This window comes from Acanthochromis polyacanthus, chromosome 12 (genome assembly GCF_021347895.1).
Source record: "Acanthochromis polyacanthus isolate Apoly-LR-REF ecotype Palm Island chromosome 12, KAUST_Apoly_ChrSc, whole genome shotgun sequence".
NCBI lineage: Eukaryota > Metazoa > Chordata > Actinopteri > Pomacentridae > Acanthochromis > Acanthochromis polyacanthus.
This window is the reverse complement of record NC_067124.1, coordinates 6,738,211-6,810,299: the sequence shown is the minus strand read 5'-3', so window position 1 is coordinate 6,810,299 and position 72,089 is coordinate 6,738,211. Positions and strand designations below refer to the sequence as shown.

General features: G+C 42.1%; 2 protein-coding genes across 3 annotated transcripts; both read left to right on the top strand.

Annotated features, from left to right (window-relative positions):
* Window positions 1–47,546: 47,546 nt before the first annotated feature.
* LOC110970629 (uncharacterized) lies at window positions 47,547–49,293 on the top strand. The gene is made up of 7 exons (XM_051956372.1): window positions 47,547–47,723; window positions 47,826–48,029; window positions 48,121–48,215; window positions 48,305–48,384; window positions 48,498–48,516; window positions 48,829–49,097; window positions 49,150–49,293. Exons 2-7 carry the CDS (start codon window positions 47,872–47,874, stop codon window positions 49,291–49,293), a joined length of 765 nt encoding a protein of 254 aa, XP_051812332.1. The 5' UTR covers window positions 47,547–47,723; window positions 47,826–47,871.
* An 837-nt stretch (window positions 49,294–50,130) lies between these two features.
* Window positions 50,131–54,284, top strand: LOC127536442 (formin-A-like). 2 transcript variants are annotated; one of them, XM_051956817.1, is made up of 5 exons: window positions 51,525–51,637; window positions 51,716–52,030; window positions 52,181–52,440; window positions 52,528–52,776; window positions 52,862–54,284. In XM_051956817.1, the coding sequence occupies exons 2-5, from the start codon at window positions 51,770–51,772 to the stop codon at window positions 53,385–53,387; spliced, it is 1,296 nt and encodes a 431-aa protein (XP_051812777.1). In that variant the 5' UTR covers window positions 51,525–51,637; window positions 51,716–51,769; the 3' UTR covers window positions 53,388–54,284. The 2 variants fall into 2 exon arrangements, with proteins under 2 accessions (XP_051812778.1, XP_051812777.1); XM_051956818.1 differs by lacking the exons at window positions 52,181–52,440; window positions 52,528–52,776; window positions 52,862–54,284 and adding exons at window positions 50,131–50,409; window positions 50,740–51,307 and having other exon boundaries at window positions 51,413–51,637; window positions 51,716–51,887.
* The last annotated feature ends 17,805 nt before the right edge of the window (window positions 54,285–72,089 follow it).

Sequence of the window (72,089 nt, the reverse complement as noted above, 5' to 3'; positions counted from 1 at the left end):
GAGTCCCCTTGAGCAGTGCACTGAACCTGCAGTGAGTGCAGCTCATGCCTCATCCTAGATGATAAGCCCGTAACTGCTCCTGTGGTAGAGAAGTAATTCATTAGATTTTGCAATGTAGCACTAGCCTAGCCACGCTAGCGCCATGTTTCTGAAGGCACAAGGGTCTAGGCACGCTCGACAGGGAGGGAGGTGGGCTTAAAGGTTGTCTATCAAATCCCTACAACCAATCAACGCAACGAATAGGCTGACGTAGTTCCTAGAGCACCAGCGGATTGTGGCTAAGTCCCATTAGCTTCCCAACCAGCGGAGCCGCGGAGCCAACTGGTATATTAAGGATTTGCCATATCCCGTCGGCATAAGTCCAAATACGTCTTTCTTCTCAATGAAACACTTCAGTGCCGTCCTTTGTTTATCTTTCAAGTTGAATTTTAGCTTCAAATCTTTAAGGGCTGTGGCCAAAGTCGAGTCAAAAGATAATTGTTTGTTGTGCGCTGGTTGTTTCTGTCCGAATCGTCGCGCCTCTGTCGTCACTTCGTTACGCCCGCCTTCTGACTCTATACTTCATGGTGATTCGTCCGGCCAGTTTTAGGAGCATCCAGCCTCGAGCCTTATGGAGGGTAACTAGACCCACCCTGGCAGAGAATTAAATTCGTTGCTGTGGGCTGTCTAGCGCGGCTAGGCTAATGTAGCACAGCATTTAGGTCAGTTTTCCAACATATCAGTATTTGCAGGGTTCTCTACTGAATTAAAACTATTTAAATCAGCATGTCTAATCTAAAATAATTCGCATTAGTCACTGAAATTTAAATTTTATATTTTGAATGCTGGTAAATGCACACAGGAGTTTGGCCTGGTGATGCCTTTAGCACCTCAGAGGTTGGGGTTAATGCGTTGTCTATGATTAAAAATAAATCTTCAGCTCCTCGTGCAGTAGATAGCTTCTAGTGAATGGAAGCTGAATAGTACAAACTCTTAGTTCCCCACAGTGCTTTCTCTGATATGTAAATACCATCTGTTTCTTCTAATGTCTTCATCTGATCTCTCCCTCTTGGGAAACAGATTTGTACCACATCTCAAGTCCTCAGATGTTTACTCTGTATTTCTATGTCTTCCACAACTCCATCTTCAAGAAAGGGACCCAGTGAAACAGTCAAACCTGTCAGTGTGTCTTCTTCTTGCCCATTCCTCCTCCTGATCTATTTGGAGCGTAACCACTGAAGTGATTATATTTGCACTTGTTAAAACAAAGGGGCGCCACCCCAGTTATCCGGGGAAATTATTTAGGCAGAATCTCAAGGAGATTCCTGTTGACTGAAATTGCTTTATAAATAAAGTTATTATTATTATTATTATTATTATTAATAAATACAGTTGATCAGTCTGATATCTGAAAGTGTTAAGTTCTCGGTTGAAACTGACCTCAATTCTCACACAGAAAACGTACAAGACTGTGAGTTGGTCTAAATACAAACATTTATTAACTATTCTACCAAAACAATACAAGTGAGCTATGCACACTGAAAAATATGGCGTGTGTGTGTGTGTATGTGAGATTGGATGTGTGGGTGTGTGTGTGTGGATCAGATTCAAATCAGCATATAAGAAGATGAGGATTATGGTGACAGAAAGCCAGATAGCGGACGACCTGACTCAATGAAACGATAATTTAGACTATGATCGATACATAAAAGAGGAACGAAGTGGCTGTATTTAACTATTCAAGTGGTTAGTGACATCAACCCAGATCAGGAACAAAGAAAGCTCAGCTGACCTTACTTGTGAGAAGAACCGTCAGTATGCTGGGATGAAGAAGTCGCTGGTTGATGACGCCTTCACAACGCGACAGGATGTTTTTGCTCCCCAAGCACTGTGTCATCACTATAGTAACAGTTCACGTCCTGCACTGGGAGATCGGTTCGGCACAAGTGGATCTGGACCAGCAGACCTCTGAGGCGTTGGATACAGCGAGCGCTGAGAAAATCCGATGTCCAGAGTTGATGAAAAAGTCACTTGATTAAAATGGTGGCTCTCGTTCTAGTTTAGCAGGCGTGAGCCGACTAATAGCCAAATGGATGTTGACTGGAGAGTCGCCGCAAAATTTAGGAAAACTGGTTCTAATTAGTTCTTGTCAAAAATTAAGGATCAAAAAAAAAAAAAAAAAGTTCAGGCTTGCGTTGAAAGTGAGCAAAAATGTCTATCTTCAATTACAAAACTGTCCAGAATGAATAGGTGAAAGAGACCAAACTCTGGAACAAAGGAAAGATGTGTCTAGAGAGGAAAAACTGAAATGCTCAGCAGCATTTTTGGAGCAAGTCAGAGGAAGAAAGAGAGGAAAAGAGGACGGACAAAGGGTATTGTTCGTTTTTAACAGGTTGTGAATAGGGATGGCTCGATATCACTTTTTCACATCTGATACTGATGCCATTACTGCAGCCTTGAGGATCGGCCGATACCGATATGATTCTTTTTGTCATTCTAAAATTTGTTTAATAATACATGGATGTAATTTGCTTGATAATGACATCTACAAACACCACATTCACTGTACAACAACTGTTCTGGTCCCCTAAAAAAAGAAGGAAAACATGTGACAAGTTATGTGTAACTGCTGTGGCTTTATTAAAACTTAAAGCTCACATCGCTTTTAAAAGCGTTTGTAAACACAACAGACCCAGCTGCACCATTCAAATGTTTGAAATAAAACTGCAACTTGGAGCACATATTTAAATTAAACTAAATAATCCCAGTGTATAAACAGAAAAGTCACATTATACCTCAATGGCATTGCAAGGCTGCAATAAATAATTTTCTGAATTAACATAAAATAATAGCATCTCCACTAGAACAATGTAGGTAGTACTCAGTAAGTTACACATGGCTTCTCAAGACACACAATCAAAACAATAAAAATCTAGGCTATACACCTGATTTGCTGCACCAAAACAAAAACAGAAAAACAAGGGTAAGCAGTGACAGTACAATCTAGTGTCTTTCTTCTTTTGCATACAGCCGCTGATGCTGTACTGTATGTGAAACACTCATGAAACTAAATATTAGAATGAACACTATTCCAATACTCACATTATGTTCACTGAAAACAATAAAACATGCTAGCTGCCTGACAATACTTAAGCTGCCTTGTCTTGTAACATGAGGGACAGATTTTTCTTCAGAAAGATTAACATTTCAGCCTTCTCAGCAGTCAGTCTGCTCCTTTTTCTTCAATAATGTTGGAGGCTGTGCTGAAGAGCCTCTCACTCTCCACACTTGTTGCAGGTGTGCAAAGTAATTTAGCAGCTGTGACTGCCAAAGAGGGCTGTCTCCCAGGTGTGGGATAATTAATTTCTATTCTTTTCTATTGTTAACTGGTCCAATAAAATAACAATAATTAATGACTTTATATATAAGTACTATAATTAAGTATAGTACTTATGTATAAAGCACTAGACACATATATTAGTACCACGTCTTGCATTCTTGGGGGAGTCCAATTTTAAATAGGAAGATATAAAGTTTTCTCAGTGAACAATTATTTTATTGACATGTGTGCAACACTGATGGAATATAAACAATATCTGGCGATTAAACCTTGTCCTATCGTTCTCATGCGAGTGAAGCTGAGAGCAGCGTAGGATCTCCCCGATGCCATTTAGACACTGGTGGGGTGGAGAGACCTGTCACCTAATCATATTTACCACGAAAACATGTCCACAGTTCACTACTTAATCACATTTAATCCGAAAAACAGTAGAAAACAACAACAAAAAACCAGTAAACGTACAACAGAAAAGCCGTCAAGTGGCCACAGAGTGAAACGTAAGGCGCACGCGTTCATGCGAATGGGGAGTCTGATTTTTCCGGGGGACCGAAAAATACTACAGCAACCCACATTTTCCACCACACAAGGTGGTTGGTCATCCAGCAAAATGAACTCGACAATTTTCTGTTATATTTTGGTGTTGGAGCGAGTTTTGTACTCTTCTGTAGTGCTTCCTGCAACGATGGTTGCCGCGGTTCACTTTTTTTTGTACTCGCCTGTAAAAAGTCTTCATACTGCTTTCCATGATGCTTCTGCAGATGGTTTATTAAGTTTGTTGTGTTAAAATATCCGGTTTTGCTGCCACCCCTTGAGAAACGTTGCACTCAGCTATTTTACTTTTCTTCTCCGTTCGCATATAGTAATTCCACACGGCAGACATGACCAGCTCTGCAGCCAGCTTCTGTTCACTGTCTGCTCACGTGACGAAAACACGGGCACATGGCAACCATGGCAACAGCTCATCTGTGTTACAGCATGTCGTGAAAAGTGAAAATGAGGATGTATGACATAGATTGGGTTTATGGATCGGATCAAACGAGCTCTAATAAAAAAACTCTGATGCTCGATCCAGTCATTTTGGCCTGGATCGAACTTGATATTGATCCAGTGGATCAGATCGAACCATCCCTAGTTATGAAGCCTGGAGGTGTGGATAAAATACTTTGGCGTGATTCTTAGTAATTCGATCACTCTCCTTTGTCTTCAGGAGAGAGGGGAGTTGATGTGGTCAAGAATGAACTAAAATACGTGATATTAACCCTTGCCAGCCGAAAGACGCTCTGGAGCGTTTTCTTGTTGCGCCGCGGTAATCAAAACAAAGCAGGAAAATGACGCGCCGGCGAGTCTCCCTTTAACCCTCCTGTCGTGTTCACCTCCTGCCCCTTACTTTAGTGTTCCCGGTCAAAATTGACCGGTCTGTTTTAACAGCTTTTAAACTAGCACAAAAATCATTTTTCACCAGCAAACTTTTATTCAACATTCTTTAACTGTGAATAAGTGACATTTAACATGAATTTATGGAAATAGACATAAAACAACTGCATTAAAAATTACAATTATGAACGTGTACTGTAAAAAAATAAATGGAAAACCAAAGATGAAACTCAACATGAAGTTGTGTGTGTGTGTATGTGGGTGTGGGTGTGTGTGTGTACATGAATTCATGCACATGAGTGGCATGTGACACTCGGGTTAGAGTGGGCCTTGTAAATGTAGGCATCACATTTGCAGCATCTCAGGCTTGTTTATAATTCCCTCAGTGGACTCTGGTAAAAAGAGTTAGAAACTGGACTTGATGTCATCCACACGAGATGTTGCATAGCGAGTTGGCCCTGGCGTCATCTTTATGATATTTTCCACTCTTGCTCTACTTCCTCTGTCCTGGTGGACTGAAGACCAGAGCAAGTGTCCACTCTTGGACTGGAAAGTCTCCTCAGGTGTCTGATCTTCAGATGCCTCTCCCTCTCCATCGGCTGACTGGTCTGTCTCCTCAAAGTCTGGATCAAAATCCATGTTGTCTTCCTCTTCTGAGACATCCTCCTCTATCTCTGGCTCAATTTCAGTGCCATCTTCATTCTGTCCAAAAATCTGGACCAGAACCTCTTCGACAGAGAACCTCTTGGTCAGCCGCCTATTCATTGTGCTCAGAGTAAAAGGAGTGCAAGGCAGACATCAAGCTATATATATGGGGTCTGTGTGAAGATGATACATTGATGCCAATGTTTTGATACAGTGATTGATACATTGATTCGTCTGGAAGGTGTGGTTCACGTGGGGGTTAGGCACAAAGGCGCGGGAAAGAGATGGGTTCACATAACAGACACCTGTCTAGTCTGTGCGAAGATTCGATACATTGCTTTGGTTCACATGGGAGGAACGGCACATAAGCACGGGAAAGAGATGTGTACCCACAAAAGACATTGTTTGGTCTGAAGAGTGAGTGAGTGAGTGAATGAGTGAGTTGTTTATGGAAATATTTTCTGTCTGATGGATGAATGTATTCTGGTTACCCATTCATTTCTTATGGCGGTCACTTTTGACCGGGAACACAACAGGTGTAACAAGGTTGATTAAAACACTCAAAATTCAATGAAAGTGGTGAAAATCTTTTTTATATGTTTAATTGCATAGTATGGAGGATATCATGAGGCCTTGAGGCAATCAGATGTAAAACACAATTTTTATGAAGGTTTTAAGTTGTAAATCGGTCTGATTTGACCCGAACACGACAGGAGGGTTAAACGTGTGCTGAAAGTACAGATTTTGAACTTTCTACCAGTTTTTGAATCATGTTGATCGGCCAAGTAAAACCAGAGATATGATCAATAATAAACGCCACATTTTTTACCGAACTTCACCTGAGCGTATTTCCAGCGTCTTTTATGCGCTGCGAAATTTTGAACTTTGGACTCAGCGGAGAGTCCTCTCTGCTGAAAGCATCTGGCCAGAAACACAGACCTTTGGATGCTTGGTGTAGGAAGGAAAATGTGGACCAGACTTTCACAAACCTGGCGTTCTCTGGAGTAAAAACGCGAACTGGATTTCCCCAAAGGTGACTGAGAAACTTGGAGCTGACAGAGACACTCTGACAGGGAGCGGCCGCACAGACACGCCCCCAGTCTCTGTGTTCATAGTAAGAGAGTGGAATGTTCTAGAAATACACAGAGGAGAGATGGGCAAAGTGCAGATTTGGAACTTTCTATCATTTTTTTTATTTATTTATTTTTTTAGTCAGGGGATAGTTATCACTCTTTGGGAGAGCTGCACGTCCTTCACTGGCTTTGGCCACAGATCACTCTCTGCTATACACCAAAGATGCACAGAAAATGAAGATTTTGTTTCAGATGTAATATATTACTGCTAGTACTACTACTAATAATAATAATAAAATAATAATAATAACAATAATTATGATAAAAATTAAATAATAATAATAAAACAACAATAATAATAACATTCATAATAAACATATTCTAGCAATGGAGAACACCAGGACTCTGGATTCTCCCTGTGGTCCTAAAGCCTGTTTCTATTGTTTTTGTCATTGTATAGATTGTGGTGGACAGAAAAAGCTTTTTGGAATGGTACAAATTCATTTATGTAAAATTTTATTGTGACTCCTCATGATTTTGTAAATAGTTGTGCAAAAACGCCTAAAAAAATTCCTCCATTTTAGTGCAAATAGTGGGATATAACTGTGTTAACTGCTAAATTTGTACATTGTTTTTTGACAAACAATTTATATTTACATTATAAGTTCTGAAAAAGATTCATTACACATGTTTATGGTGTCCACAGCAAAAAAATCTAACTTTTTTCTACTCGGATTTTGTATTTTTTCTGCTTAAAAAGATACCAAGCATAGCAAGATCAACAGCTTTTAAGGTGAAATATAAAGGTAAAATCAGAATTTGTCAAAAACGGACCTAAACCCCCCTAGGGCCCTCAGGGTTAAACACACAAACGTGATCTGTATATTCCTCACCACAGTCCCATCATATCTATACAAGCTAGCAAATCCGTGGATTATTTAATTCATTCAAACTATATGTGAATGTCCTCTAGGCACTAAAATATATGTCACAGTGAAGCTATGGTTACATGTCATACATATGGTAATACATAGTACAATATCACCTTTAACAATCTGAATTCACCACATGAATTCACAAATAATAATTGGGATTCACCTCGACATCACTGTGTCCTCTGACGTCAGTAGGGGGCACTGTGGGACTGTGGAAGAAACTGGATTTAACCCCAAAATAATAAGTTTGTTTCTAATCTATCGTTAGCCTAATAGCATAGTTGCCTAAGTCATATTTTAACATTTTCGGAAAACAAGAAAAAACACATTTTTTATGAAGCACACTGGAATTTTTTATTGATATTGTAATAAAAGGTTCAAGCAGATGTGGGAACAAGTTTCCAAAAAAAGTTAAACACAACATTGATTGCATGACAAAAAAATATAAGTGACTTAGGCAGAATATGCATTGACTTAGGCAATTTTTCTCTTACAAACACAACGGTAACATAACCAACGTTGTTTTACCCTCCTAAACATAACCAAGTTGTGTTACTTTTCTAACTTAAAGTAAGTTGTTTTAAATGTCTAACCTTAACCAGGTTGTTAAACTTGACTAACCTTAACCAAAGTCCAGCTCAGGTGCTGTGTGAAGTTGTTTTCACACTGTCTACTGATGAGGGAGGTTGTCATAGTACTGGTGGGCCAGTTTTGGTAGTACTGGTTTCATTGCCTGCAAGTCATTGAATTTCCTCAGAGTTGGGCAGTTGGGCAGGAAAGAGTGGGACCCAGTGGAACGGTTCTTTGGGGAGGCTAAGTCGCTGAGGCAGGTCCTCCCAGTCAGACTCGAAATCCAACTTGTACCGGATTCTACCATCTGCCGGGTACTGGAGAGCCCGAAGGTCATGGACTGTGGGGTTGCCAACTTTTCTTCTTGGTTGAATGTTGGTGACATAGGCCCCAGATAACTTCATGAAGTCATCGTGGTATAGCTGGGTGACCTTGTATGGGGATGGATGCAGACGTGCAGTCTCGAAAATGACAATGTAGTCATGTGGAGTGTGAACATCTTTGATGGTGCGCCGTTCAATGAGGCTATGCATGGAGTCACACTCCATTTGTGTGTGCCCTGAAACCAGAAACTTTTGTTCTATTGTGACACTATGCTTCATGGCCAGATCTATGTACGCATTTGTGATGGTGCAACAGCGATTTTGATAGCCGCAGCCATCACTCCAGACTATGACTTTTTCAATGTTTGGGTTGGCCCCTAGGACTGACTCAAAGTGTTTGCACTGCAGATGGGCAAAAACCTCACTGCTAAGGGAGCCCTCATGCTCCTCCCAGGTGTAACAATACCCATCTTTGTTACCCAGGTTGAAGCAAGTAAAATTGTGCATCTGTAGTTTAGTTTTATAATACATTGTGCTTGCTTTTGTCTTGGGGCACAGAAGAACGCACTGAAAGTCCATTGTCCACACTGAGAGTTTTTCACTGGATTCCTGTTTATCCATCCATCCATCCTCTATACACCGCTTTATCCTGGATTCCTGTTTATCCTTAGCTTTTTCAGCTTGAGCTTGAGCCTTTAATTTCATGTGAGTAGTAAGGGTGTCCTGATCTATATTTCCTATCTTGGCACTTATATATACATCACACTGGTCTTTTTTGGTACAAACACAGAGTATTTCTGCTCACTGAATGTTTTTCGGAAATATGTCTCACTCACAACACGTGCACCACTTTCACCAGCAGCTTTCTGGTATTCCTTGTAAAGGTAACTTAGAACTGTTCCTGGCTCCAGAAACCTCTGATCCTGATAGGAGGGAACCTGACGGCAGTAATGTGATGGAACGGTAGGCAGCCCAGAGAGCCAGTCTTTTAGGAAGGTCTGGTCAGCATCTGATATGGGCACATGTGGACCTAACAAGTACAAAGAAAACATGGAAATTAGAAAGGAGATATACTTGCCTTTGTCACACACACACGCACGCACGCACGCACGCACGCACGCACGCACGCACGCACGCACGCACGCACGCACGCACGCACACACACACACACACACACACACACACACACGTGCACATAGAACTAAGGTTAGCTTAGATATTGTATGTTTTCATGTTTGTTTGTAAATTAACGATTTTGAACACAAAGTCATTTGCTGGTTTGTTAATGTTGCATTAGAATGAATCTTGCCAACCTCTTCTCTGCAGAACTCCAAATCCTTCAACTTTGACTGACAGTTGATTGGGTGACTGGTTATTTTATTAAGTTAATTATAAATCATCGTTCCAAATTGTTAGTCATTAACCTTTATGAGACTGGCTTAATAATTTGACTATCATTTCACTTTATGGGTAGTGCCCCAAAGTAGATTTCATGTAAATTTAATCCCATTTATGAATTAAATTATTTCTGATAGCCAATATTATTAAGTGACACAGTGAATAGTTGTCCACAGATCAAAAATGCACAACATAACATCTTAACCCTTCAGTCATACCATTTCTTAATAAAATAACCTACTTATCAGTCTTATTGATCTTGGGTTTGGGTGGATCAGTTTTGGTTTTGATGTCCTCAACTATCCATGATCCGATGGTTCTGGGAGCGATGCCAAGGGTTGAACAGAAAAGATTCTTACACACAGGTAGTTTACATCTATCTGCCAGTTGCAGGTGGTATGATAGGGATGTTTTTCTCCTTGATGAAACACCACCTTTCTTCTGCTTTATAGGCACCTGTAGTTAAAGGAGAGTAAAATAGCCAATCAAGACACATTACATTTAAACCTGGAGTGAAATGAAGTACAAGCTGATGAGTTAAGGAGGCAGTAGAGATAACAGATTTTCTATGACTTACGTGTTCCACTAAAGTCTGGATATAAAGCTTGCGTGTCTCCCAGGAGGGCATGGCCCAGAAATTGTTGAAGATAGCCGTTCTCTCTTCTTCACTCAGCAGTTCACAACTTCGTTTCTTTGACCTTAAGCAGTGTTGTGATGTGCAGGGTGGGCCCATGGTCTTTGCCTGTCTCTCCTGTCCCTTTGCGTTCTTGTAACTCTCCCCCTTACGACGCTTCTCTTTTATCACCTGTTGCTTCCACATATGTGACCTAGGACGTTTGTGACGTTTAACAGCAAAAGCTTCAAGTGCAGCTCCTGTTTCTTCTCCCCTCTCACCTCCTCCCTCCTCTCCTGTTTCTTCCTCACTATGTTGAGCCGTGTCTGCATCACTATCATTATCTGGGTGGTCATCTTTCTCAGGTCTATAGTCCTCATCCAAGACAGAGTTATCATGTTCACTTTCTGACCATGAATCAGGATCAGAATCAGCTGTGGAGGCTTTATTGGCTGTTTCTTCTTCAATCTGTTGCCTGGTGTCTATGTCATTTCTTTCCATCTCAGGTCCACTGTCATCTGAATCCTCCTCTAAGTCCTTCTCTAAATTGGTATCAAGTTCATTTCCTGACCCTGAAGCAGAAGAAAATAAAGTGCTGCTGAATGTTAACAGTAAACCATGGTAAATCAACAGGTTCACTGCAAAACCTCAAAATCTTACCAAGAATACTTCTCTTATTTCTAGTCAAAATGTCTTATTTCCAGTCAAAACAAATCTCTTTACTCTTAAAATAAAAAAGCAAATATTCACATGAAAACAGACTAGAAATAAGTTGCTTTTTGGGTGATGTGTCTTATTTTAAGTGTAAAGAGATTGTTTGGACTAGAAATGAGACGCATATTCTTGGTAAGATTTTGCTACCGTTAGCTAACTCTTACACTACTTCATCATACCCTGTCACAGAAATGTGATTAAAAGTTTAAAAACACAGTTCCTAACCCCTTTGAATGACTGAAAGTACATTTACTGTCTACAAAGTTGAAGAAATATAAACTAGCTTACCAAATGACTCAAAGAGAAGAGCTAATGCTTCATTTGTGGTCAGCAGAGCCCTCTTTCTCATGTGGTCCTCCATCTTTGTATGTAGCGGCAAAAATGCCTAAGTCAAAGAGATGACTAAGGCAGACAGTGATTTTAGACTCTAACAAGCGTTCTGATAGGCCGAGGACATAGGCAATAAGGCAGGGTGATGCAGCAGTGGTAGGAGAGTAAAGTTAGGTAGATATCACAATTTGGCCAAAAAATGACTTAGACAATTATGTTATTAGGCTGACGCTATATAAAAATGCAAATTTTGAATATGTTATAGATGAAATCCTTACTGTAACTTTAGTAAATATGGAAACACAAAATACATCTCAGAAATATGAATTTTGAGTATGTTTTGTAGCTTTTCTGTGCCATTTTTGAAAATCATGAGGAATTATCCTCAGACTGGCTTAAATGTACAGGCACACCTCTGTCTCTGTGAGTGTCCTACTCTTTGTCTGTCACTCGCAGCACTTCCCTCCTTTCAGCCCTGCAGAGCCTCAGCACAAGGAGGTCACTCATGGTCAGTCATCCATTCATTACTCCCCTAACATTGCACTTCCTCTGTACTTGAATGGAGCAATAAAAATCTTCACAAAGTAGATGCTGACCAGACAACACAGTATTTCAAGGGAATTTATTTGTACTATCACCGCCTATCTCATGACTGAGTGTAAACCATGACCATTATGTGGAACAGTTTGGACTCCACTAGAGCAAGGTTGTATGAGGGTACAGCATTGCGAATAAGACAACTTCATCCATTTTTGACTCTTTGGTGTTCTGTATTCCTTTAAACACCACCACAGTCAAGCTGGCTTCATACATTTCCATGTGAAATCAATTTTAACTTAAATTTGTCTGTAAGTGCAACTACTGATTGCAGACAGTCACTCATATTTATTTTTGTGAGTGGAGATTTTGAGACTTTGTTACTAATATTCAAGAGGTTTACACAACATTCTTTGAAAAAAAACACTTTTTCTTAATATAGTATGCCAACACTTGTTATTAAATGATAATACACCACTGGGTTGCATACCATTTTCTGCCTATATACTTTTTACACCTGTTATGTGTTTAAAGGTACTATCATCCTTGATATTTGTCCCTACATAAACATCTGGCTTCCCTTGTTCTAACACACAGCAAACCACAGCCTATCTACAGTATAAGCACTAGTCTTAGAGCATTTTCTTTGCAAATGGTAAATTCCCACAAGAAATTAATTTTAGTTTTGCTGCCAACATGTCTAAAAAAGAAACACTCAGTTTCAGGGCCATGGTCTCATTTGTGCAAAGATGGTTAATGTGAAGCCAAAATATGCTGGAAATCGACACTGATATCTTGTGTTGCTAACATCTTTTCCAACCAATGTCTGGGCAGTCGTGACAGGAGGTTTGAAATGTGATATCAACGTCTTGTCACCAGTCTTGCCAAAATGTGAGCATATACCTCTTGAACTTCATGTAGTCCAACGGTGGAACGGTTGTGAACACTTGTTATATGCAAATGTACCAGTACTGGTCCTGGTGCACGATATGTATAGGCCGGTGACCACTTTGCTCTCTGCCTCCTTGATAAACCAACACTGACAATGGTATGATCTACTGTCTGGCATGGCTAATCTCAGATGTCAGTGTTTGGCTAATGTTGCATGCCTGTGTACTCCTGTTAAGGATTGCTAGCTGAGCTTGGGGTGGACAAAGTGTAATGGTCCCGTTTTGAACCTCTGCTAGAAGTAGTACTGAGTCAGGGAGCATTTGGGCTGTGAGCTGTTCAGCTCTCGTTTTCCCATCTCTGTCAACCTGGCTGTATTTCACAGCTCATTAACTTGACTCTTTTGTGCTGGCTCCTTAAAGCTGCTGTCCGGAGTTTCCGTTTGTTTTCAATTTATGTATCATTTTTTAACAAAGCTTAAATGTGTTAGTCTAGTTCGATACTATAATATAAAGTTAGTATAACGCGATATGAAAATTTATTCCTGAGCTCTGCCTTCCTCTCATAGACCCCCATGTTATTCCAAAAAGCGCCGGTCGCTGCCGACCAATCAAGTTCGAGCTTCAGCTTTGTCATGCTGTCAATCAACGGTTACGCGCACAGCAAGCAAGCCCATGCAGAGGTGGGCGAGCTACGCACTACGCAACCGCGCACACATTTGTTTTGCTTGTGGAGGAGAGAGCATCAGGGCTCAGCAACTTCCAGAAAAGTTACCAATCCCACGGCTTGTCAGGCCAAGAGACTGCAGGACGTTTTTTGGCTCGGGGTGCTCGCGTTGCTCCCCGACCACGGCCTCCATAGCCCGCCTGACGGCTTAGTTTAGATGCCCGACCTCTGGAGGAAGATGTTGGGGCGTCTGGGACATACTCTTCGTCAGAGGAGTCATGCAATTCTGAACTCTAGATAGAAATAAATAAACAATGTAACACATATACACGCGTAAATGCACTAAGTTTGATAAACAACGTCATCGAGAGGGATACACGAGTGTAATCACATATTGAAACTTTACTCGTTAGTCCTAGCAGATTCATGTTATTTTGGTATTAGGACAAGTTAGATACAGCATTCTAACGTAATTCCTTTATTATTTACTAAATGTACTAAATGTAGAAGAGTGGAAAACAGCAAAACAGGCGAGATGCTGCAGCACTCCGGGCACTCCTCTCAGGTACTGTGCGCGTGCACAAATAAAGGGGCAAAATCAGAGGGAGGGAGGGTGGGACCAACAGTGTTTTGGGAGACGCTGCGATTCAAACTCCGGACAGCAGCTTTAACCTGGTTCTCCTTGCCCTGGCTCTTTGTCTTGGTTATGCGTCATGGCTGTCTTTATTTTTTATTATTTTTTAACCAATGTTTCAGGCTGCCTAGTTTTAGCCCTTTCATCTGGATAGCTTAAGACTAGTGAACATATTTTGTATTAGTTATTCATTTCTTTGTTTCCTTCATGTGATTATTTTGTTTAGTGCGTTCTGCAGTTTGGTTGCTTTAACAAATTTTTAATGTATTATAAGATGTTGTGTTGTGTTAGCAATTCTTTTAAGTTTGTATGTTTGATTTACTTCCTTTAATGGCAAACGGCAGTGTTAGTCAGAGTTGATCATTACTAGTTTTATCACCACCGGAACTTATGATTAAAGTCCACTCTTATTGTATGTGTTACAAACAAGCTGTCTCGGGTCAGCTGGGAAGATAGCAAAATCATTTGTTCTTGGTTTAGTAAAGCAATATATTTATTAGTGATGTAATTAACATAAACATTAAAAAGGTGATAATACTACTAAAAAAACAGAGCTGTCGGGTGTTGCTCAATCAAAAGAATCAAATAAAACCAAATGAAAGCTAACAGAGGTACTAAACTTACTAGGAGAAAATAACAAAAGACAACTAAACTCCTTAGCCAAACTTATAGACGAGGTAGCAACACCCAAGTGTTCAATAAAAGTAATTAAACTGGTGCAACTGTACAGAACTACCTCAACAAACAAGTGCCTCACAACAGATACCAACTACTGACCATTTCTTGTGGCTACAGAAATGACAGATGAGCTCCAGGCCAATAATCCATTTCTGGAGGCAGGTGGAGTCTGGAGCTCCTCTTCAGCCAGGCATTTTCACACGTCTGCACAAATCATCTCCCAATACCCAGGTTCCTTCACCTGAAGTCAGCTGGAATAGACTCCAGCCCCCCAACGACCCCACAGAGGATCAAGTGTGGATGGATGGATGGATGGATGGATGGATGGACGGATGGATGGATGGATGGATGGATGGATGGATGGATGGATGGATGGATGGATGGATGGATGGATTTTGGATACTGGGTCATTGTCCTGGCCTCTTTGTTGTGTTTCTGAGCAGTTTTTGGCAAAACGTTTGTTTGACAACATCTAAGAAAATGTGATTTGAGTGGGTTAAGGACAAATTCTCTGTCAGCGGTCCCCCTAAACAAAAACTGTAAATCTCAGCAAATGGTGGCAGGTGCTGACGAGAAGGAGGTAGGATCTCCTGCTGTGGGACTGGAAATATTATCTGCCAGATTCGAGATGAAGAGGGATACAGTGGTGGAGGGGGGGAATTGTGTGCAGACAGTTGAGGATAGGACTAGTGGAGTGGGGTGAAGTTGGGTGGGTGTGTACAGATCATGGTTTAGGGCCAAGCAGAGATGAGGTGGTGACACCATTTATGACACACACCATTAAACTGTCAATGAGGCAGCAGATCCCAAGCTTTGGGGACTCTCTTCCTAGACTTGTATCTTTTTGTTCCACTTTTTTGTCTGTTTTTTCAGTGAAGGCTTGTTGAGGTTTTTATTTCTTCTACAATGATCCCATCAGGGGAGGCTTTGAGTGGAGTACCTGACACATTCCCCTGTAACTGTCATTATTTATTGTGGGCTAATGAATCAAACACAGGAGACACACAATCCTGGCATTCACAGTAGTGACTGGATGCTTCTGATCAGATGCAGGGGACCAGTTGTAGCTCACATACAGTTGCTGATTCACTTCTTGAAATATCTGTTTGTCTCGGCGTCTCAGACTATGATCTCCGTGATTTGTTTTAGATAAGGTACAGCCTTTATTTAGCAAAACGATCTTTGTGTAACATAATTTAATATTTGCTTTATAGAGAAGCTGAAGGATGATTTCGACTTAGTGCAGTATATCTCATTATAACATACATTATTTTTAATTATAAAGGGATGAATTGCCTGAATTAATACAACAAGCCAATTATCCCATTATCTACAGAAACCAAGTCTGCTATCTCAAATCACTTGATCATTTTCTCAAGGTAGTAGGGTGAAAAACAACTATTACTCCCAAGGCCACTCTTAGTTTCTCAAAAATAAGCATAATTCACATTCTTTTATTTTTAAGAGCATTTTTGATGAAATAATCATTCCAGCAGCTCCTTCAAACTATGATTCACTGAAAAAAAAAGTGATGATCAGTGTGACTGTCTGTGTCACCACCTTTGTTAGGTATGTCAGTTGATAGTAATAAATCTGTATACTCTTTGGATGAATGCAATAATGTTACACAAATGACTCTGAACAGAAAATGCAGAACAGGGTGCTCAAGGGCAAAGAAGAGAAAATTGGAGAACCCACACATTGTAAAAGTATATGATCATATGTTAACTCTGGCAAATGTTTTCTTGCAAAAGTCTTGATATTATCCCAGTTAAGTTAATTTGCTTGAAACCAGGAACATAGGCATTCTTTCTCATTTTAATGGCTTAATTGTCATAATAAGCTATCAATGTTTTCTTACAACACCAATTTGCTTTTTTAAATCAGCACATAAATATAAAAGATATTAAATGTCCAAATTGACTTCAGTGTTCTATTTCCTGAACTACATCATTTGCGTTTTTCTTGACACTGCTCCAAGCAAGCAGTACATATCAAACTAGTGCATGCTTATTATGTATGAAATGGCCAAAGCTCTATTTCAGTCAATCAATCAAAGTTTATTTTTATAGCCCTTTTCAACAGCCCAAAGAGGGACCAAAGTGTTTCACAGTGAAAAACAAAAGAATAACTTAAAAGAAATGCAGTAAATTAAAACAGAGACGGTAATAAAATATACAATAAGACAATAAAAGAACAGCAATAAGACAGCACTAAAATATACATCTAAAAGAAACAAAAGTAACTAGAAAAGCACTCGGAGAGCGCATACCTCCGCCATGCCGTTTGTCTCTCTGTCTGTCTGTCCGTCTGTGTGTGTGTGTGTGTGTGTCTGTCTGTTTGTCTGTTAACAGCATAACTCTAAAAGTCATGGACGGATTTTCACCAAATTTTTACAGGATGTCCGGAAGAGCACGAGTAAGAATTGATTAGATTTTGGAGGTGATCCGAATCACCGTCTGGATCCAGGAATTTTTTGAAGGTCGAAGGACAATTGGACAGAGAGCTTGTAATGTTACTAGCCACGGAGTACTGGAATCTTGCACAGTAACTGCACCCAGGAAAAATCTTTCCGGTTCTGTTTGCTCCATGGACACATCACTAACTTGTAGAGTACGACACATAACAGCATAGTGGCCTCTCTTACCGCACTTGCAGCACTCCGCACGTCTGGCTGCGCAAACGTCACGTTTTGCATGCTGCTTGCCGCACCGGAAGCACTTCTCAGCCATATTTCCTTTATCCCGGCGCTGTTTGGGAGACCTGTAGCTGCCGCGGTTTTCTCCTTTGTCGGGTTTAAATGCGTTCTTGGGCCGCACAGCGAAGGTACGTTTGTGTGTGTGTGTCACTTCACACAGTGCTGCAGCTCCGCTCTGCTCGGAAATCTGCCCTTTGATCAGCTCCGACTGCCTGGCGTGTCTGCATGCTTTATCCAGGGTAAATCCGACATCATTTGTAATTTCTGTGACAAGTCTTTGTCGAGTACACCAATCACTAGTCTGTCTCTCACATTTTTGTCCCTTGCAGCACCAAAGTCGCATTTGTCGGCCAACTCGTGTAGGCAGCGAATGTATTCCTCCACACTCTCACCGGGTTTCTGTGCCCGCTGGTGAAATCTTGCTCTCTCATGTATAACATTGACTTTCGGCACGAAGTATTTGTCTAGTTTGTCCGGTACGACTTCATACACGTTGTCATCGCCCTCATTGGCATAGACAAAAGTCTTGACGATGTTTTCAACTTCACTCCCGAGGGAATACAACAGAGTGCACACCTGCACTTCTTCAGCCTCTTTGTCTAGCTTAGTAGCTATCCTGTACCTGTGAAACCGGCATTTCCATTCAGGCCAGAGCTCCGGGTGACTGAAGTCAAAGTTGTCCGGAGGTGGAAACTTCGCCATAGTTGACTTCTGACACCATGTAACGTCAATGATCAATCCCAGCGAGTATCTTTAGAGACGAACTTTAATGAAGGATGTCAGGAACATACATGCCTCGCGTGTGTATTATTTTATTTATGCCCCTGCAGATTCCTGCGCACATGACCACACCCCACCTTAGTCACTGATAACTGCGCATCACAGCATGCGTTAACTAGTCCCTCTTATTATAACTTAAACTCATTACATTACAGCTGGAGATGATGTTGGAAAAATGTTGACATTTTGCCTCTTTCAAAACCCTTTGAGAGTCAGCCAGACTGTCTTTTAGTATTTCCCAAGATACATGAAGTTTGTCCATTTTCGTTCAAACTGACGGCAGTGTTGCGTAAGTGCACGGGTAAAGTCAGATACAGCGGTGGGGAGACAAGGCTAGAGGCTTGCAGGATGCTGGAGGGGCTGCAAATTCAAAAATTATGGAAAGATGATCTGAAATGACAGTTTCAAATATTTCCCTGATAGATAAAAGACAGTCTGCAGGAGATAATGTGGTCCAGAGTATGACCAAGGTGTTGTGTAGGTCTGTCAACTGATTGGATTAAATCAAAGCAATCAAAAAGTCTTTTAATGTCAGTAGCAAATTGATTAGATGGACAACAAACGTGAATATTAAAATCTCCACAAATCAAAAGCTGATCGTACATAGGAGTAAATTCAGATAAAAACTCTGAAAACTCTTGGATAAACTTCTTATTGTATGCAGGTGGGTGGTACACAACAGCACACAAAATCTGACATGTAAGATCAATCACAAATAACTGTAGTTCAAAGAAGTTTCAGTTGTTAGTGGAAAGAAGTCGGCATCTAAACTTGTCCATGAACACAGAGGCAAGACCTCCTCTACCAGATGCTCGAGGAAAGCTCAAGAAAGAGCAGTCAGAGGGGAAGAGCTCCGAAAACGCGCCGTTGTCACCTGGTTTACTCAGTGTTTCCGTCAACAACAGAAAATTCAGGAAGTGGGAGGTGAATAAATTGTTCAGGATAAAAGTTGTATTTGTGAGCACAGAAGCACAGATCTTTGAAAGAGTCAGGCGATCATACACTAGGAGCGGTGACACATTTGGAGCATTTAAAAAAAAAATCAGGATGATATAAAACAGTAGCAGCAGCAAACAACAGCAAGCAGTATGGTACCATCTTGCTTCCCCAAGATTCTTTATTAAATTGTTATTATGAGCTGCTTTGGGTGGAGGCTTTCAGATTCAACTATCCATCCATCCATTCTCTACACACCACTTTATCCTCACAAGGGTGCTGGAGTCTATCCCAGCTGGCTCGGGCGAAGGCAGGGGACACCCTGGACAGGTCACCAGTCTGTCACAGGGCTACATATACAGACAAACAATCACACACACATTCACACCTACGGCCAATATTTTCCTTCCTGTGGGAGGAAGCCGGAGTGCCCAGAGAAAACTCACGCATGCACAGGGAGAACATGCAAACTCCATGCAGAAAGATCCCAGGCCCACACCGGGATTTGAAACGGGGATCTTCTTGCTGCAAGGTGAAAGTGCTAACCACTACACCACTGTGCAGCCCCAGATTCAACTAGCTACATATAACTATTTGATTGGCACACAGGGTACACCCTGCCTTTTGAATTAACAGTGAAACTGAAAAATACCAAAAAAAACAAACAAACTTGAAACTGGTAAGTCAGGAGATATGTAAAAAGCTTGACATTTCCTTACAGTACTTCTATCAGATGGCAAGATTTGTTTTTAAATGTTACAATACAGTGCCAAAATGCAATTCCTCCAGATTTCATCTTCATTGCTAGTGTCTGTGACATCATGTTTTGCATTCAAATTTTGCTCTTTAAATATTCTGTAGCCCTCTCATCAGTGTAACTTTTCAAAGTTGGAGCACAGTGAGAAAACTGACTGTATCCTGCCAAATATCATTGAAAACAGACCAGCAGTGTGTGAGCTATCACCTGCTGTATCACACTTGACAGACAGATGACAGCGAGATAGATAAACCCTGTCATTTTGATGAAAGCCTTCCATCCACAAGAAAGACATGGAATGTGAGCAGCCAGGGAATAAGAAATAGAGGTAAACATTGAAATGACAGTTAAGTAATTTTACACAACGGACATCTGAAGTTGTACTGGCAACTTATCAGAAACTTAAAAGCAGAGTTAAAACTGTTAGATTTCTTGAGAACAATTGTGGTTTTATATGTAGTATCTTGCATCTTGTCCAAAACTGTGTCTACATCAGTTTTTTTTAACTTTCTCCATATGTAATATGTTACGGCCCTCACATAGACTAAAAAAAACACACAGGCTCAATAGGGGAGAGAGACCGCAGCATATACAGAAGGACGCCACACAGGATATCTCCAATTAAACCCACAGGCTTTATTTGGCCACCCCAAGATAATCAATAGAAATAACATAAACGAAAGCAAAAACAAAGGAGGGCTGGAGACCCCAGACAAAAAAACAAAAGTGGGAAGACGCTGGGCCAACCACGCAGTGGGCCGTCGCTCCCAGCGTCTCCCCCTAAACTACCCAAAAATAAGAACTAAGGCTGAAATAAACAAAAGACGAATAACGAGACTGTCGGTGATCTCCAGCCCAAATTAATACAACGAAGGAAACCAACAAAAACCCCGGCACCTACATGCACGGGGAAAAACCTGCCTGGAGGGGAGAAAAACCACGGAGGAAGGTAAACTCCCTCCTACCTGTCCAGGTGTCTGTGCCAAGTCGTGCCCCCAATCTCTGCACTCCCTGTCCCTTTTATTCCCTCCTCCTCCTCTCATCACCTGAGTGCCGATTGCACTCAGGTGAGCAGCAGGCAGAAGGAGGAGAGAGAGCCAAACCAGAGAGAAAGAGAGTGAGAGAGAGAGACTGTGGCACATAACAAGTGTTTTAACATACTGTGTATGTACATAGGGGTAAAGGAATTGTTTGACATTTTGGCAAACAAAAAATCAGGAAAACCAATAAATCTGTCCAATAAAATTCCCAAATTATATCCAGCAGATACGGAAAAAAACTGACATTCACTTGCCCTTCAACTTAGCCTCAGCCTCAGCCTGTAAAAAAGTGTTGAGAAGACAAAATATCATTATGGCATTTCTGTTGCCTTCATGTATTCATGTGAGGAAGGCTAGCCTATCCTCATCACTGCACACATATCTGATGCTATGTCTATGTTACATTTTTCCAATAGGTAGCTTTAGAGGATGTTGATGTCATATTGTGCATCATAATTCACTTAGAAAATCTGTTCACGTTGCAATCTCATTTACACATCAACCAAACATAAAAATATTATGCTATTTAGAGATTTTTTTTCTCATTCTCATTAGGACTGTGCAAAAATGCTGAAATTTCAAGAGAAAAAAAGACAGATAAAAACACAGTTGGTAAAACCTTTTATATAACAGGTGGTCAACTGACAGATTGTGATGTCATTTAGGATAGTGATCAATCACATGGGCCTGAGGCTTTATTCAGGGTAATTTCGCTACCTTAATGTTTGGGTACCTATAATGGTCATTATAGGGGTGTCTTTTTACACTATGACAGCTACTTGGTCATGGTGCTCCATGTATGCTGTGCCCACCTGCTTCTTGCTGCCTGCTGGTCTGTCTCAGGTGCATCTTTGCACAGTCTATGCCTGAGGCTCTGTCTGGTGTGGTAGACTATGACCGCTATAGATTTTGTACTCAGCGCCTGTTCTTGTGCTCAATGGTCAGTGCCTACATGCTGTCTTTCAAATCAGCTGTTACCAGTCAATCATAAGTTTTCTCAGTATCAGCCACTTCTTCTATCTGTTGGTGGTACATGCCTTCCAGGGGTTGTCCTTCCATGATGATCAGGGTTCTGATGTATTCACATAGCAGGTCATCAAAGGGGACCACCTTTCTGATGCATTGTTGTTGCTTCATTCTGGATAGTGGCACTTCCTAGTCCTTGCCTTGATATTGGTGGTTTCTATCTCTTCCTTTGACCAGGTTATTATACCAGCAAGGTATCTGAACGCTGGCAGGGTGTATGTGATGATGGCTGTTATCTTGTCCTGTCCATTCAACCTGGTTTTCAGGATACAAGAATGTTACTAGATCTCACCTAGTAAGATCACAAACATGGCTTTGATGGAACCATGACCAGGGTGTGCATTCAGACATGAAGCCAACATATTTAATTCCCTTCAGATTAACATAATGAAGTGCATGTCTGAATGCTGCTTAAGTCTGCCAACTAACAAATTTTCACTCAGACACACAACAGATACATCCTAATGAGTCAGATGAGTATGGCATGATGAGTCAGACTGTGGTCTCTAATTTTATTTCTGGATTCCATCGTTTCCAATCCTCTCACTGTTCATAAACACGTGTTTATTATTTCGGCCAGCACATTTCTTTTTACTGTCTGTAGGTGATATTTACATGGATATAGACTTTATTAAGTAGTGATGTCGATGTTTTCCAGTGAGGTCTTCTTTATCTAGTATCTTTATTTCACACACAGTCAGGTCTGGTCTGGACGAATCTGCGACGAAACATCTGGAGACGGAAACTATCACCAGTTTAACCTGATCACCAGTTAAACTGGAACAGCGGCACCAATAGATGACCAGTATCCCGTCATAAACTTTCATCCATATGTCGGACCTAACTGTAAAACACACAAAAGTGAAATGTAACATTATACAGTTAATAGAATATGGTACTGAAAATAACATTTGTGGTTAACAGAACAAATTGCAGCTCTCTCCAAATCAGCATTGGAGACATGATTGCGTCCTCTTAAATAGTTTTCTATGCAGAACCTCCTGACACTCATTATAGAGTAATGTGAGGGTTTTCCACTCTCAAAGAGAATGAAAATGGAAAAACGCTTGAGTACAGCCATTCTTGATGTGTTCACTGTCCAGACCAGCTCTAAAATGTTCTTCCTTGTTGACTTCCGATGTCGAAACAAATTAAAACAACAGCCGTATTTTGTATTTCGGGTTCGAAAATAAGAGCAAAAATGCAACACTGTGGCTTTTTCATTAGTTAAATAATACATTTCTGCATTTAGGTTTTAAACACTGAAAAACAAAAAAATAACAAAACAGTTTATTGGTTTATCAGATTTTATTTTGAAATGGAAAAACGAATGAGCAAACCATACATGGATTGATATAGAAAAGCCATATCAATACCAGATCCAGATGTAAATACCTGGAAACAAAGGCTGAAATGTTGATCTCTTGTCTCACATTTATTATTTGATGTCAAACCCAAATGTTTTCGGTACAGAGCAAAAATAAAGGAATTGGGCTCACTATTCCAATGCTTTTTGGAGGGGTGTGCATATACTAGGGCTGCACAGTGGCATAGTGCAGAGATATTCCACATATAGTTATAGGAAAGATTCATGCATAAAATAATGATTTAGCAATCACCACTGTAAATACTGAAAAAAGATAAACTTGACTTTATTAGAAATATTTTAAAACAGATCAAAGCTGTAAAAAATGTCTCAATAGCTGTGAAGGAAAAATAAATAATTTTTAAATAAAATATTTTTTTTGGTAGATGTGAATGTGAGTGTGATTGTTTGTCTGTATATGTAGCCCTGCGACAGACTGGCGACCTGTCCATGGTGTCCCCTGCCTTCGCCCGAGTCAGCTGGGATAGGCTCCAGCACCCTTGGGGTAAAAGACTTGGGGTAAACAAAAAGTAGTGTTGGAACACACTATGGCACCAAACCCACCAGAGCATCGTTTAAACAGTATTGTATTGCAGAAAGTAGTGTGTGGCTATAAAAATCGAGAGGAAAATGCAATTAACAATCTCTCTTCTATTGTTATTTGCCTTTCCTACCTACTTGTCCTGTGGGTCTGTCCTACAGAGAAATTGCAAAGAAAGTCAAAATGTCAGTGAGTAGTTTTCTTCACCATCAAAAGGCACTCAGAAACTGGCTGGAACTGAAAGGAAGACCTTTCGAAGACCCAAAGCCACAACAGAATCAGAAGACAAGTTTCTGAAAGTCAACAGCTTGGTGATTGGCAACTCACAGGGCAACAGTTTCAAGCACAGCTTCATAGTGGTCATAGTAAAAAGTCTCAGTTTCGGCTGTGAAGAGAAGACTTGGAGTTGCAGCAAGAAAGCCATTGCTAAGATGTCAGAAGAAAAAGAGGCTTGCCTGGGTCATGAAACACCGCCAGTGGATTACTGTAGACTGGAAGAAGGTATTATGGACTGATGAATCAAAGTTTGAAATCTTTGGTTCATCACACAGGATTTTTGTACACTGTCGAGTAGGAGAAAGGATGGTTCCTCAGTGTGAGACATCAGCTGTCAAACATGGAGTAAGAAGCATGATGGTCTGGACTGGGACTTTAATGCGTTAAGTTCGATCATTTAATTACAGAAGAAATAACGTGTTAAATAAATTAACAAATTCAATTGCACCTTTCTCAGTTCCCAAATTTGTGGCACACTGGTAACACTGATAACACTCCAGCCCAGCAGGTGGTGGTAATGAACCTAAAGTATGTCTGCAGCATACGGTCTATGGTCTGTTGTGAAGAAGATACACAGGAGAGACCTCTGCGCACAAGGAGGTTTGGTAAACACAGTGTTGCCAACTTGGCGACTTTCTCGCTAAATCTGGCGACTTTCCAGGTCCTCTTCTCATCTTTTTTCTGCAGTTACTGTCCTCAACGAGCAGCAGGTGCTGCTGTGAGCTCCTGCCCATCCCAAAGCACACGAAGTCAGTCTAGTAACCCCGCAGCAGTCCCACTGTCTGATTAGAGGAGACCCACTCTACTCCGCGGCCAGACGGCAGATGAATCGCGCATGCACAAAGTCGCTGCAGTTCCTATCCTGGCTTACAGAGCAGGATGTTAATTAAAATGTTTCTTCACTGTCATACTAAAATAAATCCCTGCATTTAGCCTCTAGTTCATATAATATATTTTGGGTGTTTTATACACACTTGTCTCTCCCACAATGTTATCCCTCTCTCCTACAATGTTGATTACAATTACATGCAAATAGAAAATTATGCAGATTAAGTGATGATGCCATTTAGTGATTTCTAACAACTTTTAGGACAGCCAATAGCTACTTTCCTTACTGAGGAGTTGGCAACACTGGACAAACAGTGAAGGAAGATGAAACTCATTGAGCTTCCCGATGTCAGCTTGGATAAAAGCAGATTGTGTGCAAATTGTGCAACAAAGAATTTTCTGATTACCACAACACTTCAAGTCGACGGCATCACTTCAATGTAAAACTGCTGTAAGTACCAGAGCTAACTTTAGCTACGGCAGTCCTGCTAATGGCTAACGGTGTAGCCATCCCATAATAGACCACTTTAGAAGACACTGAAAGTGCTTTAGTTTACAAAAAGTCATACAATGTTGAATACAATTGCCATAATTGCATTTTGAATTTGCAGTAAACTGTGAATGTAGTAGACAGATGAAAAATGCAGATAAATAGAAATAAACAAACAATTTTGTGGCTTAAGCTATTACACTGCCAAAGAGGCAGGGCCTTGGCAGAGCAATAAGTTAAACCACAAATATGTCTGTTTTATTAACTTAATTATAAACTTTTAGTTTATGAAGAAATATTTTAGTTTATAAATAAAAATTTAGATTCCTAAAAAAAGAACCATCCAAATGACACCATTTATCAGACCCAGAAACTATTAAAACAGAATGAATCTGTGGATTTTCAACTTTCTGAACGTCCTTGAACGACTTATGCTTTTGGTATAGGCATAATATAGGTGTATATAGTACACATGGGGAAAAAAAACTAAACCCAGGCTTTAAATCATCCAAATCACTTTTTTTTTCTATATGTCCCATTTTAAAATTACACATTTTGAATTATACACACATATATGTTTATTCATTAATTCAACTGTCAACCAAAATTTATTTGATTTGAAAATAATTATTTATTGTGTCAAATATTGCTGTTTGACAAAAATGTGATTATTGAGATTAATTAATTAATTACAAAGCCTGTAATTAATTAGAATTTTTTTTAATCGTGTCACAGCCCAAGTGTACACACACACACACACACACACACACACACACACACACACACACACACACACACACACACACACACACACACATTGCTTTTCTTTGCTAATGCAGTTTGTCAATATTTTCAGTATTCAGTATTTTGCATACAGACTAACAATCATGCACTCAAAACTATTTTCTCTCCTAAGCAGGACCTGATTCACATGTATTTGGTCTTTTTTGGGTTTGTTATGGACGTATGTACAATACGTGTGTGTGTGTAGTCCTGCAGGTTTTCAAGGTTTATTTCCAGAATGACAGCTGTTTCTTCACCTCTGCTTATCTTTACGTTCATCTCTATGGATGAACCAGTCAAACACTCTGCACTGTACATTCCTCAGTCAGCCTTACCAATATTATTTTTCTCCCCATTTTTCTTTTGTCCCTGTCTTCCATCTCTGTCCTTTGCTGAGCTGGCCATTTTGTAAGCGTAAAATCCCCGATAAAGAATGCTGTAAAAAGCTTCACTTGCTTCTGGTGAGAGCAGTAGAAAATGTGCTTGCACTGCTGGGTTTGGACTAAATCTATTTAGCTCCTCTGAGCTTCCTATATTGGCCATTATATTACAATGCACTTGATGATCTAGCTCTATTTAGAGTAGATATTTATGCCAGTAAGCTATTTTTGACTTTGTCATTTCCTTGTTTACATTCTAGGATACTCATTTGACTGCTTATATATTAAACTACTATTAGAGCCTTATATAGCCTATTTTATCTCTTAATAGATTTTTCATGCTTTCTGTTTATTCTGACCAAACTGGTGCTTTTAATAACAAGAAGCAGTCCAGTTTCCTCCTTCTTTATCCTTAAATGACATCATTGTATCTATTCTTTCCACAGCTTCCACTTAATTAGGCCTTCCTGCCTCTTGAACTTCGTCATTCTCATACCATTGTCAATCTGTCACTATGCTCTGTGTTTGCTTCCCCTCTTAATTCATGTATGATCGACTACTTCCAACAGGCCATCCCCCTCTTTTAACACTAACCTCAGTTACACTGAATCTATTCATTCTTGGATCCCTTTCACCCAAGGTTCCCCAGCTTTCCCATCAGATTACACACATGCCCTTTTCTAGAGCTGCATTCAAAAACAGCATGTATTTATTTATTTTTTGACCAGGAAAGCTGATGCACAAATGCAAAGAATTACTTAGCATTTTGTTTATGCCTGTAAGCTTGTTTGTATGTCTACATACTGGTGTGATTGTCTGAGCAAAAGACATCTCTTCCTGTTTTTTTATCCCTCTGCCACAACAGCCTATTTAAAGCTCCCAAATCTGTAGAGAAGAAGCAGAAGAATTGCATTTGTGGGAAGGCAAAGCTTTCCCTGGAAAGACACTGTCAGTGAATAGAGCAGATGGCTCTCCCACACTCTTACAGCCCTTTAATAGTTTTGAGCTCGCACAACATTTATTTACCCCTATTCTATCATTGAGACCTTCCAGTCTTGGCTTTGATCTGGATCAAACTTTCTGTAGGTGCTGCTCAGAATTTTTTTGTTGTATTGGGGTACACCTGGTGGCATTAAAAGGGTGCATTAAGGGTCGTTTTCAGGAGAAAAGAATGAAATAAACTTGATTTAATTTAGAATTTGCACTTGATTTGTTTAATCTTTACAGCTGTCTGACTGATTATATGTAGGCTGTGGGTATAAACGTATCGTTAGCAATTGGCAGCTAATTTCAAAGAAATCAATCTCTTTACAAACAAACAATGAACAGTCTTTATTTTGCTAACTGTTGGACATTTAGTCTTTCATAGCCTTTGTTGTGGCTTGGATGAGGGCTCTGACTTTAAACTTAAAATGTAGTAAAATATTTAACACAAACCATATGACTCATTTTTGTCAACAAAAACACATTTATTGCAAAAATAAATCTGAGTATATTAAATAAAAATGTAAAACTGTGCAAGTACATGTCAAAATATACATAAATATTGGTAAAATAAAGTGTAATAATAGAAAATTTCATTTAAGACTTCGTAATCCTAAACAGTCCACTTTAAATTAGCTACTTTATGAATTAATGAATTCGCTGTTTTATTTTATTTTAAAAGTTGATTCATCAATAATATTATCAGCTCTATTCCTTATCTTCCTAAGTCTACAGGAAAATTAACTTTTTACATGATATATTGCACTTAGTGAAGAACATTTGACTTCATCTTGGGGTGGGAGTTCGATTTCCCTTCATTGTCACATTGCTTTAGTACCATCTTGACATTTTTACCCCAAGTCTTATATTGGTTTTCAGGAAAATTGACAGGTTAACATCTTTAGCTTTAAGCCAATTTTGCCTGTGTGTAATTGTCTCTCCAGCCTTTGAAAACAGCCTCTCTGCTGGGACAGAGGCTGCAAAAGTTCCAAGGTGTCTTTCTGCTACTTTGTTGAGCATTGGAAATGTGTTCTAACTTTATCCACCAAAGCAAAGGTGGAATCACGTTTTCTTCCATGTCTGTGCATTTTGATGTATGCGTTGGTGTTTGGTATAAATTTTTCAGATGAGCTGATGCATATGCTGAACTCCTGCCATAATCGTTGCTTGAATGTTGACTGGTTTGTACCATTTCTTTCTGTTTGCTTGAGAAGACCTGTGTGTCCCTGACAAGGCTCTTTACAGAGGCGACTAGTGCAGTTAAAGAGAGTTTGCTGGAAGTTACCTGTCTATCACAATTCCCCTGGACTTGCATCTCAGTGATGAGCATGTTTTGATGGTTTCCACATTTACAGATCACGAAGGACAATATTTTTTAACCTGTTACACAGAAATGTGCTGGTTGCCCAAAGATAGCTGTGCTCAGTTTTAGAAATTGCATCTTGCAGTGGGCTGCGAGTTACAAGGTCACAGTGCTACACATCTCCCCAGCACACACGGTTGCTCTTTAAAAAATAGAGATCAAAGGCATGACTTTAGAAATGGTTACATACTTCTCTCTGAAACTTTCTTAGTGGCCTCTTTTGTCACAATATTGATTCTGAGACTCAAGCGCAATACAACAGAGACACAGCAGACAGGCATTTGGAGTAAAACAGCTTCAATGGCTTGGCTGATATGGCAGTTGCAGCTGAATCTGTGTATTTTTAAGCTTGATGGATGCTTTCTTGCTCTGGTGGACAGCGCCACAATTCTCCAGAATGGACTCCAAGCTCTTGACAGCATCATGGAGTCTCACAACTAAATTGAGGACATGTGAAGCACACTGGATGTGTTTCCAGTGGGTTTTGTGCATATCATATAAATTATCCATAATGACAAAGTGGTCTTGTTGGTAAGAAACCAGTTAGCTATTTTTGTGAGGAGTTCTGGTATATTGTCTGCTGTATGCAGCACATCTACAAGCTTGATTCTGCATATTTTGGTCAATAACATGTCCTGTCACAGTCAGATAAGCTTTATTTTTTCTTGCTGTCCACATCATTTGTTAAAATCATGCTGTCTGCTGATTTGAAGAATCTGTCATTTTTTTAAGTTGTTCATCTAGCTTTCATTTCATATCAAGGATTTCCAAGTAGAGGGTTTCATATCACCACCTTCATAAAATGATAGAAACGTGCATCCTCAACCACTGACAAAGGTTGCAAATCTACAACAGTCATCTTGGCTAGGCTTCTTGGGATTTCATGGGCTCTTTTGGAATCACTTGAAAAGCATTCGTGTTTCCTGTTACTAAAGGGAGCTGATTAATTTGTTTTTCACATCTTCTTTCAGATTGCTGGGAAATAAAAGTAAAACATCCAGAATACATCTTTAGGTATTTATTTTGCTGATATGTCATAAATATCTAACATTTGTAAAAACATTTGAATACAAGGCTTCACGAAAATGAAACAAAAATTTTAAATCTACTTTTATCATGTTTTATGAAATTTTTGTTCTAGCTGCACATTTAATTAAATAATGACCCATTTGTATATGAAAATATAAAATCAATTTAAAAAAGCCTTTAATACATAAAAAAATGTCATAATGTAGCTTAAGCAACTAACTGGTTGAACGGCAGAGAGAGGCTTCCAAAACATTACCTCAGGCCTCCAGCACTTCCTTAGCAGTGGTATGGCCTAATAACAGTGTCCCCTGTACCCACATATAATTTGCCTCTGAAAACTCTCCTTCAACATCTTTTGTAGCATAAGACTTGAATTTTCAGGCATCTTCTTGTTTCTGTTTAGCCTTGAAGCCTCTATTGTGTGTTGTTCAAAACTGTCTGAAGGGGTTACTCATGTTGCAGCTGTGTGGCATTATCCTGTCTCAAATAGTGCACCTTACTGAAAAAGAAAAAGAAAAAAAAGCCCACATCATACATTGTTTCCTCATTTCACTTTCATTAAAATAGTACATATTATGCATTCTAACCCTGATGGTTTAACCCTGAAGGATGTACTTTGCATAAACATTCATGCCCCTTCTTCTCAGTTCAACTGATCTAAGTACAGCGCTATTGCGTTGAGTATAAGCAAGAAAAAATAAAAAAAAAGAGAAAATGAAAAATGAGTTGTTTGAATTACTCCTGAATTTGTCACAGCATAGATTTTTTATTGTCTAGATATCTTAATATGTATGCAATAGATGCATAATTTGCATATTTATCAACTGCATAGTAGACATATCTATGCAATAACAAACTGAAATGTCACACAAAAGAACAGGACTGGAGCCATGCTTAAGTACATGTCATAAGTCTGTGTACATGCCATAGTAATAGCATTGTAAAAACATGTAAGACTACTGTAAAGTAATATCTTTTCTGATTTCTTCACCCATTTTATCACTCTTGATTCTCGACTGACTATGTCAAAGTCCCTATCACTCCGTAATGTAGGCCTGCCTTATAGCTTAATAGTGTAACAGCAGAACTCACCTTTCTACTTTACATAACTAGTACATTTACATCACTAATAGCAGCTGTGGCTCAGGTGGTGGAGTGGGTTGTCCACTGATCTTTGTCCACTGAGGTTGGTGGTTTGATCCCAGGACCCTCGTGGACTGAAGTGTCCTTTGGCAAGACACTGAAACCCCAGATGCTCCTGATGGTAGGTAGGTGGGCACCTTGCCATTGCTGTGTGAATGGGAAACACTGTAAAGCACTTTGAGTACCACTGAAGTAGAGAGGTGGTATGTCAGTGTGGACCATTTATATTGTGATATGTAGATCCATTGACAAGCAGGACATCTGGTCATCTGGATCAGAGTGATTCAACCCAATTTTGCTTTGAAAAACCAGCACACAAGTAAGTTGTATTTCATGATACTAGATAACAAAACCAAGATTTTAAAAATACAAATGATTCAGTTGAAAAAAAAAAAACGGTTCCAGGAACTGAAGGTAAAACACTGATTATAAATATTCAACAGCGGTCCCTGACAACATATTTGCATATTGAGTGGAGTTAAAATAACCTAAAACCATCTTATAGAGATTAAATCAATATTATCTGCATGAGTCTCCTCTATATCATTCACAGTGTACTATTCACAGCTGTGTCTGTCAGAGAGCATTGGAGATAATGCAGAGAGAAAGGTGAATATGCAGCATAATGCAGTAAACACACAATGCAATACACCACTTCCCTGATGAGATTTTGGCTTGGCTTGTTTGACGATGCAAAGTGTTTTTATTGACTCATCAAAGATGTAGTCTAGGCTCTGTGAGAAAGCTATTAGGCTGGTCAACAATGGCAGCCTGTACTGAAAGCTGAGGACTGAATAAGAATGAGAGCAGGGCTGTCTGAATGCCAGCTGAACGGCTGAGGCGCTGCGACCTCATTTGCAGTGTGAACCCTTGAACGGCCCATTCCTGTCAGCATTCAGCGCTTGTGTGATGCAGCATCTCCCGGCCCATCACCACCACCAGGCCCTCAGCCCCTGAGCCCCAAAGGCATAGACCCAGTTCCAACAGAAATGATGACTTTGGCCCTCAAGCAAACACACAGCCCTCTGGACACTCAGAGCAGTACACTAACCCGAGAGAAGAGCTGAGACGTGATGGAGAGGGAGGAAAGGAAATGACAGAATGGGCAAGGAAAGACAGAAAGCAAAAAAGAAACATGTAGTGAATGTTGGCTAGTTCAAACATCTAAACTGTGGTGCCGAAGCCTTCTCTATCTGAAGCTGCACACGTCACATTGCAGATAAGTTGCTGCTAAGCATCCTCTAGACCTTGCAACAGTTTTTCTTTGGATTTAGGTTTGCCATAAAGGTCAAGGAAGGTGGTAGGCTGGTAGACTCAGCAGATTTCTTGAGTGCAAAGAGGTAAAGATTTTAATTTTACAGGACTTCTCTATTGATGTGAGATTTAAGTTACAAAACAGAATTTACAAAGAAAATTATTTTAAAATGAATCTGTAGATACTCAAATAAAATAAAACAAAAGTCATTTTTTAACAGCACACCTCTCTCAAGGGAGCAAACTCTCTACCCCTTACATAGGGCACTCAATTCACACCTACTCACTTGAGTTCCACCATCATACAGTAAAGTGACCTATTCTTTAACTTCGACATAAATAAATCTGTAGCCAACATTTGTACACATTACAATGTTGCAAGCATTTCTAAATGTTTCTCTGAAAGCTAAACATGTAATATCAATCTTGACTGATGGCTTTAATACAAAAAAAATCATAAAAAAGAAAAAAATCCTCCACTTGGTCTGGCACATCACCAACACCTTAACTTCATCAAGTGTTGGGCCGGCCTCCTCCCAAACCTTAGTCCTGCATGGTGAGCCAGAACAAAGAACAAACAATTCAACCACATTTGACCTTTAACCCTCAAGCGACCAAGCTATTTTAGCGACTAAAATGACCGACTGGGGTCATTTATGACCCCACTATATTTTACACAGGAATGTCTACTTTAATGCCTCTTTTTGTGCTTTCTTACCTATTCCACTCCACTGCATTTTAAGATGGATATTCTAAAATAACCTTCTGTAATTATTCATGGATTTTAATCATTTTTGACTCAGAGCTAAAGTAAAACCATATGACACACTGTAAGAAGGCAATAACATTTATTTAGACGTGCTTTGTCTGCCACTTCTTTTAAAACTTTTTTTCCTTTTGTTTCCTCAATAGTAAATCAAAAGCACATAAAAACAAAATCTAGACAAACATCTTGTCTGTATGTGTGCAATGTAATATGCAGAGAAGTATTTAGATTAGGGGCGGCTGTGGCTCAGGTGGCAGAGCCGTTCGTCCAATGCAAGACACTTTACCCACCTTACCTCCAGTGCTGCCACTTACACTGGTGTATGAATGTGTATGCTGTGTAATGTTGGTGGTGGTTGAAGGAGCTGTACGTGTGGATTGGCAGCCACGCTTCTGTCAGTCTGCCCAAGGGCAGCTGTGGCTCAGAATGTAGGTCTGCCAGCTATAGTGCACTACAAAACACTGAAATATAGCAATTAGAGGTAGAAATAAATAAATAGTGAAAACCTATACATCTCTCTGGGGGTCATAAGTGACCCCAGACAAGTTTCCATTATCCTTGTCACACCAGTTGGCCGATCCCTACTAAAAAACTATGAGCGGCTGTAGGACAAGTAGACTGACAAATCCATGGTAGGAAACATTTTTTGGATAAAAGATATAAAAACGGCAAATATAATGATATGACTCGGTCGCTTGAGGGTTAATTTAAAAAAGGATAATTATGGCTGTGTGTTTTCCTTTAATCCTCCATGTGACGGGTGTAAGCTGTAACACAACATTAACACAAAAATAAACAGTGATAGCATGTGCTGCAATGTTCCATTAGCATGGTTAAATTAAAGCAAGATTCACACATTGAAAACAGTATTGTGTAATGGGTAGCATCAAAGTGTCAAGGGACCAGTGGTGATGGGAAATGAGAGTTCTCACCCTCTCTGTCACTAGGTTTCTTTATGTGGTCTCAGAGTGACTCCATGATGTTGTGATGAGGACTCTGTAGGACCATAATATCTGTTGCAGAACTTGTTGCTCTTCCTGTGGTTTAACATAGTTCTTTATGACTCTGGTGGGATGTTTGGGGTGTTTGCCATTGTCACAACTACATAACAATCTCTTCTTTATCTCCTGTTTTGTTCTTGTTTTGGTGCTTTGCAAAACTGAGCACGGTCAAGACACGCTAATTACAGAAGTGTTCTTTTTTTCCCTTCTTGAAAAGCTATTTTTTGAACAGCCATCAAGCTGGTCAAACTGTGCGACAACCTATAATTAAATCTAAAATATTCCAAGTTAAGTGAAAGACAGAGTTATATAACACAAGAGGTAGACAGACATAAAAAGCATGATGATAAGAGTCTGCTTATGAGAGCAGAGGCATCCCTGCAGCGTGCTCTGTTTTGCTGTGAGCGTAGAACAGAGGTTAGTTCAGTGATTCAGTGCCGCTGAAGGACACATAGAAGTCGGCGTCCAGGTCCCCCACTGCATTTCACCTTCCACTTGCTTTCCTGATGGGACTTAAGAAGTCATTTCAGTGCGCAATTCACGTTTGATGACTTTATTGATTTTCCTCTCCCCTCTCCTCTCTGCCTCTCTTTCCATCCCTCTCTTTTCATCTTTCTCACTTCCCCTTTCTCCTCTCCAACTTGCCATTCCCTATTGACTCAAGTGACCCTACAGTTGCACACTCCCTTTTGCCTTGTCCTATCTCTCCAGCTCTTCCCCTCTTCTTGTTGTTGCTGGCTACCATTTTCCATCTCTGCAAATAAAAGTGTTAAAAGACCTTTTATTTTCTTTGCTATTTATCACAATGTGGCATACTGTGTAAAGTGTGCCGCCTCTGTTTGACCTTCTAAAAATGTGACTCCACAATGCAGAGGGCAGGGTCATAAAGAGTTGCTGTACCTCCATTTAGCTCAAGTCATTAGAGCAGTTCATCTTCTGCTCTACCTGCAGCTGATATTGATGTTATTTCATCTTGAGAGGTTTATGGTACGTGACATTATATCAGTCAAGATAAATTGCTGATAAAACATTGTGTTCTATAGCATACTCTGGAAAGAATATGGAAAAAATAAACTACAGATCAGCTCTCCCCCTTTAAAAAAATCTATTGTATATTTGTGCTAATGGCTTTAAATAATTGATAGTTACTTTTGTGACAGCACTCTCTGATTGTGACCTGGACAAAGGGAGGAATGAGGTGATATAGTTTCATGGCCAAAAGACCCAATCTTTGTCTCCACACTTATGGATGATCTAGTATGTTCCTGGTAAGTCTGAGAGTTTAGGGCGGTTTCTCTGCAAGACATCAAGTGCATGACGGTTCTCTCACTGACATTTTGAGCCCTTCATGTATGCTTTCTGTAATGATGCTTCCATGCAGACTTTACCTGGGGGAATTACCCACAGTTAATACAAGTGTGATAGCATGTGGTTACCATGCTAAGCATCAAAAAGGTAAACAAACAAGCATGAAAAGAGCAACTAAACCTAATGTTATAAGAAAATGTTTTTCATGTAAGTAAGAAAACTTTGCTCCCTGATGATTCATTTTGTGAGCTGTGTGTAGCTGTTTGTCCTTGATGGCAAAATGATGACAAATTTGCTTTTACTTATATGCCTTGCAAAGGTAAAAAAAAAAAAAAAAAAAGGTATAACAGAAAGTCCTGAAACCACAATAGTAAGAAACATGTTTTGTCATCGTCAGGGTTGCGTGATATATTGCAAAGTGCTGTTTAATTCCCATTTATATCCATTTGTAGCCTCCTGCACTCAATCATTTATCAGGTCAGGAATGTCTGTGAGGATTTTGTGTTTCAGTCTTAGGGTGGAGATTATGATTGGGCTGAGTTTCCTGGAGGGGAAAAAAAAAGACTCAAAAGAGCTGCTGCCTGTATTATGAAAAGAATATGCTATAGAGTAGAACCTGGAACATTTGCTTAGAAAGTGAGGTGCTTGTTGATAAAATGTGCAGTAAATCTCCTATTGAAATTGTGATAACTGGACAGAATACCACATTAAGCTTCCATTTCTCTTTTGTAAAGAAAAGACCACAATTTTTTGACTTGACCTGATCTTTATTACATGTATGACACACATCAGTTCGGAAGGCTGCAATGCTATAATAGAATCCACAGCGATATCACAGTACTCATCAAATGCGTTTCCATATAAAGTTACTGTATTGGCTGATAACTGCTCTTGCCAGCGGTAAGACAGTTTGCTTGTAACTGCAGGATTTTAATTACAAAATGCTGTAAGTGATAAGTAGAGATCTGTTAAAAACAAGCTCCTGTGGTTTGTTAAGCCATATAGTTAATGCGCTCTGAATGGAAGTGTAGCGTGAAACTGTTGTTCAAATATTCTTCAAACAAATCCACCATTTGTATTTGAATAGAGGATGCTGAAAGCCATGCGTGCCAATGGTAGAGGTCTGTGTGAATAGGGTTTTTCTCTACTTTTTAGAAGGACAGAAAAAGCTAGTGCTGATGACAGTGAGTGTATTTTAGTGTGAGTCACACCACCCACTGCTGGTTGAAAATGAAGAGACAAACAAGAAGACAAGTGCCCTGACCCTGGAGAACCATCAAAACATTGAAATACACTGAGCTCGCTCTGTCTGAATTGGAGTCGAGGACACTTTGAACCACAGCCAGAGGCAACTGTTACACATGTGGTGTTTAAGTATGAAGGAAACCGCTTGAGGGTAATGGTAACAGTTTTGCAGTTTACACTCAAAGAGAATGAAAGTTTCATCATGTTTTTACACAGGTCTGAAGTGAAGAAAAGAGAATAATTCTATTGCCTGATTACAGATGAACAGGACTGAGAATATAGGCATACAGTGGGTACGGAAAGTATTCAGACCCCTTGAAATTTTTCACTCTCTGTGTCATTGCAGCCATTTGCCAAAATCAAAAAAGTTCATTTTATTTCTCATTAATGTTAACTCAGCACCCCATCTTGACAGAAAAAAAACAGAAATGTAGAAATTTTTGCAAATTTATTAAAAAGAAAAACTGAAATATCACATGGTCAGAAGTATTCAGACCCTGTGCTCAGTATTGAGTAGAAGCACCCTTTTCAGCTAGTACAGCCATGAGTCTTCTTGGGAATGATGTAACAAGTTTTTCACACCTGGATTTGGGGATCCTCTGCCATTCTTCCTTGCAGATCCTCTCCAGTTCTGTCACGTTGGATGGTGAACATTGGTGGACAGCCATTTTGAGGTCTCTCCAGAGATGCTCAATTGGGTTTAGGTCAGGGCTCTGGCTGGGCCAGTCAAGAACGGTCACAGAGTTGTTCTGAAGCCACTCCTTTGTTATTTTAGCTGTGTGCTTAGGGTCATTGTCCTGTTGAAAGGTGAACCTTCGGCCCAGTCTGAGGTCCTGAGCACTCTGGAAGAGGTTTTCCTCCAGGATATCTCTGTACTTGGCCGCATTCATCCTTCCTTCAATTGCAACCAGTCGTCCTGTCCCTGCAGCTGAAAAACACCCCCACAACATGATGCTCCCACCACCATGTTTCACTGTAGGGATTGTATTGGGCAGGTGATGAGCAGTGCTTGTTTTTCTCCACACATACCACTTAGAATTAACACCAAAAAGTTCAATCTTGGTCTCATCAGACCAGAGAATCATATTTCACATAGTCTGGGAGTCCTTCATGTGTTTTTTGGCAAACTCTATGCGGGCTTCCATGTGTCTTGCACTGAGGAGAGGCTTCCGTCGGGCCACTCTGTCATAAAGCCCCGACTGGTGGAGGGCTGCAGTGATAGTTGACTTTGTGGAACTTTCTCCTATCTCCCGACTGCATCTCTGGAGCTCAGCCACAGTGGTCTTTGGGTTCTTCTTTACCTCTCTCACCAAGGCTCTTCTCCCACCATTGCTCGGGTTGGCTGGACGGCCAGGTCTAGGAAGAGTTGTGGTCGTCCCAAACTTCTTCCATTTGAGGTTTATGGAGGCCACTGTGCTCTTAGGAACCTTGAGTGCTGCAGAAATTCTTTAGTAACCTTGGCCAGATCTGTGCCTTGCCATAGTTCTGTCTCTGAGCTCCTTGGGCAGTTCCTTCGACCTCATGATTCTCATTTGCTCTGACATGCACTGTGTAGGAATAATTGCTTATTAACAATGAATTATGCACTTGTTTTATTAATGGGGCATCACCTCGCATTATGATTGCGAGGAAATTATTTAATTAACATTAATTAAAAATTGATTGATTTAAATTTGGATCAGTTGGTCAGTCAAATATCTGAAGTCGCGAATCCTCGGAAAAAAGTGACCCAGATCAGACACACATAAACGCAAAAGAGACTGTAATTTTGGTCTAAATGAAGTACATTTATTGACTAATCTGATGACAATACAGTGCTTGATACCGTATATGTATAATGTGTATGTGTGTGCATGAATAAAGTGATGTGTGGGTGTTTGTGTGTGAGCTAATAGGTGTGTGTGTGGGTGTGTGTGTAACAGTGATTCAGATTTGCATTTCGAACTAGGATTATGGACTGAGTAATCAGACCACTGAAGATGTGATGATTAATAATTTGGAATATGACCGGATGGTAAGTGATTAAACGGAGTTATTGAAAATGAAATATCAAGCTATTTAAGGACGTCAACCCAAAATTTCAGATCACACAAAGCGTCAGCTGGTCTTACTGTGTTGAAGAATGGCCGCTCAAAGCCGTGGCTGGGACAATGTTGCGTCTTCACGAAGCTTAACTACACGTCTTGGTGGAAACTCCAAGCCGTGAAGTCTGTTGCTAGACAGCGTCTCGGCGTCCTGCCTTCTGATAGCCGTTGAGCATCGCTGGTCTCAGCTGACGGTGGAGGAGAGCTGGAATGGTTCTCTTCTTTTTCCTTGGGGTTGACTCTGCAAAAAAATAGCTTGATAAAAACTGCAGGCTCTTGTTCTATCGGCCGTCAATTCAGCCGAATAAAAGAGCAGACGTCTGGACAGAGCCACGGCAAAATTGTAAGTATAAAATTGGAACGGTATCTGATTGGTTCTTATTTTAAAAAATCGCCGGTAAAACAAAGTGACTCCGGCGGGTTGAAGTGAGCGAAGATATCTATTCTTTGATTAAAAAGATTAAAGAAATCGCAGCTATTAGAGGCGCCAAAAAAAAAAAAAGAATCGCTCGGACGTAGTTCGTAGCGAGTTAGAAGGGAAGAGAGTGAACTATGTAAAACGGCTGTTTTTAAAGGTTTTCTCCGAACAGGCGTGGAAGTGCCGGTTTTAGCGCGGCTTTGGGACCCTCCTCCTGTGGGCTCCGGGAGAGGGGAGATGAGACCTAATCAATCGTGAATTAAAGATATTAAAACGCGCAAAAAGAACGATCTGTTTACTCTTGCCATGATCCTTACAATATATTTTAAACAATCCAAGATAACATACTACTGAGTATACCAGCTAATCCAAAATATATATGAGTTATGAGTTCAATCTTATATGTTTGTGTGCTTTATCTGCTATTATGTGTATCACAGTGAAAGCAGGGTAACATGTCATACATAGGATGACAAATAGAACATTTTTCACGTCTTTGTAACCTGAATAAACAGGATTTAAGATTAAAACACAGAGAAAATCATGATAATGTCATGGCATTCCGATGTCAAGAAGGGGCAATGTTGAGCTGTGGAAGAAAAAGTGAATTAACCACACATCATGTATCTTTCCAAATATTAAGGCTGGAAACACGGGAGTTGATTCAAAATGCAGAACAAATGCTTATTATGGCATTGATAATCACAAAATCACAAGATATATTTCCAAAACATGAGTTTTGAGAGAGTTCTGTGAGTTGAACAGGAAGAGTCTCTGCCAGCCTCTGCAGAGGTGACGAGGAGGTCATTAAAATATTTATGACTCTTAATCTGATGAGAGAGGCCTAGAGATGGAGCAGGGACAGAGTGGAGGATCAAAAGAAGAGGGTTTCAGTTCATCAAAGCACTCCAGCAGAGGTGCGAAACAGTCTTTTTTAAAAAGGTGTGACAGCTCTGTCTCCAGTTCCCAGCTCTCTGCAATGTGGATGTCGCCTACAACTATGAGCTGTAAGGTCTTATATAGACATGTGTGTGCCTTTCCTAATCAAGTCCAATCAGTTTAATTAAACACAGCTGGATTCCAATAAAGAAGCAGAACAATCTCAAGGAGGATCAGAAGAAATGGACAGCATGTGTTAAATATGAATGTCGCTGCAAAGGGTCTGAATACTTCTGACCATGTGATATTTCAGTTTTTCTTTTTAAATAAATTTGCAAAAATTTCTACATTTCTGTTTTTTTCTGTCAAGATGGGGTGCTGAGTGTACATTAATAAGAAATAAAATGAATTTTTTGATTTTGGCAAATGGCTGGAATGACACAGAGAGTGAATACTGAATACTTTCCATACCCACTGTAAGAGACTGTTTAGCTTATAAATGGAAAGACTGAAAATATGACTTGAAATATGAAAGACGAAAGCTGCAGACATTGCAACCTTAAGAAAACACTGCAAATACAGACAACACAAGCATATATTTAGATAGGATCTGAACCATGTGATTCATTATTTTAACAGCACTCAAACAGTCAGCAACTTCATGAGTCACAATAGTAAGCTGTACATGTGTACAAGTTCACTAAACTAATTAAAAGCATATCAGATTTCACACTCTGCCCTCCCCATAACACACATTCAACATGAAAAAAAAATCAACATCTGTCCTTCTCTCTTTACCCTCTCTACATCCATGCATTGCTTTCAAAGTTGTGACCAAAAAAGTTGAAGGCCAAAATTATTACTTTTTTTCTCTTTGCTGACAATTTATTTAAAAAAAACAACAAAGCAAAACAAAAAGAAGCCCTCACATTTGACTTGAAACTTGAAGAGGAGATTCCAGATCTTACATTGCAAGCTGATTCTTGAGTGTTTGAAGTTTAGGTCTCAGATCTGTCTTACCCAAGTTCAGAAGTACCTGCTGAAAAAAATCAAGTGTTCTTCATGTACTTAGGGTAGTTAAGATGAAGTACGTAGGTAAGTCCGAAGACAATGTACATGGCTTGGGGAAGGCTCGCAACATCCATCACAATGTTTCCCTCTAAGATGATTCCCACTGAGGATGCATTGTGGTGAAGGGACTGCATGTGTGGAGTGATGCTTTCCTGTTCACGACAGAGGATCCCCACTGGCACATCACTGTACGAACCTCCCTTATCATCAACACCCTGAAAGAAGGAACATGAAATCATCACATTAGCATGACAACATAGTGCTACAAACAGCCTCAATAAGTACATACACAGCCCACATGTCTGCCCTGTCCAGTGCAGCAACCGCTGCCGAAAATCACTTAGGACAGGTATAAGGAGTTTGCCTCCTCCAGAGAAGTTTTTTTTAAAACAACAAAAACAAAAAAAAAAAAAAAGAAACTTTTAACACATGCACACCTTAAAATAATGTGTATAATAATAATAATAATAATCAAAGTTGCTTACAAAGCTGGCCTTGAAAAAGGTGGATGCATCAAGAATGACAGGGAGCCCCCTGAGGACGAGGCATCTGACTTCTGTCACGTCTGAAGCCTGGTGGATTAAGAGAGCAAAGAGGACATCACACACTTAAAATAGGAGGGTCCATATGTTATTCTGAACATGATGTGCACACACAATTCAATAATACACAGCAGTCATTTACGTACTGGACCCCACCTCTTATCTCACAATGTTCTCAACATTATGCATACAGGCAGTTACTTACATACCTCATTTACAGATGAACTAGCAAAACCTGGCACACTGGGTAAGTAATTTCTGGACTGAGGAATGAGAAGTTAGTTACATACATTACCAGTACATTTACTTTCACTATCTACGTTCCTTCAAACTCTGCTTTCTTAGATGTAAATATAGATTTAAACTCAACTAACCTTATTTTGTTGCATCAGGTCAGCCAAACACCTGCCCTGTGAGCCCCCGCTTTGTCTTAAAGGTGTCCATCAGCCTGGGACTGTGATGATCAAGGGCCGTGTAGAACTCCTGTCTCAGGTTCTTACCGACTACCCTACTGAACTCCAGACACACCTGAAACGTGTAAAAATAAAACATGTGAACATCCATATTTGATAGCTAAAGCAACAATCAACAGTCTGCACAAAAATGACAATCCTTCAGGATGTTAGTTTTTTAATTGTTTTGTTTTTCTGTTTGCTTACATTTTGTATAGCTATGTTTTTGTTATGATTGCTTACGGTCTGGAGGTTGCATGCGATTCTGTGTGATTGTGTATAATTGAAAATTTTATTAAAAAAAAAAGAAATGACAAGAATTTGGGGCCATGCGTTAATTAAAAAAAAATATCTAATGTCACCACAGTGGTTCCACAGAATAGAGAATATAATAATACAGAATATTTAAAAAAAAATCTATAGACCTACCTGTTGTTCAGTCAAGAGAGCTGGCCAACGTTGACATATCTGGTTGATGGAAGGCTGGTCCTTCACAACTTCACGTCTTCGAAGAGCGAATGTCAGATCCATTTTCTGCTTGATGAGGACACCATTTGGGGTTTTCTTTTTCATTTCATCCACCAAAAGCTGTTGAGCGTCTTCGTGGCTTGTTGCCTGGAAAATCCAGACTGACTTTATTTATGTATTAATATCAATACAAATAAAGGCAGTCTGGCATTGTGATGACAGGAGACGATTTCAAAAAGGAGGGGCTAACGAATGCAGCTTGAACGAGAAAGAACCAATCAGCGTAACACGGATGTGACGCACAAACAAATCGACCTTGTAGTCCATGTAGTCCATGTAGTCCAAACAACAATGGCAAGCAGCCGAGAAAGCGTCGCGGTGAATGATTACTGCCGTTTTTGTCACAAAAATCTGCGAATACATGGGGTACTCTCAAGTACAACACTTATTTTTGAAAAGGCTACGCAACAAAAGACTCCTTCCGAACGATTAGCGGTATAGGCCACCGCCTCACTACAATTTTGCCGAAATTGCCGCCTCACTGGTCCGTGCCCAAAAAAAAAAAAAACGGAAAACACCAAGCCACCAGAGCTGTCATTTATAACTCTGCGGGTCCGCCGGCTGCTCTCCCCTGGTCTCCCCCGCTAGCTGGTCAGCTAACACCCCCCCCCATTAAGTTGCTTAAATTTACTCACACGTTTGGAACGGGATTTTCCTCTGTACAAACAATGGCAAGAAGGCGAAAGTAACGAGCCATCCACTGCCTCCTCATCGTCGGAAACGTCAAGTGAAAAGAGGCAACGACTAACGCCATCCAAAACGCCAAGAGACCACAAAAAGATTCGCTTTTGCCCCCCTCCTCCTCCTCCTCCGGCATCATCTTTATGGGTAATCCAGGCGCTGAAGATGACGCAGCATTAACTCCCGCCTCCCATGCTATGAGTGGTCGTACCAAACTGGACTGGGAGGGAAACGCAATTCAATTCGCACAATGCCAAACTGACTCTCCTGTATCTCCTAACATGGAGATAGGAGATTACATGGAGATTCAGTTTGGATTTTCCAAGCTACGAGGCTTGAGTCATTCTGTCCATCTGGATAATCTGGATAATCTGGTAAGTAATTAACTTCTCCTCTCCTTGGCTTCTTGATTTCCTTGTTAGGTGGGTCTCTACAAAGAGAGGCTTTCCCTGTTTACCGCCGTTCACGGTGACATCACAGTGACCCAGCTGATGCATTTTTGTTCAGTAATTGCCCATCTTAAATTTCAAGCTGTTTTTCCAACCGCTCCAGTCGGATACTGATCCCCGTTCTTTAAGACATGGGAGTGCACGCACCAGTGCTGAGGCAACAGATTCAAATTCTGCATTTATTGGATATGCTTTCAAGGCATATATGGTCTCGGCCAGCCTTTCAAGGATGTCATGTTTGAGCTCCTTTGTTGGAATGAGGTATGTACCATCCCTGAGATAGAGCAGGTTTGCTTGACGCAGCCTATATTCCACATCCACTGAAAATTTTTTGTATATACATATCAAATACGTCTGGCCACTGGTGTTGCCTTTCCTGAGAGGAGTTGGACAGGATGTCTGTGTCTGCCTCGTTTAGTGTGTCGGTCAGTTCTTCACTTGATGTTAAACCTAGGTTGGGAACCTCCACAAGAGAAAGCACTGGAATGATTTTAAGGGTGGGTCTCTCAGGTAGCTCTGAAATCTCTGTTAGATAGCACAATTCGTTGTCAAAGCTGGGATCTTTAAACTGTAAGTGGAAGTTATAATTTATTTGAAGAACTTCTTTAAGGGAGTCAATCAAATGGTCCACTGTATCAGGCTTTGTCATCAGTTCCACCTACCTTATATCTGCTTCAGTGAAGATGACTCTCATAAGCAGTCTCTGTTGCACCGCCATCTGAGGAGAAAGAGAGAGAGATTGTTCAGCACAGAATATAGAGTTTGAGAGTCACCATTAGTTTCCCACTTATTCTGTACACTGAAAGGGGGAAAACATCGTTAAGCTCTGACAGCAGGACCACACACAGGTGCGGGGTTACATCAGAGTGGCAAACTTCATATGATCTCAGGCGCTCATGGTACCATGCACTCGTTACTCTGCACACAAACATGATTTCTGTATGAACTGCAAAAATGTGTGTGATCTGCCTGAACTCAGGGAGACCTGAGCAGGATCCAGCAGAGACCACCATATCTGCTTGTATGTAACTCCATCTAGACAGACAGATGATGCTACAAGAAATGCTGCTGGCTTGTGGATATTCTGACCAAGTACTCTCTGGATGTTCTCAGGGAAAGAGGTTACAGAGACCGTAGTGACCTTCTCCATCTCAACTGAAAGTTTAAAAAATGAACTTGAGTCCAAATGATAGCTGACTGCTTTTTGGTGTTTCACAGCGAGTGTAAAGGCTACATTCCTGTAGTTCTGAGCGTCACGGATAACCTTTTTGAAAAATTTGTGCTTTCCCTCAAAGCGCATAGTCCACACATCACACAATGGACCAAAGGCTTTAATAAGTTGAGGGTAATGTTCAATGTAATGGTGTTTTGGTTTTAATCTAAACTGTGGGAATGCAGACTGCAGTAGTTCTCTGTGTTCAGCTAACTTGCACTCCAGGAAGTAGAGTGTCTCTTCTGTAAACCTGTGGGCAACTACTAACTCCACAGTGTCTTTCACAAGCATGAGAACTTCCCATGCCTTTTCCCCAGGAGGAACGTAATGACCAACAAGAAATGGTAGGAGCCTATAATCAGGCACCAGTTCTCATGAGCATTTCGATTGATGCCTTTTGTGGAAAAGCCTTTTGCAATAGGCTGTGGCTGATCAGTTTTGTCAGTAAAGGTGTATGTAAATGACCTGATTGCCTGATTCAGTGTTTCTAGATTAAAATATCCCTTGGAAATCAGATCTGAAAGAAACAAAGACAACTCTAGTGGGACTATGCCCTCCAGAAGGTCATGTATGAGGTCAAGGGGGTAACCTTTAACAACATGAAAGTGTTCCAGTTTCGCAGTCAAAGGGCACTCTTTTTTCACACTGTATGTTTTTACCCAGTTCTGGATCTTCCATCACTTTGTGCACTTGTCTGTCTTGTGTGTCTTTGTCTCTGAGCTCAAAGGCAGCAGAGCGCACCTCTTGTTCTTGAATGTTACTTCTACTCGCCATGCAGACTCTGCAGAACCTATCCACAGAGAAGCTCTCGTAGAATCCTGCTAGTGCATGAGCACCTAGGTTGTCAGCAGCTATGTACAAAACAGTTCCTTTCACACTTGCACCTAAGGACTCTATGTAAACACCATCTTTTTCTTGTGACATCAGATCATATATAAGTGGTTCCAGCACCTTAGCATAACCACATTCTTTTACAGTGGTTGTGTTGCATATTAAAGCAAGCTGAATAGAGTTAAGTGAAGCTCTATATTTTGCTGGCATATTAGCAATTACCCAGTACACTGCACACATCTTATGCTTCTTATTGGATGTTCCTAAGGGATTGCGACCTCAAAGTCATCGATGTACAGGCCAATGGCATTTGTGAACTCATCACCTATAAATTCCCAATCTTCTCTGCTCCAATTGTTCCAGTTTCCCCCCTGGCCCCCGGTCCTCCTCTCCTCTGTCATGGTGCCGTCTGCACCGCTTCCTGTTTGTGCTGAATGCTGTGGTTGCTCGGCCAGTCACGTCGCTCGCTTGTTCCGAATTCTTCTGTCGAGTTTTTGGCAACCAATGGGATAGCCCCGATTGTTCCAATTAGGTCACATGACTCGGGACTTCCCTAACACCATTGCAACGAATTTGCATGATGCCGAATACCTCGAGCGGCCATTGAGTGTCACGGAATCTACCGTAAGTACTGCAGCAACTTATTTCTGTCATTTTAAAGAAATAGTTGTGCAAAACTGCCTTAAAAATCAGGAGTTTGATTGTTTTCAATCACACTCAGGTACCGTCGTGTGTTTTTTAACTGGACATGTCGAAATAATTGTGGAAAAGTGGCTGCTTTGTGTCAGAAACTGATGTACAGTTTTCCGTTATGTGTGTTAATAGCTTAGCATCATAGCGTGTTCTGTATGTGGTGTCATAGCAGGCTAATTCATGCTGGTATGTTAATTCTCAACATTAAACAGTTTTATGGCCGTAATAAGTAAGCAGTAACATGTTTACACGTGTATAATTAGATGTTCACGTACAGGTATATCTACATGTGTGTGTGTGTATTCATGTGTATATTTTGGGTTTACATATACATGTGTGTGAGTGTGTACAAACAGATCTATACACACGTGTGTGTATATATTATGAGAGAGTGTTGATCTGTAAGGCTGTCAGTAATCTGAATAGACGAGCAATAAACAGGTTGAACAGTTTTCTGTTCTTTACAGAAACTGAGTCTTCTGCTATCATCATCTACAGGAGGTTCTCCTCACTGGTGTCCTCCATGGATCTTTTGTTCTCAGTCATCTTCCAGTGCTGCTGCAGTCCTCTGCTCATTGTCATTTTTTCTACTTAGATGGAACATCCAACATTTAGAAGAGCCCCTAATGGGACCCTACTCCTGAAGGCCTCTTCTGAGGCTCAGGCTCTGGGGTCCCAGAAGGCCAGCTACAGGGCCAGACCAGCAGAGGAGGTGAAGGAGGAGGCCCGGGCCCACGTCGACTCCACGGGTGGAGATGTCACCAATGCCACCCTGGTGCTGAGCCAGTGGAGGGTCCAGTTCGGCCGGTACCAGGGCCAGATCTTCCACTGGCTGCTGGAGAACGACGTGGGCTATGCTGTGAACCTGGTTTCATCCCACAAGAAGGAGCGAGAGAGGACAGGGTCTCAGTCCCCGCTGATGGCCAACAAGGTAAATGACTGGACCTGATTTATTCTGACATCCAGTCTGACTGCAGCAGCTCTAACTCTGTTTTGTGGACCTGCAGGATGCCTTCACCCGGTACTCCTCAGGATACCCGGACTTTGTGGAAGCTGTGAGGTTCCACAAAGCCTTTGAGGAGGCCCGGGTCAAGTCCCTCCAGCCTGGGCAGGAGGGACAGGCCCTTGTTGGGACTTCAAGTTGGAGACCCTGCAGAGCCTGTACGAGTCTGAGGACCCCAAGAAGATCCGGTATGTTTTCACTGTAATACATTTCAAAACACTGTCATGATAGAACATCTGCTGGATGATCAGTGAAGATCTCAGTCACCTGAGGGCCTGCATCATCTGCAGATTCGTCAACTACCTGCGACGGAAGGCACCAGCTCCAGGCACGCAGATGGAGAACGCCATCCGCTATGTCAGAAGCCGAGACAGGCAGAGGAGGAACCCTGCTGTTGCTGTCAGGACCTCCACCTCCTCCTCCACGTCCTCCACTGTCAGCAGCAGCTCTGCTTCTGTCTCAGCTTCAACGCAGGGTCCCAGAGCTGCATCCCAGTATGTGTTTCATTGTGCTGATGTCTGACTTGGTGATCTTTGAGGATTTTTGTGAAGGAATCTTCATGTTTTTCATGTCGTCTGCTTTCAGATTTGCAGCTTTTGTCTCTGGCCGGCGTTCTCTGTCTGCGGTGGAAATGCAGGCAAAGATTAAGAAGCTAGTGGTTTCTCAGCCTGCATTTCCAGGTGAGCTCCGGTTCATCCTCAGTGAAACACAGTTAGACTTTACTTGTTGTTCTCACTCTTTACTTCATGTTTCTGTATTTCCATTCCAGCCTCCTGCAGACCAGCTCTTACCTCAAAACAACCTGAGGAGTCCACAGATGAAGAGCTGGTCCAGTTGACGCAGAAGAGTGTAAGTATTTGTTAAAGACAGACTGACACCTGGAACATGTTTTTGATAACAGAAATCTTGAATACATGCTGACTTGTTTTTCCTTCTGCTTTATAAATGTTTCTGAATGACAGAAGAACTGGAAACTGAACAGTAAGTTTGTGTCACATTAGAACTTTCTGCTGTCTTTGTGGTTTTAATCTCAGATCACTAACTGCCATGCTGCTCACCACCTGCATCATCCTGACTAATGGGATCACCTGTAGACACACCTTTACTCCATTCCGCTTTTCTTTACCTGCATAACCCTCCTCCCCCCTCCTCCAGCTGCTGCCTGTGTCCCGCCGTCGGTGTAATCAGCTTTCATGGCGTCTCTCTCATTCTGTAAACCGTCCTGCTGTGCTCCTTAACCTCAACTCATCCGTACTCCATTCATGGAACTAAAACCTCACATTTCTGTTGCAGCCTCAGAAGTACAGGCCCTTCTCTCGCTCCTCCCTCCTCCTCCACCTCCTCCCTCCACGTCCTCCCTGCCACAGAGGGCTGATGAGGGCTCTGCAGGGCCAGAGGAGCCCACAGATGAGGAGCTCATGGAGGCCTCACAGGAGCCTCATGCTCCTCTGGCCCTGCCCGCCGCTCCACCACTGGTCCAGGCTCCACCACCACCACCACCACCACCACCTGCAGCCATGGAGCAGGCTGCTCATCCTCCTCCACCTGCTGGCGATGCTGAGGTGAGTTGTCAGACAGTAGGCGTGTCCTCTCAGGTGTTGTGCTGCTCCTCAGGTGCTGAACTTGTTGGATTTTTCTCTCTCCAGCTGCTCCCAGAGTCTTGGAGAGCAGCTCTCACTGCAGAGCAGCAGCAGTGGATCGGCCGGGTGCTGTTTTCCAGGGACAGCAGGGGGAGGCCACGTCTCATCGGAGACCTGAACTTCTGGTGGTTCCCTCCCCAGACCCGGCCGGTCTACAGTCAGCCTCCCACGTCCCCCGACCCCTTCTTCGCATGTCGGCTGTTCCTGTGGATGGATGGATCTGGCGCCTACAGCTGACATGCCCCCAGCCTTCATGCACCAGGTCCATGGTGAAGGCTGGGCTGTACAGGACCATCCGGAGGGTCCTGGACATCGACGGCTGGTATCTCATGGCCACTGAGTACCTGAAGTGCCGTCGGTGTAAGAAGAAGGTCGGGGGCTGGTCACAGGGCATCATCAGGCAGCTGTCCCCCACCTACAGCTGCCTGTTCCCAGCTGTACTCACGTACAGGTAAGAGGCAGTCTAGTCACACTGTGTCCCTGTGTGTCGGACATGGATAACACTGAGACTGATGCTGTTGTTTGTTGCTGCAGGTTGTCCTGTGACCTGAGGGTGGTTGCACAGCTGAAGTCCCGCACGCTTGGTAACAGTGCCACTGAGCTGTACAACACCCTGCGGGAGACCCACGCTGATGCCTGGATGCGGAGAGCCATCCACTACCTCGGCGTGTGCGAGCAGTTCCTGGCCTTGGGTTCCTTCCGGGGGCATTTTCCACCACCGCCCCAGATGACCCCTCTGCCGTCACCCGAATGACTGCTGACGGTGTACGGGTACGACGTCCTGACGCGGCTGGAGGAGTACAAGGCCAGGATCATGTCCACCTTCGGATCCATCCTTAAGATGGATTCCACAAAGAAAGTGAAGGAAGTTCATCTGTCTGTCTGTCTGTCTCTTTCTCCCCCCCCCCCCCCCCCTCACTGAAACCAGTCTGTCTCTCACTGAAACCAGTCTCTCTCTCACTGAAACCTGTCTGTCTCTGTGTCCAGGTGACCAAGAAGCTCGCAGGTATCTCCTCGGACATGGCCGCCTGGGCTACCAATGTGGGCAACGAGCACGAACAGGTCCTCATCAGTGTCCTCACCTGCTCAGAGGACTCTGAGGGCCTGTCCTGCATGGCGGCCAGATTGATGAGGAGATACCACCACGCCGGGGTACCTCCCCCCCTAGCTCATCTACATAGACCGGGACTGCTGCAACAGAGACGGCGTGTCCAAGACGGCTGCCTTATTCCCGGTATGTACCTGAGGTTAATGTATTCCTGACAGTCACACATCATTCATGGTCCTGACCTCATGACTGGAGACCAGAGTCAGGACAGGTTTGCTTCTGAACATTTACAACATCTTGGACATAAAAGCTATTTCACTTCCAGCCACATCACAGATAATGAAAACTCACATGTTGTCTTCTTAAATACTGTTTAATACACGTTTATTAATACTGTTTTTTTATATACATGTGCATTTTATGATTTAATGTAGATATTTTATATTGATATTTTATTGCACGACAATAAAGCTGTTCTAGTTCTACTTCTATTCTATTTTATTTTCTGTTTCTCAGGAGTGGGGACAGCTGCTGGTGAGGCTGGACATCTGGCACCTGATGCGGTGCTTTGCATCAGGTGTCACCACGGAGTCTCACCAGCTCTACCCCACTTTCATGAGGCAGCTGTCTCACTGCATCTTTGAGGTGGACCCCGAAGATTCCCACCGTGTCACTGAGGCCAAGCGGTCCGAGCTGGAGGGGAAGCACGGGATGGTCGGCCTGACTGACGCCGAGGTGATCCGGAGGATCTCCAAGGAGGAGTGGAGGCTCCACTGTCGTCGTCGGACGCGTGGGGCCGAGGAGACCGCACTCCTCATACAGGACCTCCTGAACACCTTTGGTGGTCCGGCAGGACGCGACACCCTGGACATCCCGCTGCTGGACGCTCTCCACATCCAGGACATCTGGAAGACGCAGAGACGCCACCTCAGCTGCATTCAGGACCCGCCGGGGGTGCAGCTGTACACCCAGACCGGCAGGCTAACGAAGGGCGGGGTCAACCTGCTGGTTTATCGCTGCGCCAGGCGCTCCACGTCCCTGGAGTCCTTCCACCTCCACCTCCACCTCCACCGGTTCATCCCAGGTAACTCCTGTCTCTCAGTCTGCCATACAGAAACATTGTGTAGTCAGTGTGTGACGTGTACTGCTGCTGTACACTTCATGTCTGATTTAAAATCTGCTTTGTCAGGTACAAGTGCTCGCGCCAAATACTGCCAGGCGTTCCTGGTTGATGGACTGGTGAGGTGGAATGAGGACAGAGCAGCAGCAGCTGCACCACCGGTTGTAGCTGAGGAGCGAGTGGCGTCTCTGCGCTCCTACTGTGGCCACCTCAAGCACGTCCTGAATCAGAATAGCCAATGGGTGCTTGGCCTTCAGATGGTTCAGGACTTCACCAGGCCTGCTGCGTACACAGGTAGATGATAGGAAAACTCTCCATCATTATTTCAGCTGTTGGAACAGTGAGTCTGACCCTCCTCCTGCTTTGTCTCAGGTGAGCTCATCGGGGTGGAGTACCTGTACCAGCAAACTGGATGCGTGCTTGAGGATGTCATCCTGGACCCTTGACGCTCCGGACGAGGCTGCTGCTATCCAGGCGCTGGAGGAGGCGGACGAGGGCTTTGTGGACGACGGTGAGGGCCCCACAGTCTTCGAGCTGGAGCCCCCGTCCGCCAGCACAGCGTCAGCAGCCCGGTCAGGTGATCCAGCTGACGCACCCAGGTCTGAGCCATCCAGTCCGGCCGCCCCTGGCCAGGACGCCCCTCCTGAGGCCCCTGAAGGACCGACTCAGAACTCCTCCGACTCTGAGGTAACTTCAGCAACCACTAATCCCTAATAATGCACCGGCAGAGGAACCAGTTTTTTCATCTAAATAAAAAGCACCTCACAGACACTATTTCATAGCATTTTATACTTTCTGCTTCTCAATGTCTACATTTCTCCAAATGTGGTTCTTCAGGAGGACATCCAGGGTCCTGATGGCCAGCCAGGATACCAGCATGTCCTGAAGCTGGCCAAGGCCCTGGTGGAGATCCGGAACCTTCAGGGGCTCTCTGATCGCAGGGTAGACAGGCTGATTGCACTCTGGCAGCGCCTGCCAGAGGCTGACAAGAGGCGAGTTGTCTACCCTGCCAGACACCGGGAGAGGCAGCCCACGGGGCGGTTCAAGGCAGCGAAGGGGAAGAACACCTCCTGTCCTGGAAAGGAGAGTCTCCAACTGTAGGACTCTTTCAAACAGCCGTTTCTCCACCACCATCTGCTCCAGTCCTATATTTTAACACCATCTCATCCCCTGCTGCCTTCTAGCTGCCTGCTCGGACTGAACACGGGCCCTGCAAACTGGCCCAGCGCCAGTCGCCTGGTCAAGGCCATTTGCAGCCAGCTCTGCCGTCTCCACCCCGCCACGGCCCATGTCGGTGGGGTCCCGAAGACCTGGTGGTCCCTGGTCCTCACCGATTACGTGGCCATCAGAGAGGCAGTGCTGGTGAGCCCGCGTTTGATGGCTCAGACCACCATCCAGCTCTTCGAGCTAAACCAGCGAACCCTGTCCCAGTGGTAAGAGTTGATAAGAAGCTGTTGTTATCTATGATTGATTATTTGATGAAAACCCAGCAGCCTAAAGTCTCTCTGTGTGTTTCAGGTTCTGTCGTTGTCAGAAGGCCTGGGAGAGGACTGTACTGGAGCAGGGAACTGGCATCGTCCCTGCTCCAGTAGTAGCAGACCGGCCTCTCCCTGCTGCCAAACAGCTGTCCCTGGTGCAGGTGGGACAGCGACAGCCCTTTATTTTCCCTGGACTTCAGGAACAGCCTGGACCTTCAGCTGGAGGTCAGCCAGCCCCTCCTCATCCTGCAGCCTTTGGCTCTGCTGCTGTTGCTGCTTCTGCTACCGCTGCCGCCGCCGCCACCACCGCAGTTGTTGCTGCTGCTCCTCCTCCTCCTCCTTCTCCTCCTCCTCCTCCTCCTCATCCTCCAGCCTTCAGCTCTGCTCCTGCAGCCCCTCCTCTTCCTGGACAGACAAAGCTGCCAAGAACAACAGCATACAGGAAGAGGAAGGCAGCCGAGGCGGCTGCTGCTGCTGCTGCTGCAGGAGAGTGTGGCCTATATGCCACTACTATTAGCACTGTATTAGTACTAATTTGCAGTAAATTATTGATTGAGGTGGGCTAGAGTTCAGAAGGTCCGAAGTTCGGCTCTAGGAGCGGAGAAAAGGAGACTGGACACAGGATTAAGTATTAAGTGGTACCAGTACATTATATTTAGACAAAATGACATACAATCATTTAACAATAAATCGAATGGCCATTCATATGGAAAAACACAATAAATTCACAATAAGTGTCCCTTTCAAGTTACAATCTAATGTACAATATCGAGTGTCCACGTAGGACTTCATGCAACGCAATGAGTTCAAAGCCTTTGCCGAGATGGCATTTAACGCAACAATAGTTCATGAGTTGGGTGTCCAGAGGGAGAGGTAGGTGTCCATGGAAGGGAGGTGAATTGTGCAAGTTTGTTAGGTTTGAACGATTAGTTGCGAGGCAAAGAATGAAAAGAAAGGGACGGCTGTCTTAAAGGAGCCTCCTATCAGCCCAACCAGGTAGAGGAGGTGCAGGAGGTCCAGTTCAGTTCACTTCAGTTTAACCCTTAGGGCCCTAGGGGGGTTTAGATCCGTTTTTGACTAATTCTGATTTTACCTCTATATTTCACCTTAAAAGCTGTTGATCTTGCTTTGCTTGGTATCTTTTTTTTCAGCACAACCTCACCTTTGTGATTCTATAATTATTTATACATTTTGATATAATGAATGGACACACTTGACCTAAAATAGTCCGAGTAGAAAAAAATTGGATTTTTTTTTGCTGTGGACACCATAAACATGTGTAATGAATCTTTTTCAGAACGTATAATGTAAATATAAACTGTTTGTCATAAAATAATGTACAAATTTAGCAGTAAACATAGTTATATACCACCATTTGTGCTAAAATGCAGGAATTTTTTTTAGGCGTTTTTGCATAACTATTTACAAAATCATGAGGAGTCACAATAAAATTTTACATAAATTAATTTGTGCCATTCTAAAAAGCTTTTTCTGTCCACCACAATCTCTACAATGACAAAAACAATAGAAACAGTCTTTAGGACCATAGGGACAATCCAGAGTCCTGGTTTTCTCCATTGCTAGAATATGTTTATTATGAATGTTATTATTATTGTTTTATTATTATTATTATTATTTTATTTTTATTATAATAATAATTATTATTGTCTTATTATTATTAGTAGTAGTAGTAGTAATAATATATTAACTCTGAAACAAAATCTTCATTTTCTGTGCATCTTTGGTGTCTAGCGAGCCCGATCTCACGAGGATTCGTGAAACTGTCACGTAAGTTTTAGTTTCGGTTTCGTGCGCACCAACACGATTTCGTCATGTTTTTCGTGCCGCTCACCACGAAATGCGCACCAATGTATTTTAAACGGCGGACTTTTCGTGCCACTCAGAACGTATTTCAAAAGAATGTGTATATTATATTTTTAATGTAAAACCGTGGCGAATCCAACGCTATATTTTGCATGACATCGTCCCTAAACATAACCCTAACCATAACCCTAACCATAACCTAACCATAAGCCGGTGGTACACTTACCAATTTGCATAGGAATTTCAAGAATGTCCGGCGGCCGGCGGCCGCAAACGCAATCACACAAGCAGTATACGCCGATGGACAGCTTAGATCGTCATGAATCCGCCGGTATAAACCACTTTCAGATGTGATTACCACAGCGAAAAACATTTCGTGGTGAGCGGCACGAAAAACATGACGAAATCGTGTTGGTGCGCACGAAACCGAAACTAAAACTTACGTGACAGTTTCACGAATCCCCGTGAGACCGGGTTGGTCTAGCAGAGAGTGATCTGTGGCCAAAGCCAGTGAAGGACGTGCTGCTCTCCCAAAGAGTGATAACTATCCCCTGACTAAAAAAAAAAAAAAAAAAAAAAAGATAGAAAGTTCCAAATCTGCACTTTGGCCATCTCTCCTCTGTGTATTTCTAGAACATTCCACTCTCTTACTATGAACACAGAGACTGGGGGCGTGTCTGTGCGGCCACTCCCCGTCAGAGCGTCTCTGTCACTCAGCTCCAAGTTTCTCAGTCACCTTTGGGGAAATCCAGTTCGCGTTTTTACTCCAGAGAACGCCAGGTTTGTGAAAATCTGGTCCACATTTTCCGTCCTACACCAAGCATCACTCCAAGAGTCTGTGTTTCTAGCCAGATGCTTTCAGCAGAGAGGACTCTCCGCTGAGTCCAAAGTTCAAAGTTTCGCCATGCTTAAAAGACGCTGGAAATACGCTCAGGTGAAGTTCGGTAAAAAATGTGGCGTTTATTATTGATCATATCTCTGGTTTTACTTGGCCGATCAACATGATTCAAAAACTGGTAGAAAGTTCAAAATCTGCACTTTCAGGACAAGTATAAAGGGAGACTCCTCGGCGCTTCATTTTTCTGCTTTGTTTTGATTACAGTGGCAAGGGTTAAGCTCCAGGATTCTTCAGGCGGTGTGGGCCTAGACTTCTTTGGATCTAGCTCGCCATCACCTGGCCTATATAAAGGACAGGACTAATTAAGTTTCTAGTGCGCACAAAATAAATCAAAATACATTCAAAAGTATCAGTGCTAAATATTAATTATAAATAACAGTGTCATTTTCTATATTGTACAATATATAAATAGTCAAAGTTCAAATTCAAAATCTACATCCCAATTGAATAAATAATATAATATTTGTCATATTAAAATATTCATTACAATCAAAATATCAGAAATACCAAGCATCCAAAGCTAAAGTGCATACTCAGCCACACTGACTAAGTGGACTGGGTTTAAAGTGTATAGAGATGCATAGCACCAATAAACAAATCAAAATCTAGCCTAAAAAATGGCACTATATACATTTAAAAGTCATAAATAGATAACACACATTTCAATAAGTAAACCATAGTGATTCCAGTATATTCTGAGAACCGGGCATGGAAGATAAATGCTAACCAGCCCCATTCAAAATAATATGGCAGCGTGTCTAGTTCAGCTCCATAGAAAATGAATGGGAAAAAAATGCTAATGCTAACGCACTCACCAATTCCTTGTTAAAACAACACCCACAACTCCACACGACGCCTGGCGGCTCCGGTAGTTGGCTCCTATGATTTAAGACGTGTTGCTTTAGTTTTAGAAGTTAATGTTACGAAATAAAGGCGAAAATAGCGCAGTACCTTGCAGCAAATATTCCCAACGCGTCCCCCTCTCGAAGCTCACGGTCTGCGAGTGCCTTCCGGGTATAAAACAACCCGATTGGCCGCGCACCGTCACATGACAGGACGCACAGCGTGACGTATGATGTCATTACGCATTTGACAGGACAGTTATGGAAGACGGGAATGGAGGATTTATTTATTTATAACTAGGGTTTTATCACCCGGGTTACAAGAGGGCCCACCACCAGGGACTAAAGTCTGCCGGCAGACTGCACAGTACATCTGCAGTAAGTGTGGCCAGCTAAAATGGCTGGAAACTGGCCACACACGCATTGACCTGCAATGCGGAGGTCCCGCAATGAGGTCTGAAGGTTTCTAGTTCTGGTCCCAGCAGGAACAAATCAAAAACACAGCATAAATTACAACAATAGAAGAAAGAAATGAATTAAATCAGAATCAACTTTATTGGCCCAGTTTTCACACATAAATGACAAATGTGACAACAATATAAACACACATGAACAGCAGCATTTACAGTGTCTGTGGGTTACTGAGGAGCATGCACAGTATAACAGCACAGTGTTTTGAACGCGCCGCCGCACGCACGTAACGGTACTGTTGAGCGCGTGTGATGGTACCGTAAGCGTCGCCGCTTCGTTTCGTCGGTCCCGACTCGCCCGGGCTGGCTGACCCGGCTGCGCGGAATCCGACCGTCGCCTGGGATGGATCCGGCGACCTCTTGCTCCGCGGGCGATGGCCGCCCCCCCCCCGACCGAGAAGATTGGCCGCCATCCTTTGCGCTGGTAAGAAGGCCATTTTCTCTGAAGTAAATACCATCTACATGAGTTCTGTATTCATTTGGAACATGTATTTTGTCAGACGTTGCTTTATCTAACACATCTGTCTTGCTTAGCAACTTCGGTAGCATTTGCTGTATAGGAACATATACAACCGATTTCTGATCTTTATCAACCACATACTCAACAGGCATTACCAGCGGAAATTCTTTAGCCACATACGATGCTCTCCTTTTTGTGGTTGCCAAGGAACCATCTTTGCCGCAATATTTTGTCATTACATTGGTCTCTGAGACAGCCTACTAGCATAGTTGCCTAAGTCATATTTTAACGTTTTCGGAAAACAAGTAAAAACACATTTTTTATGAAGCACACTGGAATTTTTTTTATTGATATTGTAATATAAGGTTCAAGCAGATGTGGGAACAAGTTTCCAAAAAAAGTTAGACACAACACTGATAGCATGACAAATAAAAGTGACTTAAGCAGAATATGCATTGACTTAGGCAATTTTTCCCTTACAAACACAACGGTAACATGACCAACGTTGTTTTACCCTCCTAAACATAACCAAGTTGTGTTACTTTTCTAACTTAAAGTAAGTTGTTTTAAATGTCTAACCTTAACCAGGTTGTTAAACTTGACTAACCTTAACCAAAGTCCCGCTCAGGTGCTGTGTAAACTTGTTTTCACACTGTCTACTGATGAGGGAGGTTGTCATAGTACTGGTGGGCCAGTTTTGGTAGTACTGGTTTCATTGCCTGCAAGTCATTGAATTTCCTCAGAGTAATTGGCAGTTGGGCAGGAAAGAGTGGGACCCAGTGGAACGGTTCTTTGGGGAGGCTAAGTCGCTGAGGCAGGTCCTCCCAGTCAGACTCGAAATCCAACTTGTACCGGATTCTACCATCTGCCGGGTACTGGAGAGCCCGAAGGTCATGGACTGTGGGGTTGTCAACTTTTCTTCCTGGTCGAATGTTGGTGACATAGGCCCCAGATAACTTCATGAAGTCATCGTGGTATAGCTGGGTGACCTTGCATGGGGATGGATGCAGACGTGCAGTCTCGAAAATAATAATAATAATAATAATAATAATAATAATAATGTATTTTACTTATATAGTGCTTTTTACAAACTCAAAGACACTTTACAGAGATAGTTAAACATAATCAGAGACACAGAATACAGGATAAAACAGAAACAGTAGGGAAATACGATATAAAACAATATGGAAATAAGATATAAAACAAAAAGTTGTGATAGTACTAAAATTTAAAAGTTGAGGTAAAAGCAAGTCTGAACAGATGGGTTTTGAGGGTGGACTTGAAGCTGGTGATGTTGGGGCAAGCACGGACAGAGATGGGGAGTGAGTTCCAAAGGGTGGGGGCGGCAACAGAGAAGGCCCGGTCCCCCCAGGTTCGATGCTTGATTGTGGAGGGGCATGAGAGGAGGTGGGCTTCAGCTGAGCGGAGGGAACGACTGGGGATGTAGGGGACGAGGAGATCAGAGAGCTAGGATGGGGCCAGATTATGAAGGGACTTGAAGGTGAGGAGGAGGATCTTGTACTGGATGCGGTAGGTGATAGGGAGCCAGTGGAGTTGACGGAGAACAGGGGTGATGTGATCGAAAGGGCGGGTGCGGGTGAGGAGACGGGCAGCAGAGTTCTGAATGCGTTGAAGTTTGCTGAGGGTAGTTGAAGGAAGTCCGTGAAGAAGGCTATTGCAGTAGTCGAGTCTGGTGGTAATAAAAGCATGAATCAGGGTTTCAGCAGCAGAGGTGGTGAGGAAGGGAGCCGTGCAATGTTTTTGAGCTGGAGGAAGGCGGAACGGGTAAGCTGTGAGATATGGTGGTCGAAGGTGAGGTTTGGGTCAAGATGGACACCAAGGTTACAGACAAGGGATGAGAGGGAGATGTGGGAGTGGTCGATGGGGATAGAGATGCTGGTGGTGGAGCTGGTGAGGGATTTTGGGCCAATAATAATGAGATCAGATTTGGCACTGTTGAGTTTTAGAAAATTTTGGTCGAATCAGGATTTTATTTCATGGAGGCAGGAGGTGACAGTAGCCAGAGTGGAGGGGGTGATGGAGAAGGTGGAGATGTATATCTGGATGTCATCGGCGTAGCAGTGATATTGAAGTCCATGATGTCTGATGATGTTACCCAAGGGGAGAAGGTAGAGGGAGAAGAGGAGGGGGCCAAGCACCGAACCCTGGGGAACACCATAGAGGAGTGGGGCGGTAGAGGAGGAGCAATGATTGATGTGGATGAATTGATGACATTCTGAAAGGTAGGATTTGATCCAGGATAGTGCCATTCCAGTGATATTGAGATCTGAGGACAAGCGGGTGAGGAGGATGGAGTGATTTATGGTGTCGAAAGCTGCTGACAGGTCGAGGAGGATGAGGATTGTGAGTTGGCCAGAGTCAGAGGAGAACAGAAGGTCATTTGTGATTTTTAATAGGGCGGTCTCAGTGCTGTGTTTTTTGCGGAAGCCGGACTGAAACAGTTCGAACAGGTTGTTGGATTGGAGAAAAGCAGTGAGTTGGGAGGCGACGGCACGTTCAAGGATTTTGGAGAGGAATGGCAGGTTAGAGATGGGGCAGAGTCCTTTTTGGTCTGCTCCGACCGACGGCGCGCTATGTCATTGAAGCCAACATGAATGATGATACGGTAGATAGAAGGCGGAAGTGAAGACAGAAGGGACGGGATTTTCTGGGCAATATCAGACACTGTGGCGCTGGGAAAACAATAAGTTATGGCGTTAAAAAAGCGGATGCCGTTGATAATGGAATATCCAATAATGGCGGTGGTCGGGGGAAACAGCGGAGGGGGAGATGGACGCGACGGTGGGCTGTGAGGGTAAAGAGAGGGGTTTGTAGCTGGAGCTGAGCTGGTGGGAGCGAGGCGGGTCGCTGCGTGTCGTTCCGGTCCGGTTCCAACTTGTGGCGAAGTGTTCGAGGCTAGACGCGGCGCTGAGATGGTCTTCAATTCTCGCCGTCCACTGCCAGAGCCGCCGGTAAACCCCAAAGATCAACGACGGTGGACTGCCTCTCTCAGGAGTCTGAGCCGTGGAGGAGGAGCGGTGGAGGCCAGCCGGTGGTCTTGCTCATCTGAGAGTCTCCGGGCTCCGCGAAGCTGCCGCGGGTGCGGGATGGACCCATCACCACACGGCCGCCCCTGGGGGCTGCCGCACGCCGGCGGGGGAGATGTCTTCGCATCCGCATCCAGTGATGACCAGGAGACGGAAGAGGAGGCCGCCCCATCAACAGTCAGCGTCGGGGTCAGGATATCCATTGCTTCGGTGTCGACGGGGATCTTGTCTGGGCGAGCAGCCAGATGTTCGGTGGGCTGCTGCAGGGCCTCGAAGCGGTTGGAGAGAGCGATGCGGACCGAGGTGGCATGGCGGCCGAGGTTTTTCACCCTGCCCCGCATCACAACCTCAGACCATGATGGATCGGTGTGTAGTGTGGAGCAGAACGCAGGGCGAGAGCTGGCCGGGTCCCAAAGTAGCATCTCTTGGAAGGAGCTGATCTGTCGGCTCTGATTGGAGGCAGCGTCCATAAAGGAGGTAAGTAGTGAAGATTTGGCTTTGAGTTCGGCGGATAAATTACGGATGTCTTCCTTGAGGTGAGCTATTGTTTTATAAGCCTGGGCGAGTTCTGAGCCTTCTATGGTTCTTGATGCGGAGATAGGTGTAGCGACAGGTGTAGCAGCCGCAGCCATGTTGCATTGTCACTCCACATGACAATGTAGTCACGTGGAGTGTGAACATCTTTGATGGTGCGCCGTTCAATGAGGCTATGCATGGAGTCACACTCCATTTGTGTGTGCCCTGAAACCAGAAACTTTTGTTCTATTGTGACACTATGCTTCATGGCCAAATCTATGTACGCATTTGTGATGGTGCAACAGCGATTTTGATAGCCACAGCCATCACTCAAGACTATGACTTTTTCAATGTTTGGGTTGGCCCCCAGGACTGACTCAAAGTGTTTGTACTGCAGATGGGCAAAAACTTCACTGCTAAGGGAGCCCTCATGCTCCTCCCAGGCATAACAATACCCATCTTTGTTACCCAGGTTGAAGCAAGTAAAATTGTGCAACTGTAGTTTAGTTTTATAATACATTGTGCTTGCTTTTGTCTTGGGGCACAGAAGAACGCACTGAAAGTCCATTGTCCACACATAGTTTTTCACTGGATTCCTGTTTATCCTTAGCTTTTTCAGCTTGAGCCTTTAATTTCATGTGAGTAGTAAGGGTGTCCTGATCTATATTTCCTATCTTGGCGCTGATACATACATAACACTGGTGAGTATTTCTGCTCACTGAATGTTTTTCGGAAATATGTCTCACTCACAACACGTGCACCACTTTCACCAGCAGCTTTCTGGTATTCCTTGTAAAGGTAACTTAGAACTGTTCCTGGCTCCAGAAACCTCTGATCCTGATCGGAGGGAACCTGACGGCAGTAATGTGATGGAACGGTAGGCAGCCCAGAGAGCCAGTCTTTTAGGAAGGTCTGGTCAGCATCTGATATGGGCACATGTGGACCTAACAAGTACAAAGAAAACATGGAAATTAGAAAGGAGATATACTTGCCTTTGTCACACACACACGCACGCACGCACGCACGCACGCACGCACGCACACACACACACACACACACACACACGTGCACATAGAACTAAGGTTAGCTTAGATATTGTATGTTTTCATGTTTGTTTGTAAATTAACGATTTTGAACCAAAGTCATTTGCTGGTTTGTTAATGTTGCATTAGAATGAATCTTGCCAACCTCTTCTCTGCAGAACTCCAAATCCTTCAACTTTGACTGACAGTTGATTGGGTGACTGGTTATTTTTATTAAGTTAATTATAAATCATCGTTCCAAATTGTTAGTCATTAACCTTTATGAGACTGGCTTAATAATTTGACTATCATTTCACTTTATGGGTAGTGCCCCAAAGTAGATTTCATGTAAATTTAATCCCATTTATGAATTAAATTATTTCTGATAGCCAATATTATTAAGTGACACAGTGAATAGTTGTCCACAGATCAAAAATGCACAACATAACATCTTAACCCTTCAGTCATACCATTTCTTAATAAAATAACCTACTTACCCGTCTTATTGATCTTGGGTTTGGGTGGATCAGTTTTGGTTTTGATGTCCTCAACTATCCATGATCCGATGGTTCTGGGAGCGATGCCAAGGGTTGAACAGAAAAGATTCTTACACACAGGTAGTTTACATCTATCTGCCAGTTGCAGGTGGTATGATAGGGATGTTTTTCTCCTTGATGAAACACCACCTTTCTTCTGCTTTATAGGCACCTGTAGTTAAAGGAGAGTAAAATAGCCAATCAAGACACATTACATTTAAACCTGGAGTGAAATGAAGTACAAGCTGATGAGTTAAGGAGGCAGTAGAGATAACAGATTTTCTATGACTAATAGTCACTTACGTGTTCCACTAAAGTCTGGATATAAAGCTTGCGTGTCTCCCAGGAGGGCATGGCCCAGAAATTGTTGAAGATAGCCGTTCTCTCTTCTTCACTCAGCAGTTCACAACTTCGTTTATTTGACCTTAAGCAGTGTTGTGATGTGCAGGGTGGGCCCATGGTCTTTGCCTGTCTCTCCCTTTGCATTCTTGTAACTCTCCCCCTTACGACGCTTGTCTTTATCACCTGTCGCTTCCACATATGTGACCTAGGACGTTTGTGACGTTTAACAGCAAAAGCTTCAAGTGCAGCTCCTGTTTCTTCTTCCCTCTCACCTCCTCCCTCCTCTCCTGTTTCTTCCTCACTATGTTGAGCCGTGTCTGCATCACTATTATTATCTGGGTGGTCATCTTTCTCAGGTCTATAGTCCTCATCCAAGACAGAGTTATCATGTTCACTTTCTGACCATGAATCAGGATCAGAATCAGCTGTGGAGGCTTTATTGGCTGTTTCTTCTTCAATCTGTTGCCTGGTGTCTATGTCATTTCTTTCCATCTCAGGTCCACTGTCATCTGAATCCTCCTCTAAGTCCTTCTCTAAATTGGTATCAAGTTCATTTCCTGACCCTGAAGCAGAAGAAAATAAAGTGCTGCTGAATGTTAACAGTAAACCATGGTAAATCAACAGGTTCACTGCAAAACCTCAAAATCTTACCAAGAATACTTCTCTTATTTCTAGTCAAAATGTCTTATTTCCAGTCAAAACAAATCTCTTTACTCTTAAAATAAAAAGCAAATATTCACATGCAAATCAGTCTAAAAATAAGTTGCTTTTTGGGTGATGTGTCTTATTTTAAGCGTAAAGAGATTGTTTGGACTAGAAATGAGACGCATATTCTTGGTAAGATTTTGCTACCGTTAGCTAACTCTTACACTACTTCATCATACCCTGTCACAGAAATGTGATTAAAAGTTTAAAAACACAGTTCCTAACCCCTTTGAATGACTGAAAGTACATTTACTGTCTACAAAGTTGAAGAAATATAAACTAGCTTACCAAATGACTCAAAGAGAAGAGCTAATGCTTCATTTGTGGTCAGCAGAGCCCTCTTTCTCATGTGGTCCTCCATCTTTGTATGTAGCGGCAAAAATGCCTAAGTCAAAGAGATGACGAAGGCAGACAGTGATTTTAGACTCTACACTCTAAAAAAGAATGTACTGTGTTTACTTAAAAAGCTATGTTTACTTTTTACATTGATCTTTTTAAGTTGTCCTAAATTCAGTGTTCTTTTAGTAGTCAGTACTAGTCCAGTATTACAAGGCCAACTTAAATATCTGCACAAATAGAAACCTGTATTAAGTTGAATCTAATTGATTTTCTGTATATTCTATTGAATTTTCCCATTTGTTTTACTTGATATATGTTTTAAGTACAACAAAAAATCAAGTACAATGACTACGATTTTCATATATATCCAAGAGCTAAATCAAGTAATGCTTACTTAAAATGAATGAATATTCCTTTCAAAGGCTGTTATCTCATCATTCAAATTTAAGTTGTTCTAACTTCATTTACTCAATGTTTTCAACTTAAAAATGTCCATGCAAAAAGTAAACATACTTATTACAGTATATACAACTCATTTTAATCAAGTTGTGGGAAATAATAAATAAGAACCACAATTCACTATTCCAAACGTTTATCTTGTAAACACCTGTAAACTTGAAATTTGACATATCTATCTTGATTCAGTGATCTAACAGTGAGGTGAGGCAGTGACATCAAACAACTGTGAACCTCACAGAAGTAAAAGAACACTTCTACATTTTGGCAACTCATGAATGGTACCTGGTTGTGCCCAATATAAGTGCAAATGTGGTTGACAGCATTATCAAAAACTTGCTACTCATAGTTCTCTGAATCAGAGCTGTTAAACATCAATTTCCTTTATTTAACCCTTTAAGCTTCAGTCAATTCCAGCCGTTTTCAGTACAAAAAATCGCTAATATTCTATTTTTAAATAAAAAAAATTACGAAAAATACAGAGAATATTGGACGCACATCGTGAGGTGCATTTCCTTGAAAACGACCGATTCGTGGATTTTATACCGACTTCAGGACGTGTTTTGGACAAAATAGTTTACTGGCTTGTGTTGTCTGGATGTAAAAGGTTGGATTATGGCCGTTTTTTGTGGAATCTTTTTTTCTGTGTGTAATAATGAACCCGGAAATGTGAGTCGCGCTGTGTGCGTTGAAGCCGTGTATAGAGAACGGATGGATGAATATTTGTTTTTGTCGGACAAATGTGTTTTTCTCACCCGCTGTAGTAATCACATCTGAAAGTGGTTTATACCGGCGGATTCATGAGAATCTAAGCTTTCCATCGGCGTATAGTGTTTGTATAATCGTGTTTGCAGCCGTCGGACATTGTTGAAATTCCTATGCAAATGAGCAGGTGTACCGCCGGCGGTACACCTACGACGCACTGAAGCGTAAAGGGTTAAGATCTTGATACTGCCATTTTGGTCAGTTTTTGTCAGAAGTATGTTACTGTGTGTGTGTATGTAATGTGTTAGTGTGTAGTGTTTGTATGTGTGGTGTGTGTGTGTGTGTGTGTGTGTGTGTGTGTGTGTGTGTGTGTATGTAATGTGTTAGTGTGTAGTGTTTGTATGTGTGGTGTGTGTGTGTGTGTGTGTGTGTGTGTGTGTGTGTATGTAATGTGTTAGTGTGTAGTGTTTGTATGTGTGGTGTGTGTGTGTGTGTGTGTGTGTGTGTGTGTGTGTGTGTGTGTGTGTGTGTGTGTGTGTGTGTTTAGTGTGTATGGTGTGCAAGTGTGTGTGCCGTGTTATTGTGTGTGTTTTACTATGCTGTTTCCCATCGGCCACAATTGTGACCAAAGATAAAACTTAAATTTTCATTAACGTAACCATCATAAAATAAAAAACAAAGTACATAAATGTAATATCTAATGGGGTCTAGGATTAATATGCATGCACTTAAAAATTTGGGATTAAATTAGTTGAACAGGTCTAGATTCAGAGAACTATGAGTAGCACATTTTTGATAATGCTGTCAGTGATATTTGCACTTTGGATCCACAAACATAAAGGCACAGTTCATGAGTTGGCCAAGATGTAGAAGTGTCCTTTTGCTTCTGTGAGGTTCACAGTGGTTTGATGTCACTGCTCAGTGACTATGATTGTGGACAATCTCTTGTCTCCGAATGGAAAAGGTCTTTTCCATTTTGTCACTGATAATCTGGGAATTATTTCTCTTCTTTACCTCACTTAGAAGCTCCAGTCTTACTTGTTCAAGGCTTTCTTGTGTTTCTCCTTGAGGAAGAGGTGGTAGGTAATTTGCCTCACCCTTCTGAGCTTTCTTCAGATTCTTTGCAGGAGTTCTCTCATGGGATCTCTTTTTCAGGAGGGAGTTAACATCAAGCTCAGGGCACCCAAGACCCCTAAGTTTTGATCTGTAATTGCCCATTTTAAATTTCAGTCTTTGTTGCCATCCATAACATCCACTGTAGGACCCTGGTTCTTTCAGGCAAGGATGTTTGCGAATCAGTGCTTCTGCTACATCAGCAAACTGTGCGCTTGTAGGATATGCAACATACTCAAAGATGGTTTCAGCTAATCTCTCAAGGATGTCTGGCAGGATGGCAGTAGAGCTGAGTGGACACAACCCGGTCTCACAAGGATTCGTGAAACTGTCACTTAAATTAATCTATGGTTTTGTGTGCACCAACATGATTTTCTCATGTTTTTCGTGTTGCTCACAACGAAATTCAAACCAATGTTTTTCGTGTTGCTCACAACTAAATTCACACCAATGTATTTCAAGCGGAGGACTTTTCGTGGCACTCAGAACATATTTCAAACGAATGGGTATATTATATTTTTAATGTAAAAGCGTTGCAAATCCAACGATATATTTTGCATTACATCGTCCCATATTTATAATGTAATGTAGGGGTCGGCAATTAGATGTGGCTTCGGGCCAAAATTTGTGTAAACATTATTCGGCTGTTTGACCGAAGGGCCGGTGCGCTGGTATTTTTTAAGTAATTTTGTATAGTTGGTATCCGATGCCCATATACCTCAGCAAGTTAAGCAGGCGACTCATGTGCAGGAGCTGGTCTCCGACGCGGGTTCGATTCCGGTCCGCTGTATTATAATATTAGGGAAATTTTTCATACACAAATGCAGATTTCTAAAATGTAAACCTATTTTTAATATGTTTCAATAAAAGAAATGTCTCTATTCTTCTCATCACTGAAACATATGAAAAAACGGACTGCTGTAAAACTTTTTAACATGATTGAAGATATCAAACTCATGGACAACCCCTAACCCATTGGACATTCATGCGGACAGACTCCTGTTTCAATTTTCTTTTTAAAAGTGCAGCGCTTCGGCACCTTTCTTCTTCGGTGGTGTCTGTGTAAAACAAAGTCCAACATACAAACAGCACACCTTGCGCCATGAAGCACAAAATGCAGGTGTAAATCAATGGGGTGCTGAACATAGTAATATTCATAGCGGGAATAATAGATAATAATAATAATAGGTAATAGAATATTCTGATATTAAGCTCGACTGTAGACAGGTATTTTGCAAACATTGTAAACACACACACACACACTAATATATGTTAGAGAAGCAGATAATGGCAGTAAAGTCAGTTATTTTAATAATTTGAAGAGACAATGTATGATTACACTATATATACATATATAAACAAAATACTGACTAATGAACACATATTTTTATATAAAACAATAGATAGAAGTGATATAAATCATAGATGGAGTATCAACATCATTCACATATATATTTCATAGATAAAAGTTATATATCAGAGAAAATTATTATATAAATCACATATAGACTATCAATACAATTCATACATATATATTAAAAAAGATGTCAGAAAATGATATTATATATATATATATATATATACACACACATATATTGTTTTACCAACTATACAAAATTATTTTAAAAATACCAGCGCACCGGCCCTTCGGTCAAACGGCCGAATGATGTTTACACAAATTTTGGCCCAAAGCCACATCTAATTGCCGACCCCTGCATTACATTATAAATATGGGACGATGTAATGCCAAATATATCGTTGGATTTGCAACGCTTTTACATTAAAAATATAATATACCCATTCGTTTGAAATACGTTCTGAGTGGCACGAAAAGTCCTCCGCTTGAAATACATTTGTCACGATCTGAGCTGGTGGACCCGAGCAGAGAGCCACACTACCAAGGCTGGTTGAGGAGAAAGTGTTTTATTGTGCGGGGGTGAGTAATGGTGGCTAGGTGGGGGAAAACCAGGGTGCAGGAGTGGGGGTCCAGGCAGGAGTGGGGGTCCAGGCAGGAGTGGGTGGTCCAGGCAGGAGTGGGTGGTCCAGGCAGGAGTGGGTGGTCCAGGCAGGAGTGGGTGGTCCAGGCAGGAATGGGGGTCCAGGCAGGAGTGGGGGGTCCAGGCAGGAATGGGGGGTCCAGGCAGGAATGGGGGTCCAGGCAGGAGTGGGGGGTCCAGGCAGGAATGTGGGGTCCAGGCAGGAATGGGGGTCCAGGCAGGAGTGGGAGTCCAGGCAGGAGTGGGGGTCCAGGCAGGAGTGGGGGTCCAGGATGGGGAAACCGGTGGAGGCTGGTCTGGGGGAGAGCCGGAGCGGAAGGAGGATGGCGGGGGATCCCGGACAGCTGACTGAGTGGAGGCAGGAGAAAACAAACGTGAGAAAAACAGGGTAGAAACTCAAACAGATAATGCAAAAGGCTGGAGAGCAAACCGAACTGCGTGGTTCTTGGTTAACACTCTGGCAGGAAGTGGAAGGCTGAGCCGGTACTTATTGCAGAGGTGAGTCGTTAGTGAATGATCGTCAGCTGTCCGGGAGCCATGGAGATAGTTGATTGCCTGAGTGGAGTCAGCTTGAGAAGCTAGACTCCACTCAGGCACCGAGCTGCAGGGGAAAGACAGGGCAGAGGAGCGGATGGGAGACAACCAGACAAACAGGGCAGAGGAGCGGACGGGAGACAACCAGACAGAGACAGGGCAGAGGAGCGGATGGGAGACAACCAGACAGACAGACAGACAGGACAGAGGAGCGGAACTGTGACAACATTGGTGTGAATTTAGTTGTGAGCAACACGAAAAACATTGGTGTGAATTTCGTTGTGAGCAACATGAAAAACATGAGAAAATCGTGTTGGTGCGCACGAAACCATAGATTAATTTACGTGACAGTTTCACGAATCCTTGTGAGACCGGGTTGGTGGACATCCATCTTTACTGAAAGCTTCGTTACCTGCTGCTAGCACAAGTTCTGTGTCATTGCGGAAACGTGGTATTGGAAATTCGGAGGGCCAACACTTTGAGCGCAGATTCCCATGATCAGGTGATGACAGGATCACTGTATCACTGGATTCAGATGAATAAGCACTCGCAGGTGTAGTGGAACTGCTGGTTGCAGTTGAGTTGTAGCTGGCTACACTTGTGTTGGAACTATCCAGGTCAGTTACAACTAATTGGATTGAGGAGAGATCAACAATATGGACAACCTTAATTGTGTCTTTGTCTTTCAGATCTTTTGTTGACACAAGAGAAAAAAACTCCCCTCCAAAATCAACATCCTTGTAATGTAAGGTAAACTTCCCTGGCTCCAACCTATACTTTTGTTGCACAATAGATTGTAGCTCATCCACTGTCTCTGGTATTCCACAAGGCAGTTCAAGCTTGTTAATCGTATGGTCTTGAATAATGACACGAAGTGCAGCAGGTTTATTCAGATGATCCATTTGAACATCTGTAAAAGAAGAAGAAAAAGACATTACGTGGATCTAACATAATATGTGAACATTGTACACATCTATGCCTGAAGTTTTGTTTGGCATATATTTTACATTTTTCTGGACCATGATATTTGCAGAACATCATTAAGGATTACAACATACCAGGAACATCAAAATCAGTATAATCCTTTTCCTAGTTGTATATCGCATTGAGCATTCTTTCAGCAAGGGAAATATCTCCTGAAAATGTATTGCATGAAGAGAAGAAAACAGCAAATACTTTCTTATTAGCTGCATCATGTCATCTTTTCTCTTGTAAAACTGTGTCAAATTTGCAGTCCATTGGTTAACTACATACTGTATGCCACTGAGCACAATGAGAGTTCATACCATGTTCTCCTCTGTCTCGAGATCGCTTGTTGTTTGCTCTATCATCTGCCATCTTGTTTTGCTATCACTAGAGAACACAACAGTCTGAGAAAAGCATCCTGACAACAACATGAATCTGAACCAGAAATACACTTGCATGAAATCAGGTACAGTAATAATTGTTTTAATTCACAAAACACTACTTGTAGCAGTTTTTCCAAACATTGAAGTCTTATGGTGGCCAAAGGTATAATTCATTGAGCAGTTTGATTATTGAGCCAGTGGATTGAAAAAATTGCACTTGACAAAATTGCAACAAGAAAAGATGGCAGAAGCAACAAACAGAATGCCTGTGATAATTTAGGTATGCAGGCATTTTATCATTGTGCCACAGCCTTGACTACAAATCAAGCAAATGTGACACACAAGCTATCACCAAGCCATCTATGGCAAGTGAATGTATCGCTTCAGAGTGACCATACGTTTCCCTGCAATGGTGTATGCTACTAAAGGGAATATATCAGACAACTGAGCTGGCTCAAGAACTTTAATAGTACTTGTATTCTCCAGCACATAGCTTCCAAGGTGCTCAATGTACCAAGCATCAAAGCATTCCACAATAAATCCAAGTTTACAATCAACAACCACAACCTTAACTAGAAAAGCACTCGGAGAGCGCATACCTCCGCCATGCCGTTTGTCTGTCCGTCTGTGTGTGTGTCTGTGTCTGTGTGTGTGTGTGTGTGTGTGTGTGTGGGTGTGTGTGTGTGTGTGTGTGTGTGTGTTTGTCTATTAACAGCATAACTCAAAAAGTCATGGACGGATTTTCACCAAATTTTTACAGGATGTCCAGCAAAGCAAGAGTAAGAATCGATTAGATTTTGGAGGTGATCTGAATCACCGTCTGGATCCAGGAATTTTTTGAAGGTCGAAGGACAATTGAGAGATGGCCACCAGGCCTGGCGGCCATCACTTGCTCTTCCGGACATCCTGTAAAAATTTGGTGAAAATCCGTCCATGATTTTTTGAGTTATGCTGTTAACAGACAAACAGACACACACACACACACACACGGACACACACACACGGACACACACACAGACGGACAGACAAACAGACTCCGGTGATTACATAACCTCCTGGCGGAGGTAATAAGCTCTCCAAAATCTGGGAGGCCACCTTTTGAACCATTAGCCAAGATCATTCCAGTGGCATATTTAGTGCCACTGTAACACACTGTGTTAGTCAAGTGAATACATGACTTACCAGGGTACTTGGCTTCCACTGCTCCCTTTATGTCCTCTCTAAGCACAGTCAAATCTACCTCTGACAGTTTGGCTACCTGCAATGAAGGTTGGACAACCTTACTATCATGTAGATGATAGGCAATCATCATTTGATGTTTCACTGAGAGAGACAGAAGTATGTTGTGGGCATGTCTGACAACATGTTTAAAGAAGCTGTGTTTAGCCTCAAACCGCATCGTCCACAGTGACACAAGTAGTCCAAAAGCCTTTATCAACTGAGGATAATGTTCTATGAAATGATGCTTTGGAGAGAGTGTTTGACCAGGGAAAGCGTCACAGAATCTGTGTCGATGCTCTGATATCTTACTGTCCAAGAAAAAAATGGTCTCATCGGTATGGACAGGGGCTACAACAAGTTCAACTATGTCCTTGAGGTTGAGAAGAACCTGCCATGTTGGGTCACCCAGTGTTATCCTTGTGCCAATGATGAAAGGAAGGAGTCACAGCAAAGCCCAATTTTCATGTGCATTCCCACCAACAGTTTTTTTAACAACAAAACTAAGGGGTACTGGTTGTGGCGCATCCTTCTTATCTGTCCATTTATAAGGAAACTCAGCAATCAATTTGTTCAGCTCAATGAGAGTGAAATATTTGTTCTTTATAAAGGCATCTATGCACAATGCTATTTCTTTTGGTACAATGCCTTCGAAAAGATCATGCAACAAATCAGGGGGGTAGCCTGATATAACATCAAAATGTTTAAGTTTTTCTGTGAGTGGACACAGTCGCTTTACTCCATAACTATGGCACCCACTCACCTGTGCATTCTGAACATGCACTGTGTGGTCTTCTTTGGTCCTGCTCGGAAATGCTCCTGTTCAAACCTCAGAGTCTTGAAATTTGGAGCGCTCTCCAAGACACCATCTACAGACGTATGAACTTGAGAAACT

Coding starts and splice junctions, on each gene's coding strand:
- LOC110970629 (XM_051956372.1), top strand. CDS start 47,872: ATGGAGAACGCCATCCGCTATGTCAGAAGCCGAGACAGGCAGAGGAGG. Junction 48,030..48,120: donor GGTCCCAGAGCTGCATCCCA/GTATGTGTTTCA, acceptor GTCTGCTTTCAG/ATTTGCAGCTTTTGTCTCTG. Junction 48,216..48,304: donor TTCTCAGCCTGCATTTCCAG/GTGAGCTCCGGT, acceptor TTTCCATTCCAG/CCTCCTGCAGACCAGCTCTT.
- LOC127536442 (XM_051956817.1), top strand. CDS start 51,770: ATGTCATCCTGGACCCTTGACGCTCCGGACGAGGCTGCTGCTATCCAG. Junction 52,441..52,527: donor GGAAAGGAGAGTCTCCAACT/GTAGGACTCTTT, acceptor GCTGCCTTCTAG/CTGCCTGCTCGGACTGAACA. Junction 52,777..52,861: donor CAGCGAACCCTGTCCCAGTG/GTAAGAGTTGAT, acceptor TGTGTGTTTCAG/GTTCTGTCGTTGTCAGAAGG.